This window comes from Bos taurus, chromosome 6 (genome assembly GCF_002263795.3).
Source record: "Bos taurus isolate L1 Dominette 01449 registration number 42190680 breed Hereford chromosome 6, ARS-UCD2.0, whole genome shotgun sequence".
Taxonomy (NCBI): domain Eukaryota; kingdom Metazoa; phylum Chordata; class Mammalia; order Artiodactyla; family Bovidae; genus Bos; species Bos taurus.
This window is the reverse complement of record NC_037333.1, coordinates 83,686,268-83,748,385: the sequence shown is the minus strand read 5'-3', so window position 1 is coordinate 83,748,385 and position 62,118 is coordinate 83,686,268. Positions and strand designations below refer to the sequence as shown.

At 37.6% G+C, this 62,118-nt stretch overlaps 1 protein-coding gene across 1 annotated transcript; it reads left to right on the top strand.

Annotated features, from left to right (window-relative positions):
* The first annotated feature begins 19,252 nt into the window (after positions 1-19,252).
* On the top strand, positions 19,253-61,339 carry LOC518437 (transmembrane protease serine 11G). The gene is made up of 10 exons (XM_002688315.6): positions 19,253-19,338; positions 39,975-40,096; positions 40,729-40,847; positions 42,129-42,196; positions 42,822-42,982; positions 50,353-50,391; positions 51,320-51,491; positions 52,466-52,725; positions 57,466-57,608; positions 59,781-61,339. The coding sequence occupies exons 1-10, from the start codon at positions 19,328-19,330 to the stop codon at positions 59,940-59,942; spliced, it is 1,257 nt and encodes a 418-aa protein (XP_002688361.1). The 5' UTR covers positions 19,253-19,327; the 3' UTR covers positions 59,943-61,339.
* The last annotated feature ends 779 nt before the right edge of the window (positions 61,340-62,118 follow it).

Below are 62,118 nucleotides of genomic sequence, written 5' to 3'. Positions count from 1 at the left end.
GTTCTTTATATTAAACCCTAACACAGCCTTTGGTAGACACAAGAAAACAAATCTGTCTAGATTGGATGGATATGTGCTTTTGTGTACCTATATTTTTATTTCAGAAGACTATGGCTACTCTTTGCATATAAATATCTGTGAAACTACATATACTTATTTAAATTATAATACAGTTAATTTAATTCAGCCCAATGACATTTTGACACATATGAGAGGAATAAATGCAATAGACTATAAAAATCTAAGAAATGGAAAAGCAGATTTAAAAAATAGATTTATATATACTATTTCTAGTTTGATTCTGATCTGTTGTGTGGTGATATGAGGATCATGCAATAGCTTCCTCATGTTTTCCATCTACTATTTGGGACATTGGGTGATCTAGCACATGGCATTGTTGTAAAGCTTTCTTGTAAAATAATAGAGTTGAAAAAATCAAAGAATGTTTAAAGCCTGCTCAAAAAATGCAAAGTATATTACTGCAAACTGATATTAGTACAGATGATGCTGTAAATGCATTAAAATTAAACAGAAGTGGGTTTTTTTACAGTGTTAATTTTATTTATCAATAGTATTGCTTTGTGAATTTTGAAGATGTTTTGTGGTTAAAAAAAAAAAAAAGCCTGGGCTGTGTCTTGTATGCTGTAAATACTATAATAACACACACATCTTTTCATAGGAAAAAAAATAACAACTCTACAATTTGTCTGACTCATTGTTTTTAAAAAGACAGGTCAAAGCCATTTTAGTTGACAGTAAATTATGACAGCACATAATTCCTGTAGAATCTTGGTAGAATTTGGGGTGCCATGTGGATGAAAGGGTTAATTTTTAATGCTAGAACAAGATTGAAACAAAAATTTTGCAATGTCTAACCACCTCTCAGGAAAATCTTCATGATTCAATAACACTAAGAACAAAAATACATTAATAGCAATCATCCAGTGAACTTGATGCTTTGCTCATATATTTATTTGACAGAGATGGGATGTGTGCAAGGCATTCATTCATGTCATCATGGAAGTGAAAAATGAACCTGTTACAAATTATTGAAATTAATGCTGGAGTTATAGCTGTTAGAGCTAGACAGGACCAAAGAGATTATCTATATGAAACTTCTTTTTCAAGAATTCAAAGCCAAGAGAATTTCCCCAGGAAACACAGTAGATGATAATCAGTAGAGGAAAAGAATGCAGGAACTCATTCATCCAGTTCAGTCATGAGTTATGCATGTTCACTAGACAGGGATATTGTGGTTCTAGAAGTCACTGGAATGAAATGATTATTGCTAGACCAGTGTTTCTCCTAGGAAAAAAGTTCAACTCATATCGTGTTTGGCAAAGTATGTCATTTAATCTAACCAGCTTTATGGTTAAGATAAACAATACCACTTAAAACTATATCCAACTATACCTATGGAAATGAAGGATGATTTTAATGTAGGTGAAGTTGTAGAGCTACTTAAATTGGCAGGTCAGAATAATCCATGGAAAGTTTCCCCTACAAATATACACAATATCCCTTCTCTTTCTCATCCCTCTACACTAAACTTTCCAATTAAAGCCTTTATGTGGTGTAAATTAAGAATCTATACCATATTTTAAAATAAGGAGCAGCAAAAGATTTCAGATCTTGCTAAAACAAAGTGTTTGCTTTGAACAAGGAAATGGCAACCCACTCCAGTATTCTTGCCTGGAAAATCCCATGGACGGAGGAGCCTGGTGGGCTACAAGTCCAAGGGGTCGCAAAGAGTCGGACACGACTGAGCGACTTCACTTTCACTTTGCTCTTTTTAAACTCTGAACTTCTCTAGTGGCTCAGAGGGTAAAGCGTCTGCCTGCTGTGCAGGTAGACCTGGGTTCCCCTGGGTCCAGAAGACCCTCTGGAGGAGGAAATGGCAACCCACTCCAGTACCTTTGCCCGGAAAATCCCATGGACGGAGGAGCCTGGTAGGCTATAGTCCATGGGGTCGCAAAGAGTCGGACACGACTGAGCGATTTCATTTTGCTCTTTTTAATGCCTCATTAGAAGATCTGTTTTATAAACTAAACTATAGCAAGTGCACTAAAATGCAGCAAACTAGAAGTTTTGATTAAGATGATTTTGTGAATGCTTAAAATGAACATTCTTGCTTGAAAATTTTAACTATGGCTCATAAGAAATGAGAGAAATGTAATCATGTCAGGCAATTAAGAGAAATATATCTTTGCTCCCAATTGCCCTTAACTTTTTAAATGGAACGTTAACCTACCTACCTCACAATGATGTGAGATTTTCTTCTTGAATGAGAGAGTCCAAATTCAGAGAACGTTTCAAACTGCTTGAAAAGTGCCAGGTATATTATTATAAACATAACAGCACAGCTGATGCTGCACATGCACTAAGATTTCATTAAGTTTTTTTACAGTCTTAGCATTTGTGTTTATCATTAGTATTGCTTTATGTTATTTTTCAAATACCACTGTTTTGTTGAAATTATAGTTATCATTTTCTTGAAGAGAAACAATATATAATATAGCTCATACTGGTTGTTCAGTCACTTAGTTGTGTCCAACTCTTTGTGACCCCATGGACTGCAGCATGCCAAGCTTCCCTGTCCTTCACCATCTCCTGGAGTTTGCTCAAATTCATGTCCATCGAGTCAGTGATGCCATCCAACCATCTCGTCCTCTGTCATCCCCTTCTCCTCCTGCCCTCAATCTTTCCCAGATCAGGGTCTTTTCCAATGAGTGGACCCTTCTCATCAGATGGCCAAAGGATTGGAACTTCAGCTTCAGCATCAGTACTTCTTATGAATATTCAGGTTTGATTTACTTTAGGATTGACTGGTTTGATCTTCTTACTATCCAAGGGACTCTCAAGAGTCTTCTCTAGCACCACTGATTCGAAGGCATCAGTTCTCTGGGGCTCACTCTTTTTTATTGTCCAGCTCTCACATCTGTGCGTGACTACTGGAAAAATCATAGCTTTGACTATATGGTCCTTTGTCAGCAATGTCTCTGCTTTTTAATACACTGTCTAGGTTTGTCATAGCTTTTCTTCCAAGGAGTAAGCATCTTTTAACTTCATGGCTAGAGTCACCGTCCACAGTGATTTTGGAGCCCAAGAAAATCAAGACTGTCACTGTTTCCATTGTTTCCCCATTTATTTGCCATGAAGTGGTGGGACCAGATGCCATGATCTTTATATTTTGAATGTTGAGTTTTAAGCCAGCTTTTTCACTCTTCTCTTTCACCTTTATTAAAAGGCTCTTTAACTCCACAGCTCATATGAGTAATATTAATTTATCTTGAAAAGTACCAGGCAAATCAAATTGTTGTTCACTTGATAGCTTTAAGAATGAATACAGTCCCAATTCATTTTATTTACAGCATATTTTGGGCTTCCCTGGTGGTTCAATAGTAAAGAATCTGCCTGCTAATGCAGGAGACACAGATTTAATGCCTGGGTTGGGAATAACCCTTGGAGAAGGAAATGACAACCCACTCCAGTATTCTTGCCTGGGAAATCCCATGGACAGAGAAGCCTGGTGAGCTATAGTCGACAGGGTCACAAAAGAGTTAGACATGACTTAGCAACTAAACAACATATTTTATCATAACATGTTGGAGAACTTTATAATCAATCAACTGGGAATATTGTTAAAGCTACCTTATAACTGACAGTGGAAAATATCAAAATCACTCCAAAGTCATAATTTAACAAAGTATATTTCAAGTACTCTGCTTAGTACTGCATTCTGAACCATTTAAGATTCTTTAACTTAAGTCACTGCTGCTGCTGCTAAGTCACTTCAGTCGTGTCCAACTGTGTGACCCCATAGACAGCAGCCCACCAGGCTCCCCCATCCCTGGGATTCTCCAGGCAAGAACACCGGAGTGGGTTGTCATTTCCTCCTCCAAAGCATGAAAGTGAAAAGTGAAAGTGAGGTCTCTCAGTCATGTTCGACTCTTGGCGACCCTATGGACTGCAGCCTACCAGGCCCCTCCATCCATGGGATTTTCCAGGCAAAAGTACTGGAGTGGGGTGCCATTGCCTTCTCTGAACTTAAGTCACAGAGCTATGTAATTGTGAATATGCTATCCAGATGTTAAAGTTTTCCTGCAAAGTTCTATTTGTATACATTTTGTTCCATTGTCAGAATCTATGTCCCAACTTTTATTAAAATTTAGTTTTGGAGATGAGGAGGGCATTGTTAGATCTTTCTTCCCTTTCTACTCCCAAACATCAGTACTCTCCATAAAAGTTGTTCAGATATACCCCTATTAAGTATTTTCAGGAGGACAAATTTCAGAAATACATAGGATTACTTTCCTAATGGTTTCAGCTACCCTTCATCTGTATTCAAAACAAGTGCCTTCTTATGAACATCAAACTCATACCTTCCTGCTTAGATCTAGGTGGAGATTAGTGAATGCTTGGGAAATTTTTAACAATCCTCTAGTGTTTGTCCTATAAGTAGTAATCCTTAGGGAAAGAGGATTAGGAAATTAATGCTTGGTTGAAATCCACAATGAAGAAAAGAAGAATTTAAAAGTGGAGAGGAGAAATAAATAGAACCTCAAAGGGAAAAGGAAACCATTGGAAAGACAAATACATTAAACGAAAGCCACTTTATAGAATTGTCATAGAAAAAAAAAAGTAAGCTACAGAATAAAAGCTTTTCTTTTTTTCATTACAGGAAATGAATGATTTATTTATTCCTTTAGAAAAACCTACAGGAATATTATAATTAATACTTTTTGAGAGGATGAGGGCACACAATTGTATCGACTTATAACTATTTTTATCTTCCTATTTTTGTATATATGCATACATGTATTTAATGAAATTGAAAAAGTAGCATTTTTAAAATTATTTATTTCTCCATCTAAGACTATATATTTTTCAATGACCACATGTTAGGATACTCGTCATTTTTAATGGCTACTTTTGAGTTGATACATAGATCCTTACACCACATAGATCTTGCCCAGAACATCAGGCTAGCCTGCTATCAGCTAAATTTTATACCAGGGTCATGAGTCATAAAGCATGGCATCCTCTCCTTCCTCACTCCATGAACTCTCTTATACTGCATGAAGGAAGACCCCTAATACTCACCTATCTTTCCCTCTACATTGCTTCTCTTTCATAAGACCTGTGGTTTCTTCTCCTCATACAGTTCTTTGCCTTACCCATGGGCTTAACACCTCACTACTACCCCTTTTCTCAGCTGATTCTGCTTAATCTTTCTTGTTTTTTTTAAAACCAAAAATATTCCTATACCTTCAATGTTTCACAGAATGTTTCCTCATCCTCTTACTTGAGTCTGGATGTCTCTAACACATGCCTTCACTGTAACCCTCTCAAGTGATTGCTCTTTCTCTCTGGTTCTCATACTAAGTCAAGATTCTTCCAACTCCCCATTAAAAGCTTCCAAATATTTGTGTTCATCCAACAATTACTGTTGCACAATAGCATAAACATATAAACTAGTATTTTTAGTACTTAGGCTCATACCTCTAGCTATACCACATATTGTCCCTCTTAATATTCTAGGCTCTGGACACCCCCCCACATTAGCTGAGGTACTAGGCATCTGCTCAAAATAGACCTCTCTGTCTGACTCTTAATTTCACTCTGGTCAATTTCAACATCCAAATGGATAATCCACACCTAGCCTCAATTCTTTGAACTCATAAATCCAAATGACCTTAATTTCTTCTCCACTTCTGTCACTTCTGAATTATTGGAAGAACTTCAAAATGATCTTTTCCCAAACTTGCAGTCCTCTATTTCATGCTCCTGCACCTCTAATTTCAAACACCTATAGTTTCTCCAACTCCTATAAGAAGTACTGAATCTAGAGCACAACAACTTAGATAGGAAAAATAAAATCGTCTTTTTTTATTTTTTGAATTTATTTTTCATTGAAGGGTAATTGACTTACAGAATTTTGTTGTTTTCTGTCAAACCTCAACATGAATCAGCCATAGGTATACATATATTCTCTCCCATCTCCCTCCCCATCCCACTCTTCTAGGTTCATATAGAGCCCCTGTTTGAGTTTCCTAAGCCATACAGCAAATTTCTGTTGGCTATCTATTTTACATATGGTAATGTAAGTTTCCATGTTACTGTTTCCATACATCTCACCCTCTCCTCCCCTCTTCCTGTGTCCATAAGTCTATTCTCTATACCTGTTTCTCCATTGTTGCACTGTAAAGATTCTTTATTACCAATTTTCTAGATTTTGTATATATGCGTTAGTATGGCACCCCACTCCAGTATTCTTGCCTGGAGAATCCTGTGGATGGAGGAGCCTGGTGGGCTGCTGTCCATGGGGTCACACAGAGTCGGACATGACTGAAGTGACTTAGCAAACAATATATATCTTTCTCTTTCTGACTTACTTCACTCTGTATAATATAGTGTGTAGGTTCATCCACCTCATCAGAACTGACTCAAATGCATTCCTTTTTATGGCTGAGTAATATACCTTCGTGTATATGTAACACAACATTTGTATCCATTCATCTGTCGATGGACATCTAGGTTGCTTCCATATTCTAGCCATTGTAAATAGTGCTGCAATGAACAATTGGATACATGTGTCTTTTTCAATTTTGGTTTCCTCAGGGTATATGCATAGGAGTGGGATTGCTGAGTCATACGGTGGTTTTATTCCTAATTTTTTAAGGAATCACCATACCGTCTTCCATAGTGGCTGTATTAATTTACATTCCCACCAATAGTGCAAAAGTGTTCCCTTTTCTTCACACCCTCTCCAGCATTTTTTTTTCTTGTAGACTTTTTGCTGATGGCCATTCTGACCAGTGTATGGTGATATATCATTGTAGTTTTGATTTGCATTTCTCTAACGCTGAAGAGGAGAAGGCAATGGCACCCCACTCCAGTACTCTTGCCTAGAAAATCCCATGGATGGAGGATCCTGGTAGGCTGCAGTAGATGGGGTCGTTAGAGTTGGACACGACTGAGTGAATTCACTTTCCCTTTTCACTTTCATACATTGGAGAAGGAAATGGCAACCCATTCCAGTGTTCTTGCCTGGAGAATCACAGGGATGGCAGAGCCTGGTGGGCTGCCATCTATGGAGTCGCACAGAGTCAGACACGACTGAAGTGACTTAGCAGCAGTAGCAGGAGCAATGCTGAAGAAGCTGAAGTTGAACGGTTCTATGAAGACCTCAAGACCTTTTAGAACTAACACCCAAAAAAGATGTCCTTTTCATTATAGGGGACTGGGATGCAAAAGTAGGAAGTCAAGAAACACCTGGAGTAACAGGAAAATTTGGCCTTGGAATATGGAATGAAGCAGGGCAAAGACTAATAGAGTTTTGCCAAGAAAATACACTGGTCATAACAAACACCCTCTTCAAACAACACAAGAGAAGACTCTATACATGGACACCACCAGATGGTCAACACTGAAATCAGATTGATTATATTCTTTGCAGCCAAAGATGGAGAAGCTCTATACAGTCAGCAAAAACAAGACCAGGAGCTGACTGTGGCTCAGATCATGAACTCCTTATTGCCAAATTCAGACTGAAATTGAAGAAAGTAGGAAAAACCACTAGACCATTCAGGTATGACCTAAATCAAATCCCTTATGATTATACAGTGGAAGTGAGAAATGGATTTAAGGGCCTAGATCTGGTAGATAGAGTGCCTGATGAACTATGGACTGAGGTTCGTGACATTGTATAGGAGACAGGGATCAAGACCATCCCCGTGGAAAAGAAATGCAAAAAAGCAAAATGGCTGTCTGGGGACGCCTTACAAATAGCTGTGAAAAGAAGAGAAGCGAAAAGCAAAGGAGAAAAGGAAAGATATAAGATTCAAATGCAGAGTTCCAAAGAATAGCAAGAAGAGATAAGAAAGCCTTCTTCAGCAATCAATGCAAAGATAGATGGAAACAACAGAATGGGAAAAACTAGAGATCTCTTCAAGAAAATTAGAGATACCAAGGGAACATTTCATGCAAAGATGGGCACAATAAAGGATAGAAATGGTATGGACCTAACAGAAGCAGAAGATATTAAGAAGAGGTGGCAAGAATACACAGAAGAACTATACAAAAAAGAGCTTCACGACCCAGATAATCACGATGGTGTGATCACTGACCTAGAGCCAGACATCCTGGAATGTGAAGTCAAGTGGGCCTTAGAAAGCATCATTATGAACAAAGCTAGTGGAGGTGATGGAATTGCAGTTGAGCTATTTCAAATCCTGAAAGATGATGCTGTGAAAGCGCTGCACTCAATATGCCAGCAAATCTGGAAAACTCAGCAGTGGCCACAGGACTGGAAAACGTCAGTGCTCTTTCCAATCCCAAAGAAAGGCAATGCCAAAGAATACTCAAACTACCGCACAATTGCATTCATCTCACATGCTAGTAAAGTAATGCTCAAAATTCTCCAAGCCAGGCTTCAGCAATATGTGAACTGTGAACTTCCTGATGTTCAAGCTCGTTTTAGAAAAGGCAGAGGAACCAGAGATCAAATTGCCAACATCCGCTGGATCATGGAAAAAGCAAGAGAGTTCCAGAAAAACATCTATTTCTGCTTTATGACTATGCCAAAGCCTTTGACTGTGTGGATCACAATAAACTGTGGAAAATTCTGAAAGAGATGGGAATACCAGAGCACCTGACCTGCCTCTTGAGAAACCTGTATGCAGGTCAGGAAGCAACAGTTAGAACTGGACATGGAACAACAGACTGGTTCCAAATAGGAAAAGGAGTACGTCAAGGCTGTATATTGTCACTCTGCTTATTTAACTTATATACAGAGTACGTCATGAGAAACGCTGGACTGGAAGAAGCACAAGGTGGAATCAAGATTGCTGGGAGAAATATCAATAACCTCAACTATGCAGATGACACCACCCTTATGGCAGAAAGTGATGAGGAACTCAAAAGCCTCTTGATGAAAGTGAAAGTGGAGAGTGAAAAAGTTGGCTTAAAGCTCAACCTTCAGAAAACGAAGATCATGGCATCTGGTCCCATCACTTCATGGGAAGTCGATGGGGAAACAGTGGAAACAGTATCAGACTTTATTTTTGGGGGCTCCAAAATCACTGCAGATGGTGACTGCAGCCGTGAAATTAAAAGACGCTTACTCCTTGGAAGGAAGGTTATGACCAACCTAGATAGCATATTGAAAAGCAGAGACATTACAACAAAGGTTCATCTAGTCAAGGCTATGGTTTTTCCAGTCTTCATGTATGGATGTGAGAGTTGGACCATGAAAAAGGCTGAGCACCAAAGAATTGATGCTTTGTACTGTGGTGTTGAAGAATACTCTTGAAAGTCCCTTGGACTGCAAGGAGATCCAACCAGTCCATTCTGAAGGAGATCAGCCCTGGGATTTCTTTGGAAGGAATGATGCTAAAGCTGAAACTCCAGTACTTTGGCCACCTCATGCAAAGAGTTGGCTCATTGGAAAAGACTCTGATGCTGGGAGGGATTGGGGGCAGGAGGAGAAGGGGACGACAAAGGATGAGATGGCTGGATGGCATCACTGACTTGATGGACGTGAGTCTGGGTGAACTCCGGGAGTTGGTGATGGATGGGGAGGCCTGCGTGCTGTGATTCATGGGGTCGCAAAGAGTCGGACACGACTGAGTGAGTGAACTGAACTGACTGAACTGAACAATGAGAGATGTTGAGCATCTTTTCATGTGTTTGTTAGCCATCTGTATGTCTTCTTTAGAGAAATGTCTGTTTAGGTCTTTTTGCCACTTTTTTATTGGGTTGTTTGTTTTTTTAGTATTGAGTTGTATGAGATGCTTGTATATTTTGGAAATTAATTCTTTGTCAGTTGTTTCATTTGTTAGTTTCTCCCATTGTGAGGGTTGTCTTTTCACCTTGCTTATAGTTTCCTTTGCTGTGCAGAAGCTTTTAAGTTTAATCAGCTCCCAGTTGTTTACTTTTTATTTCCATTACTCTAGGAGGTGAGTCATAGAGGATCTTGCTTTGCTTTATGTCATCGAGTGCTCTTCCTATGTTTTCCTCTAAGAGTTTTATAGTTTATGGTCTTATATTTACATCTTTAATCCATTTTGAGTTTATCTTTGTGTATGGTGTTAGGAATTGTTCTAATTTCATTCTTTTTCATGTAGCTGTCCAGTTTTCCCAGCACCATTTATTGAAGAGGCTGTCTTTGCCCCATTGTATATTCTTACCCCTTTGTCAAAAATAAGGTACCCATAGGTGCATGGGTTTATTTCTGGGCTTTTTAATCTTGTTCCATTGGTCTATATTTCTGTTTTTGTGTCAGTACCATACTGTCTTGATGACTGTAGCTTTGTAGTATAATCTGAAGTCAAGAAGGTTGATTCCTCCAGCTCCATTCTTCTTTCTCAAGACTGCTTTGGCTATTCAGGGTCTTTTGTGTTTGCATATGAATTGTGAATTTTTTTTGTTCTAATTCTGTTAATAATGTCATTGGTAATTTGATAGGGATTACATTGGATCTGTAGATTGCATTTGGTAGTATAGTCATTTTCACAATATTGATTCTTCCTACCCAGGAACATGGAATATCTCTCCATGTGTTTATGTAGTCTTTAATTTCTTTCATTAGTGTCTTATCATTTCATGTGTACAGTTCTTTTATCTCCTTAGGTAAGTTTGTTCCCAGATATTTAATTCTTTTTTTGCAACGGTGAATGGGATTGATTCTTTAATTTCTCTTTCTGATTTTTCAGTTAGTATATAGAAATGCAAGTGATTTCTGTGTATTGATTTTGTATCCTGCAACTTTGCTAAATTCACTGATTAGTTCTAGTTATTTTCTAATACTATCTTTAGGGTTTTCTATGTAGAGTATCATGACATCTGCAAACAGTGAGAGCTTTATTTCTTTTCTGATCCAGATCAGAAAGCTTTTTTGCTTCTCCGAAAAGCTTTTATTTCTCCATTAATTTTGAATGAGATCCTTGCTGGATACAGTAATCTTGGTTGTAGGTTTTCCCTTTCAATACTTTAAATATATCCTATCATTCCCTGCTGGCCTGCAAAATTTCTGCTGAAAGATCAGCTGTGAAGAACATGGGGTTTCCCTTGTATGTTAATTGTTGTTTCTCCCTTGCTGCTTTTAATATTCTTTCTTTGTGTTTAGTCTTTGTTAGTTTGATTAGTATGTGTCTTGGCATGTTTCTCCTTAGGTTTATCCTGTATGGGACTCTTTGTGCCTCTTGGACTTGATTGACTATTTCCTTTTCATGTTGGGGAAATTTTCAATTATAACCTCTTGAAAATTTTTCTCATACCCTTTCTTTTTCTCTTCTTCTGCTGCTGCTGCTGCTAAGTCACTTCAGTCATGTCCGACCTTGTGTGACCCCATAAACAGCAGCCCACCAGGCTCCCCCATCCCTGGGATTCTCCAGGCAAGAACACTGGAGTGGGTTGCCATTCCTTTTCTTTTTCTTCTCTGATTGCTATACCTAGGATTCCAGAATTATATTGAATAATAGTGGTAAAAGTGGATACCCTTGTCTTGTTCCTGATCTTAGGAGGAATGCTTTCAGTTTTTCACCATTGAGAATAATGTTTGCTATAGGCTTATCATCTATGGCCTTTACTATGTTGAGGTAGGTTCCTTCTATGCCCATTTTTTTGAAGAGTTTTAATCATAAATAGGTGCAGTCATAAATAGGTGCTGAATTTTGTCAAAGGCTTTTTCTGCATCTATCGAGATGATCATGTGGTTTTTATCTTTCAATTAGTAAATATGGTGTATCACATTGATTGATTTGCATATATTGAAGAATCCTTGCATTCCTGGAATAAACCCAACTTGATCATGATGTATGAACTTTTTGATGTGTTGCTGAGTTGTCTGCTAAAAATTTTTTTGAGGATTTTTGCATTTATGTTCATCACTGATATTGGCCTTGTGGTTTTCTTTTTTTGTGTTGTCTTTGTCTGGTTCTGGTATCAGGGTGATGGTGGCCTCGTAGAATGAGTTTGGAAGTGTTCCGTCCTCTGCAACTTTTTAAAGAGTTAAAAGGATGGGCATTAGCTCTTCTCTAAATGTTTGATATAATGCTCCTGTGAAGCCATCTGGTCCTGGGATTTTGTTTTTTGAGAGATTGTTGATCACAGCTTCAATTTCAGGGCTTGTACTTGGGTTGTTCATAATTTCTATTTCTTCCTGGTTCAGTCTTGGAAGATTGAACTTTTCTAAGAATCTGTCCATTTCTTCCAGGTTATCTATTTTATTGCCATACGGTTGTTCATAATAGTCTCTTATACTCCTTTGTATTTCTGCATTGTCTGTTGTAATCTCTCCTTTTTCATTTCTAATTTTGTAGATTTAATTCTCTTTTTTTTCTTGATGAGTCTGGCTAAAGGTTTGTCAATTTTGTTTATCTTCTCAAAGAACTAGCTTTTAGTTTTATTAATCTTTACTATTGTGTCTTTCATTTCTTTTTCATTTATTTCTGCTTGGATCTTTATAATTTCCTTCCTTCTACTAATTTTGGAGGTTTTTTGTTCTTTTTTTTCCAGTTGTTTTAGGTGTGAAGTTAGGTTGTCTATTTGATGCTTTTCTTTTTCTTGAGGTAGGATTGTATTGCCATAAACTTCCCTCTAAGAACTTCTTTTGCTGCATCCTGTAGGTTTTGAGTTGTGTTTTCATTGTCATTTGTTTCTAGAAATTTTTTAATTTTCCTTTTGATTTCTTCAGTAACCTGTTGGATATTTAGAAATGTGTTGTTTAATCTCCATGTGTTTGTGCTTCTTACAGTTTTTTTTTTTTTTCCCTTGTAATTGATATCTAGTCTCATAGCATTGTGGTTGGAGAAGATTCTTGATATGATTTCAATTTTCTTAAATTTACTGAGGTTTGATCTGTAACTCAAGATGTGGTCTATCCTGGAGAATGTTCCATGTGCTCTTGAGAAGAAGGTGTATTCTGAATCTGGATGGAATTTCCTGAAGATATCAATGAGATTCATCTCATCTAATGTATCATTTAAGTCTTGTGTTTCCTTACTAATTTTCTGTTTTGAAGATCTGTCCATTGGTGTGAGGGGGGTGTTAAAGTCCCCTACTAATTGTGTTTCTGTCAATTTCTCCATTTTTATCCATTTATTAGGGTTTATCTTATGTACTGAGGTGCTCCTATGTTGGGTGCATAGATATTTACAATTGTTATGTCTTCCTCTTGGACTGATCCCTTGATCATTATGTAGTGTCTTTCCTTATTTCTTGTAATATTCTTTATTTTAAGGTCTATTTTGTCTGATGTAAGGATTGCTACTCCAGCTTTCTTTTGCTTCCCATTTGCATGGAATATAGTTTTCCATCCTCTCACTCTCAGTCTGTATGTGTCTTTAGTTCTGAAGTGGGTTTCCTATAGAAAGCATATATATGGGTTTTGCTTTTGTATCCCTTTAGCCAGTCTGTATCTTTTGGTTGGAGCATTTAATCCATTGACATTTAAAGTAATTATTGATGTAAATGTTCCTATTGCCATTTTCTTAATTGTTTGGGGTTGATTTTGTCGATCTTTTCTCTTCTTTTATATTTCTTGACTATATAAATCCCTTTAATATTTGTTGTAAAACTGGTTTGTTAGTACTGAATTCTCTTAACTTTTGCTTCTCTGAAAAGCTTTAATTTCTCCATTAATTTTGAATGAGATCCTTGCTGGATACAGTAATCTTGGTTGTAGGTTTTCCCTTTCAATACTTTAAATATATCCTATCATTCCCTGCTGGCCTGCAAAGTTTCTGCTGAAAGATCAGCTGTGAAGAACATGGGGTTTCCCTTGTATGTTAATTGTTGTTTCTCCCTTGCTGCTTTTAATATTCTTTCTTTGTGTTTAGTCTTTGTTAGTTTGATTAGTATGTGTCTTGGCATGTTTCTCCTTAGGTTTATCCTGTATGGGACTCTTTGTGCCTCTTGGACTTGATTGACTATTTCCTTTTCATGTTGGGGAAATTTTCAATTATAACCTCTTGAAAATTTTTCTCATACCCTTTCTTTTTCTCTTCTTCTTCTGCTGCTGCTGCTAAGTCACTTCAGTTGTGTCTGACCCTGTGCGATCCCATAAACAGCAGCCCACCAGGCTCCCCGTCCCTGGGATTCTCCAGGCAAGAACACTGGAGTGGGTTGCCATTTCCTTCTCCAATGCATGAAAGTGAAAAGTGAAAGTGAAGTCGCTCAGTCGTGTCGGACCCTCAGCGACCCCATGGACTGCAGCCTACCAGGCTCCTCCATCCATGGGATTTTCCAGGCAAAAGTACTGGAGTGGGGTGCCATTGCCTTCTCCGATTGGACTTCATAGTGCCGATAAAATCAACAACTACAATAGAGGTGGAAAAAAGGGGGGGCGGTGATTAAAAAAGAATCTACAGAACAAGTTAAAACATAAGAATAAGAAACGTTTTCTTGAGTCATTGCTGTCAGAGTCCGCTGGGAGTCACAGTCCACCTTAATTCCCTAGGATGCCCTCCATCACTGTGTTGATCTCTGGACCTGCAGTAGGGGCAGCTGATTCTAATCTGGTCCTGCTCCTGTATGTCCTTGCCTCCAATGTCCACAGCTATCAGAACTAGTGTGTTTTATTTTGTGGGCACTCTCCCATGACCTTTTATATATTCCATAGACACAGAGTCTGCCTAGTTGATCATGTGGATTTAACCTGTAGCTTGTACAGCTGGTAGGAAGATTTTGGGTCTTCTTCCTGAGCCACACTGCCCCTGGGTTTCAACTGTGGTTTTATTTCCACCTCTACATGTGGGTTGTCCACTGGGGTTTGCTCCTGAGGCTGCCATGGAGGACTTGGGTTTGCCCCTGTGAGGGCCAGGTGTGGAGGTGGTGTAGCTGCTTGGGTCACAGGGGCTCTGGCAGCACCAGGTACTCAAGGGAGTTGACGGCTAGGGCCACAGGAAATATAGTGGTCTAGAAGGGTATGGTAACCAGTATGGGCCAATAGGCTCCAGTATTCTTGCCTGGAGAACCCCCCTCCCTGACAGTGAAGCTTGGCAGGCCACAGTCTACGGGGTCGCAAAGAGTCGACACGACCAAAGTGACCCTTCATCCATAGACAAAAGATTTTTTTTTGCCTGTGGCAGCTCTGCCCCAGTAAGAGTTGAGCGTGAAGGTGGCATAGCTGATTGGCTTTCAGGGACCCTAAAGGGACCAAGTGTGCTGGGACACAGATTGCCTATGCCACAGGAATTATGACTCTATCAGAGTCTTTTTTTGAACTTCTTGTAGCTGGTGCTCAGAAGGCCTTTTTGGCTAGTCTTTCTCCATAGCTCCACCCATTCAGGCACTTAGAGGGCTCCCTTGCCTGGGGTCCTTCTCTGTTGTTTGGCACATCAGGCTTATAGAGAGGTGCCCTTGGCTGGGGTCCTATTCTGTAGTTCCGTGTGTCAGGTGTCTGATGGGCCAGACTCTTTATTGTTCAGCTGCCTATGCTTGCGGGTGGGGAAAGAGGCTATGGTGATGGCTCCACCGGCTATGTGTGACTCAGCAGTATCACCTTGCTTTCATGGCTGCCAGGCTTTCTTCCACCAGCATGTGCCACCACGATCTCCTCCCTCACATCCCCTCACTCCATCTCCCCACAGTCAACAGCAGCCCTCGCCCTGGGATTGCTTCACAATCCCTAAACTCCAGGCCCCAGCCACTGGGCCTTCCAGGGGACCAGCGTTCCTGTCCAGGATATATATGACTATGGCAAGGACTGTCTGATTCTCACTCCATTTAGGCTGCCTCAGATTAGCTGTTTCACTCTCAGCCTTAAATGTTTCTCCTCTGACTCAGACAATTGCCCCAATGTGGGGATCAGACCGCTGCTTCAGTTTCCCCACCCACCGAGGGCAGGTCCTGTCCTACTAACACTCCTGCTTTTTCCCCTAATGCCTTCGTCCTACTGAGTTTTTCATGGTTCTATATATTCTTTTCCACTGGTCAGGTATTCTTGTCCGCTGTCAGCTGGTGTTCTGCATGCACTTCTGTGTCTGAAGGTGTATTCCTTATGTATCCATGGAGAGAGATGTACTCCACATCCACCTACACCTCCTCCATCTTTTTACTTCTAAAATCATCTTTATATTTATTAACTTTTAACAGAAGCTTACTATTTCTTCCCATTACAAAATAGGCCAAAACAAACAAACAAACAAAAAGAAACCCTCAACAACCCTGTAACATAAGCTGTATCAGTGACTTTTTCACCAAGAGAAATCATAGATATTTTCATTTCATTTCATAGTTGTTAGATATGCATCAAAATATATTTATACTCATTACAGCTTTGAAATTATTTTATTAGACTCATTGCTATATCCCATTATCTAACATTTTAAAACAGAAGCATATTTACTTATATTAAAAATTGTAATGGACACATATATAGGTATGGCTGAGGCCCTTCTCTGTTCACCTGAAACTATCACAACATTGTTAATTGGCTATACCCCAATACAAAATGGTTTTGGTATTAAAAAAAATTAAAATAAAATTTAAAAAATAAATAAATAAAAAAATATTTTGATAACTACATTGCTCTATACTGTTTTTTATATAACCCTATGTATTTTATCTTATGCATCTAAAAACATTATTATGAGAAGGGGTCCATAGTCTTGACCAGAGAGCCAAAGATGACAATGGATATGGCACAAAAAAGAAGTAAAGAGCCTTTAACCTATAGGGTAAAGACAAAATATAGTTTCGAGACATACAAAAATTTAATGATTATCCTCTTCCTATTTTCCACTTTAATCTCTCATCTTGGCTCTTTCCTTTTGCTCCTATCCTTAATTTTCATTTTTTTAAAGGTATTTTAGTGCTGTGAACACACTATAATGTCACATGCACACATGATTCCCTTTGCATAGAATTTCTTTCTTCCTCATCACTTCAGCAAGTTTGCATTCTTGAAAGGGATATACCAACTGACCATACCCTTAGAGTATGTGAATGTTAAATTTTTACTAAATATCTACTATTGTTAAACATATAGTTTAAAAGATAGAAAACAATGCTTTTTTTATATTATTGTGCTAGGCAGGATTCTAAAATAGTCCTCCAAGATATTCTGCCCTAATCTTACTGCAAATACAGTGAGATATCATAGCCATGCTTATGCTACTGCTGCTGCTGCTGCTAAGTCGCTTCAGTTGTGTCCGACTCTGTGGAACCCCATAGATGGCAGCCCACCAGGCTTCCCCATCCCTGGGATTCTCCAGGCAAGAATACTGGAGTGGGTTGCCATTTCCTTCTCCAATACATAAAAGTGAAAAGTGAAAGTGAAGTCACTCAGTCATGTCCAACTCTTAACGACCTCATGGACTACAGCCTACCAAGCTCCTCCATCCATGGGATTTTCCAGACAAGAGTACTGGAGTGGGGTGCTTATGGTACATCACTTGGCAAAAGGCATTCTGTAGATAGGATTCATATTACTAATCTCTTGACTTTGAGTTAATAAAAGGAGATTTTTCCAGGTGGGTTGAAGTCCAAGCCTTTAGAAGCAGATTTCCTTAGAAATAGAGAATGTTCTCTTCTGAACAGCAGAAAAATCAAACAGATTCCAAGTGTGAGAAGATGCACCACTGCTGGCTTGCAGACAGAGGGGACCATTTATCAAGGGATGCAGATAGCCTCTAGAAACTGAAGGCAGCCCAAGCTGACAGGCAGCAAAGAAACCAGGACCTTAGTCCTTCTGCAATGAACTTAATTCTACCATCAGACTAAATGAGCCGGCAAGTGATTCTTTACCACAGCCTCCAGATAGGAGCCCAGCAGAGCCCTCACCATGCTTTTAGTCTTTAAACACTAAGCAGGGAACAACAATGAACTCACCTGGACCTCTGTCCAACAGAGTGAAAAACAGATAATAAATGGCTATTGTTTTAAGTGGTTACGTTTGTAGCAATTTGTTATACATGAACAAAAAGTGGACAAAGGCATAGAATTTTTAATTTATTAGCCAATATGTTCATTTATTCATTGCAATTATATGTGCCTGCTTTGCCAAAAACTTCTTTTCAAAGCAAAAAGGAACTTGAAATATGAATTCAAATGTTGATTTTCAAATCGACTAAAAGAAAGATTAAGTAAATATTGAATATCAAAGTGTTTGCAGAAGTGTGAAAATTCCATTCATTCATAGACATCACAATTTCTGGCCTCAAATATTTCATTATCTAGCAGAAGGAATATTTTGAAAATAATCAAAACTAAAACTAGATGCCTGCTTGAGGGGAAAACATGGGTCAAGGGCTATTTAGAGGAAATTAGAGGAAAACATCCTGGGGGGAACACAGGCTCTCAAAGTCTAGGGACCCTGTGTAGTCAGATTCTAATTAAATGACTTGAATCTTACAGTGAGGTGGGTTTTTAGCTGAGAACTATACTACAAAGAGGGGAAACAATATTTTAGGTATATGGGCAAAGACACAGTGGGGAAAAAAAGGATCTGATCTACAGAAAACAAAGCTCTAAGTCAGAATGTAGGTGCTGATGTTGTTGTTTAGCCGTGACTGACCCTTTTGTGACACCATGGACTGTAGTCCACCAGGCTTCTCTGTCCAGGAGATTTTCCAGGCAAGAATACTGGAGTGGGTAGAATAGAAGGTCTTCTTGACCAAAGGATCAAACCCACATCTCTTGCATTTCAGGCAGTTTCTTTACCACTGAGCTATCTAGGAAGCCCAGGTGCTATTTTAGCTACAAAGAAAATCACAAGATGAGTTGGGATAGCCCTTGAAAATGGCAATTGGCACAAACATCAATATATTTTCACTTTCCCATCTTAAAGTTAGATCTCTCTTTAAGCAGACACCAAAGAATTACTGGGCCAGATCCAGACATGTCTCAGACTATTGCACTAACAAAATCAAGTGAACAACTATCCAACCTTTTATGAAAAAGGTTGATCTTGCTCAAAGGTTGATCTGATCGTGTTTCACACCTGTCTCTAAAAGGGAAAAGGGCAGGGCCTGAAGACCAGACTGTCCTGACTCAGAACAAAGAGTACCATTTCTTGAAAGACAAACACAAAACTGCTCCAAGTATTAAGGGTGTTGCTTAGGTTTTGAACACAATATTTTCTCACTTAATTAGCCAGAACCAGGAAATTCTTACTTGCTATGACAAAGGTTATCAAGTGATTCTTCACCTCAAGTCACACTATTGGTTAAAGTTTACCCATCCCAACTTGTTCAACTAGTTTATTTTAAATCCTTTAAGTATCCTTTCTTTAGTCAGCTGAAAGAATGCCCAGAGTGCTACTCATTTGACGAGAAATCACAAAGCAGCACAGAGGTGGAAGAGTTTGCATTCTTGACAGTGGATGATGTATCAGTAAGTTTAATTTTATTTCATGTTTAAAAGATATATTTCATATTTGTGGCTTCCAATTCAGGAATTATTCTGATTTGTGAATTTAATAGTTTTTTTTCCCTCTACTATTGGAGAAAATAGTAACATAGTAATATTAAAACTCTTTATTTCAGGAAACCATGCTAACAATTTTTTTTTAATCTGAAAATTCCACATGTTGGATTTTAATTGGGAAATTTAAATTTAATGTGAAAATGACATAATAACAGAGAAAGGGAGGAAAAACACAGAGCCTGAGGTAAAATTGTGTACGTTTTCAGCATGGAAAGATAGAGTAAGTAATAAAGTGTTTTCTCATCCCAGCTTAGAATGCTGTTTGTGATCTTTCTAAATTATGCATTTAATAGATACACTGAAAATAGAAGAAGTATATAAGTCGTATGTGTGTGTGTGTTAGTTGCTTAGTCGTGTCTGACTCTTTGCAACCCCATAGACTGTAGCCCACTAGGCCCCTCTGTCCATGGGATTTTCCAGGCAGGAGTACTGGAGTGGGTTGCTATTTCCTTCTCCAAAAGGAACTATAGAAAGAAATAAAGTGAAGTCACTCAGTATGTCCAGCTCTTTGCAACACCATGGACTGTAGCCTACCAGGCTTCTCCATCCATGGAATTTTCCAGGAAGGAGTACTGGAATGGGTTGCCATTTCCTTCTTCATATAAGTCATATAGGAAGTATCATGTTATAGCCCTTCTTCTGAAAATGATAATTATTATTAAAACTTCAAAAAGCAAATAAGAACTTTAATGTCCTTTGATAAATTCTTTCTTTTAAAATAAAAAATTAAATAACAATATAAGAATAATTTATACATATGACTATAAAAAGTGAAAAGCAAAAAATAGTGAGAAGTGAATAAATAATTCTAAGATTTTGTTCTTTAATAGATTTGGAAGGAAATCTACAGAAAATAAAGCTTAAATGTTTTAACCTCCATTTCCCTGTCCTATCTATTCTTCATTTTTCTACATTTTCCAAATGTTTCATTTGGAACATTAATTCTTCTTACATAAATATGATGTCAATAAGTACAAACTGCTCAAGGTAATAAAAGAATTACAGATGTCTTTTCTAATGACTTTTAACTGGAGTTGCACTCTTGTCTTCATTGGTAATAATAGAATATTATCTATAAAATTCAAAATACATGGATTTCTGGACCACAATCCCCCCCCAACAAACTCTTTACAATCACTCAAAATGTTCCCCTTTCTCCTTGCTCACCTTAGAGACACAAATTAAGGTTTAAGTGGTTAAAAAAAAAAAAAAAAACTTTTCACACTTGACCTTATTTCTAGAACAGGCACAGGCTAGCAATTTTCTTTTCAAATGGACAGTAATAGAAACATAATGATGATACTATTACCAGTATTTTTATTTTTACTTCAAAGTATTTCTAATCTGTAGGGGAAATATGATGATTTTATACTAATAATGATAATTCAATTAATCAAATTATTTTTTGCCCTTCAGTATATTTAACTGTCATGTATTTATGCAAGACCTATTTGCTATGTACCAGTCACCATTTTTTGATATTGAAATGCTATGCTAAGTCACTTCAGTCGTGTCTGACTCTGTGCGACCCCATAGATGGCAGCCCACCAGGCTCCCCCGTCCCTGGGATTCTCCAGGCAAGAATACTGGAGTGGGTTGCCATTTCCTTCTCCGATGCATGAAAGGGAAAAGTGAAAGTGAAGTCGCTCAGTCGTGTCTGACTCTTAGCGACCCCATGGATTGCAGCCTAACAGGCTCCTCCATCCATGGGATTTTCCAGGCAACAGTACTGGAGTGGGGTGCCATTGCCTTCTCTGTGATATTGAAAAGATGGGAATAAATAAACATAAAGTTTTAAAATTTTTATTTACTTTTTAATTGAAGGATAATCGCTTTACAGTATTTTGTTGTTTTCTGTCACACCTCAACATGAATCAGCCATAGATATACATATATCCCCTCCCTTTTGAACCTCCCTCCCATCTCCCTCCCCATCCCACCCCTCTAGGTTGATACAGAGCCCCTGTTTGACTTTCCTGAGACATACAGTAAATGCCCATTGACTATTTTATATATGGCAATGTAATTTTCCATGTTACTCTTTCCATACATCTCACCCTCTCCTCCCCTCTCCCCATGTCCATAAGTCTGTTCTCTACTTCTGTTTCTCCATTGCTGCCCTGAAAATAAATTCTTCAGTACCATTTTTCTAGGTTTTGTATATATGTGTTAGTATACAATATATATCTTTCTCTTTCTGACTTACTTCACTTTGTATAACAGGCTCTAGGTTCATCCACCTCATTAGAACTGACTCAGATGTTTTCTTTTTTATGGCTGAGTAATTCTTCATGGTGTATATGTACCACAAGTTCTGTATCCATTCATCTGTTGATGGACATCTAGGTTGCTTCCATATTCTCGCCATTGTAAATAGTGCTGCAATGAAAAATTGGATACATGTGTGTTTTTCAATTTTGGTTTCCTCAGGGTATATGCCTAGGAGTGGGATTGCTGGGTCATATGGTGGTTTTATTCCTAGTTTTTTAAGGAATTGCCATACCATCTTCCATAGTGGCTGTATCAGTTTACATTCCCACCAACAGTGCAAAAGTGTTGCCTTTTCTTCACACCCTCTCCAGCATTTATTTTTTGTAGACTTTTTGATGATGGCCATTCTAACTAATGTAAAGTGATATATCATTGTAGTTTTCATTTGCATTTCTCTAATAATGAGTGATGTTGAGCATCTTTTCATGTGTTTGTTAGCCATCTGTATGTCTTCTTTAGAGAAATGTCTGTTTAGGTCTTTTTCCCACTTTTTAATTGGGTTGTTTGTTTTTCTGGTATTGAGTTGTATGAGCTGCTTGTATATTTTGGAAATTAATCCTTTGTCAGTTGTTTCATTTGTTATTATTTTCTCCCATTCTGAGGGTTGTCTTTTCACCTTACTTATAGTTTCCTTTGCTGTGCAAAAGCTTTTAATCAGCTCCCACTTGTTTACTTTTTATTTTATTTCCATTACTCTAAGAGGTGGGTCATAGAGGATCTTGCTTGCTTTGTGTCATTGAGTGTGTCACTGAGTGTTCTGGCTATGTTTTCCTCTAAGAGTTAAACCTACAGTTTTAATTCAGCTTCTTTTAGGATTTATGTAAATTTCAATTCTGGTTAAATGTTACATCTGGTTAATGGAAAATGAAATATACCAGAAAGGTAAGGAGAGAAATGAAAGTGACATAAAGAGACAAAAAAAAAAAAATAGACTGAAGTAAAAATCAGAGAAAAGCAAGAGACCTACATCTGGTTAACAGACTAACAAACCATTTCGATCTCTCCATTCTTATTACTTTCCATTCTCAAGGTTTTCAAATTTTTCACCTCCAGGACCAAAATTCTTAAAACCTTGACAGTCCCATCCACTATTCAGATAAGTCGTATGCCTACTTTACGTATTTTTGCCATATTAGCCTTGGCTTTCTTTGGCTTTGTGCCTCACAGGAGTAGTAAAGGATGAGGGTGCTGGAAAGAGTTGGAAGAGGTGTTGTTGAAAAGCTGTCTCTACTCTTTCCATTGATGATCCACGCCCCAGAGTAATTAAGTCTCAGAGGATTTTTTCCATTTGGAATACCCAAACATTTAGTTATTCGTTTTTGCCACCCATGGCCAAGATGGAGAAAACATATCTTATTCCTCATTGTGCATGCCAATACCAAGTAGAATGCTTAGGACATGTTAGTTGAACCATTATTCATTATTCAAATTTATTTGGGACCAATTTCCAACTAACAAACTCATCAACTACTGGTTGTTTGAATATTCTCTGTTATCTTAATATCCACGTAGTTAGATTTCATACTATTTTTAAAGACTCCTTTCTATAGAGAAATATTTTGTTTACTTGTCTAGTGAGCCATTCTGTATTTAGATATAGTAACATACGTGCTGTGCTTAGTTGCTCAGTTGTGTCTGACTCCACGACCCCATGAACTGAAGCCCGCCAGGCTCCTCTCTCTGGGGATTCTCCAGGCAAGAATACTGGGGTGGGTTACCATGCCCTCCTCCAGGGAATCTTCCCAACCCAGGGATTGAACCAAGGTCTCCGGCATTGCAGGCAGATCCTTTACTACTGAGCTACCAGGGAAGCCCATGAATACTGGAGTGGGTAGCCTATCCATTCTCCAAGGGATCTTCGCAATCCAGGAATTGAAACAGTGTCTCTACCAGGGAAGCCCTATGTATGTATGTATGTATATATATATACATATATATATATATAGAGAGAGAGAGAGGCATAAATATATTTCTAATATTTAGTCCTTTTTTCTTTCCTGAAAATGAATATCTATGAACTAGATTCCCTGGATTATTGCATTCTTACAGTGAAGTTCTGAGTAATGTTACATTATTCTTTACCCCACACAGAAATATTGCAGTCTCTTTCCATTTAAAAAAAAAATTAAGATACAGTTGACATATAACCTTACAGTTTCAGGTGTATGATGTAATGATGTAATATTAGTATTAATATATCTTGTGACCACCACAGTGACCACCACAATGATCACCACAATGATCACCACAATGTTTAGTTAACATCTGTCATCATACATAGTTACATTTTTTCTTGTGATGAAAACTTTTAAGGTGTACTTCAGTAATTTTCAGATACAAAATATGTTATTATTAATTATTCTGTACATTACGTCCTCATAACATTTATTTTATAAAAGTTTGTACCTTTTGATCCCCTTCACCCATTTCACCCATCCCCACCCCTACTTCTGGCAGCCACCTAGAATCTCTTTTCATGTAGCAACACCCATCAGTGAATTTTATGTCCCACAATGATTGTTTAAATGAGGTTTATGTTTTATACCAATAGGCATAAAAGAACTCTGTCAAGTGAAAACATATCAATGTAGAAATCAGGGACTAATGATTTTAATTTAAAAACCAAACTTGCTTTTAAATGAGAGTCTTTCCTCAGCTTCGGTAATAGTACCTTATGTCCTAGGAGTTCAGCATTATCAGTGGAGTACTAGGAATAGATATCAAAAAGGTGAGATGACTGATGGCCCCCAAAATGAATAATTAATATCTCTGATGCTTCTAGTTCAAAAATGCACTTAAAACTTTACCAGAACATAGACACATATAATACATATATATATATATATATTGTCTTTTTTATAATATATATTTTTAAAAATAAGAGTTAAGATACAAACATATCTATTTTATCTATCATGTATTTTTTACAGGAAAATATCATGATAGATTATCCATAATTTAAAACTTTTCTGTTTAAAATGTTTTTAATCTTGGAATAATTGGTACCCATTTTATAAGAAACACCACAATAATGAACAACTCTCTGGCTAATTTCTGCATGCATTCAAAATTATTTCCTTAGAATAAGTTATTTTCTGCACTTGCACAATTTCTGGAGTACCATCCCATAATTACCAAATTGCTCCATGTCCCAAATAATTTTTTTCTCTGAATATTGCCTATGTCCCTGTAAAACTGAAATATAATTGTTCCTCAGGACACAGCATTGTTTACAGCCCTCTCAAGTAAGAGCTTATTATTGAAGATTTTGCCTTGTCCTCACTTTTTAATGCCACCTCAGATCATTCCTTTCCACATCCCTGTAAACCTCCTTATTCCTTTGAGGCTCACACAGTTCTGCTCGTACCCTTTTCCTTCCTCATCTTTGTCCTCATGGATCCATGATAATGCCTTTTATGTATTAAAGGCTGACACTTGCTTCCCTATATCATTCTTTACTCCAAGTCCTACATTTACCCTAAGTAGCCTCAGTGCTCATGCTGATTGACCTTGAAATCCTACTCATTCATTTCCTTGTCTCATCACTACAACCTTCTCTTCAAATATTACTCTCATCCCACACCCTAGACTTTGTCATGACTCTCTGAATCATACTTTTGGACAGCTATCACTATCTTAACCTTCCTTCTTACAGTCTCAGTTACTTCTAATGTATAAGTCATCCACTTTTTAAAAATTATTATTCATTGGTTTTTCCAGTCTATGAATTCTTCCTATCCTTCAGCTTTCCACCTCCAGCAAACATATACCACACACACATACATACACTCCTCTTGGTTTCTCTTGTGATCCTTAAATTCATCAATGGAACAAATTTTTCAATGTCTCAAACTCCACTAAATTCTCTTGCTGCATATTTTCCTTCATCATTTATACCTGGATAAATTCTAGAGAGAACGTACCTCTGAACAATGGTTCACCTCTGCCAAGACAGAACTCTGGGAATGCAACAAGCGTGTATGACGTGCCTGTTCATCTGAGCCCTCAGCCCTAATCATTACATCCCCTTATTCTATGCTCTCATTTTCTATAATTACTGTTTTCAATTTCTCTAGCCTCCTCAAACTGCCAGTTCTCATCACCTGTCCTCTCATGTTTCTAAGATATATTTTGATGATCAGTTAGATGAGAATTCCTTCAGCTTCCTTACCTCAAACCAACAAATCTACCTATATCCATTCATACTCTCAAGAGGATGCTGCAGTTTATTCAAGTTCTCCAATCTATTAGATTGAACCATATGAAGCTGTCAACATATCACCAGTTTTGTCCTACACAAATGGCAATTTTATATGTGTGAACTTAATAGTTTAGAATTCATGATCCTTCAGCTGTGCTCTCAACTCAGTCCTCCTCCAAACTTCAGCTTCTCTACAAATTCCCTGGTGGCTCAGATGATAAAGAATATGCCTGTAATTCAGGAGACCTGAGTCTGATCCCTGTGTCCTGAAGATCCCCTGGGGAAGAGAATGGCTACCCACTCCAGTTGCCTGGAAAATTGCATGGACAGAAGAGCCTGATGGGCTACAATCTATGTGATCCCAAAGAGTTGGACGTGACTAAGCAATTAATATTTTGACTTTCACTTTTCAAGTATACTCAAAACTTACATATTCTTAAGAAAAAAAAAATCTTCCATCAACCCCATAACTTCTCTCTCTTCTAATCTATAATTCAACTCATAAAAAAATTGTTGATATCCACTGTTTCATCTCGTTTCTTCCAGTTATTCCTCAAACCCTTGACATTTGGGTTGTAACTTTGGTTTGCTACTCTGTTCCTTCACCTGTTGTGGTCACCGTGATCCACTATTATTTAATCCACTAGTTATTCTAAACTTTTATCAAGTTTGATTTCCTAACCACACTGGACAATTTGGATCAATCTCTCCTTGAATATCTTTTATCCTTTATTATCATATCACACATGTTTTCATTAGAGAGTGAAGAGGAACTAAAGAGTCTCTAGATGAGGGTGAAAGAGGAGAGTGAAAAACCTGACTTAAAACTCAACGTTCAAAAATCTAAGACTATGGCATCTTGTCCCATCACTTCACAGAAAAGAGAAGGGGAAAAAGTGGAAACAATGACAGATTTTCTTTTCTTGAGCTCCAAAATCACTGCGGGTGGTGACTGCAGCCATGAAATTAAAAGACGCTTGCTCCTTGGAAGGAAAGTTCTGACGAATCTAGATAGTATATTAAAAAGCAGGAATATCACCTTACCAACAAAAATCTGTATAGTCAAGAAACTATGGTTTTTCCAGTGGTCATGTATGGATGTGAGTTCAGTAAGTTCAGTTCAGTCACTCAGTCCTGTCCAACTCTTTGCGACCCCAGGAACCACAGCACGCCAGGCCTTCCTGTCCATCACCAACTCCCAGAGTCCACCCAAACTCACGTCCATTGAGTTGGTGATGCAATTCAGCCATCTAATCCTCTGTCGTCCCCTTCTCCTCCTGCCTTCAATCTTTACCAGCATCAAGGTCTTTTCAGATGAGTCAGTTCTTCGCATCAGGTGGCCAAAGTATTGGAGTTTCAGCTTCAACATCAGTCCTTCCAATGAACACCCGGGACTGATCTCCTTTAGGATGGACTGGTTGGATCTCCTTGCAGTCCAAGGGACTCTCAAGAGTCTTCTCCAACACCACAGTTCAAAAGCATCAATTCTTCAGTGCTCAGCTTTCTTTAAAGTCCAACTCTCACATCCATACATGACCACTAGAAAAACTGTAGCCTTGACAAGATGGACCTTCGTTGACAAGGTAATGTCTCTGCTTTTTAATATGCTGTCTAGGTTGGTTATAACTTCCTTTCAAGGAGTAAGCGTCTTTAAATTTCATGGCTGCAGTCACCATCTGCAGTGATTTTGGAGCCCAGAAAAATAGTCAGCCACTGTTTCCACTATTTCCCCATCTATTTGCCATGAAGTGATGGGACGAGATGCCATGATCTTAGTTTTCTGAATGTTGAGCTTTAAGCCAACTTTTTCACTCTCCTCTTGCACTTTCATCAAGAGACTTTAGTTCTTCTTCATTTTCTGCCTTAAGGGTTGTGCCATCTGCGTATCTGGGGTTATTGATATTTCTCCCAGCAATCATGATTCCAGCTTGTGCTTCCTCCAGCCCAGCATTTCTCATGATGTACTCTGCACATAAGTTAAATAAGCAGGGTGACAATATACAGCCTTGACGTACTCCTTTTCCTATTTGGAATCAGTCTGTTGTTCCATGTCCAGTTCTAACTGTTGCTTCCTGACCTGCATACAGATTTCTCGAGAGGCAGGTCAGGTGGTCCGGTATTCCCATCTCTTTCAGAATTTTCCACAGTTTATTGTGATCCACACAGTCAAAGGCTTTGGTTTAGATAGATATAAGAGTTTGACCATAAAGAAGGCTGCTAACTGCTGCTAAGTCACTTCAGTCGTGTCCGACTCTGTGCGACCCCATAGACAGCAGTCCATCAGGCTCCACCGTCCCTGGGATTCTCCAGGCAAGAACACTGGAGTGGGTTGCCATTTCCTTCTCCAATGCATGAAAGTGAAAAGTGAAAGTGAAGTCGTTCAGTCTTGTCTGACTCTTAGCGACCCCACAGACTGCAGCCTGCCAGGCTCCTCCGTCCATGGGATTTTCCAGGCAGGAGTAGGGTGCCAAAGAATTGATGCCTTCAAATTGTGGTGCTGGAGAAGACTCTTGAGAGTCCCTTGGACAACAAGGAGATCAACCCTCAATATTCACTGGAAGGACTGATGTCTGAGGCTGCAATACTTTGGCCCCCTGATGTTAAGAGCTGACTCATTGGAAAAGACCCTGATGCTGGGAAAGACCAAAAGCAAAAGGAGAATAGGGTGGCAGAGGATGAGATGGTTTAGATAGCATCACCAACTCAATGGAAATGATCTGAGCAAACTCCAGGAGACAGTGAAGGACAGGGAAGCCTGGTGTGCTGCAGTCCATGTGGTCACAAAGAGTTGGACACAACTTAGTGACTGAACAGCAATAATAAGATTTATGGTAGGTTAGAGACCAATGTCAACAGGAGAGTGACAGTGAAAAGATGGTAGGTTCTGTGGCTTATAAATCTCAGTAGGATTGAAGTCAGGGTACTAAGGCAGTAAACTAGAAGGATATGTCATGACAATTGAAGAGTTTGATGACTAAATTAACATTTACTTTATGGAGAAATAGAAGCTTTTGGTAATGACAAGATATAGAGTTTGAGTATGAAGGTGGGCAGCTAAGGTAAAGAGAAGGACAACGTCACTGGCACAAACAGCCAGAATATAAAATAGGACATGATCACTATAACAAAATAGACAGCAACAAAGCAGGATAGGCAGCGTCAAGGTAGCTGTTAACTGGAGTGGGATAGCTGTGAATAGATCAATGGTTTTGGCCCTTAGAGAAGGCTTTAGAGCAGCACACTGAAAGGTTTTCAGAAATGGAAACACCAGGGATTTCCCAGGAGGCTCAGTGATTAAGACTTCAGCTTCCAATGCAGGGGCTGTGGGGTCAATCCCTGGTCAGGGAGCTAAGATTGCACATACCTCGGGGCCAAAAAAAAAAAAACAACACAGAAGTAATATTGTAACAAATTAAATAAAAACTTTAAAATTGGTCATCAAAATATTTTTTTTTAATTGAAAAAGAAATAAACAAATGGAAATGTCAGCCACTGGAGAAAAGGAGGTTAGAAACACAGAGGGAGAGAGGATATTTTAGGTAGAGCGGTGCTGTGAGTGGAACAGGGGTGGGTGGCTGTAAGAAAGAGAATAGCACATGTGAAGGGAAGTGCCATACATTAAGAACCCAAAAGTGAATTAGACACAGCAAATGAAAGACATTTTTTTAAACAAAATGTAAAGTATATCAACATCCCTCCCATATTACTGCCCACTGGGTTCCTATAGACCCTCAGAATTAATAACACCTTGCCATGGGCTTCAGGGACCCCATGATTTGGTCCTCGCTTGTCTCTCTAGCTGAACGTTTTCTACATTTCCCTGGGCCCACTGTGATCCAACACATTATGTTCATTTCTTCCTGGGACTCAACAAACTCACTCCTGTTCCAGCTCTAGGAACTTGTTACCACTGGGTTGCTCTTTGCCCAGTTCTTCTAGATGTTTCCTCACTATTTACCACTTAGCTCAAAGGGCATCTCTTTGGGGATGATTCATTAAATACCCTCTCCCCCTGGCTTCCAGTCACTCTTTATTCATCAATGTGTTTAACTTTCATGAGCTGAATCTTACTCTTTGGCTTGTTTAAGTATTTCTTGAATGAATGAATGAATATTAATCTAAAGAGTACAGTCTATGTAATGATAAACATCTGAGAGTTTTTATACAAGGGTATCACATTAATAGAGCTATATATTTAGAATATAGTTCTCACTGGTACACTGTAGAATGTAAATATTTGATAGGAAATCATCTGGAGATAAAGAGATCTATTAATGGCCACTCTACTTGTTCAGATAAGACATAATGAATGCCTAAGGTTGGATGGTATTAAGCAAATGGGAAAAAAGACAAATAAGAAAGACAATTCAGCAGTGACTGATGAGGTAAAGGAGTTGTTGAGAGGAAGATGTCTGTGATTTCAGGTTTCAGAGAATGGGTAATCTAGAAAACTGCAAATAATATTGTTAATACATATATTTGCTTTCTTTATTTAATTAAAAGGTAAAAGGAAGTAAAAGGTGATGGGAATAAGAAATGAACAGACTCAAGTGGAAAAAGAGTGATATAATAAGAATGAGTCAGAAGAAACTAGAAGATAGAAAAGATAAAAACTACTGTGCTGTGCTGTGCTTAGTCACTCAGTTGTGTCTGACCGTCTGTGACCTCATGAACTGTGGCCCTCCAGGCTCCTCTGCCTATGGCTCTGTCTATGTCTTCTCCAAACCAGAATACAGGAGTGGGTTGCCATGCTCTTCTCCAGGGGCTCTTCCCAACCTAGGGATCGAACCCAGGCCTCCGGCATTGAAGGTGGATTCTTTACCATCTGAGCCACCAGGGAAGCTCAAAAACCACTACAGCACAGCAAAGAAAAAAAGATTAGTTGAAGATGTGGAGAAATTATAATATTTTTAGATTGTCAGTGGGAATGTAAAATGCATAGACACTTTGGAAAAGTTTAGCAGTTCCTCTAAATGTTAAACATAGATTTAGCACATGACCATATTCAACTCTTTGATATGTATGCATAGAAATGAAAACACGTACATACAAACTTTGAACATTAATGTTCACAGAACCACTATTTATAATAGCCAAAAGTAGAAACAATTCAAATGCCCATCAGCTGATGAATACATAAATAAATCATAGTATATCCATAAAATGGAATATTATTTTACAATAAAAAGAAATGAAGCTTTACCTTTCATTATGGAAAACCATATGGAGGTGATACATGCTACCACACTGATGAATTTTGAAAATACTACATTAAGTGAAAGAAGACAGATAGCAATCACTTCATATGATTTTATTTATATGAAATATCCTTAATAAACAAATCCACAGAGACAGAAAGTAGATTAGTGGTTGTCTACAGTGAAGGGCTAGGGGAAAACAGAGAATGACTATTAATGGGTATGGAGTTTCTATTTGGGGTGATGAAATGTTTGAAAATTGATTGTGATGATGGTTGCACAACTTTTGTGAACACACTGAGAACAACTGAATTGCATACTTTAAGTGAGTGAACTGTATGGTATGTGAATTACATCTCAAGAAAGCTGTTAAAGAAATAAAGGAAGGAAAGAGACAAAAAGAAAGAAGAAGGAGGGAAGACACCAAAAAGTTCAAAAGCTCAGAAGGGTGTTTTCATTAAATATAAAAGCTCCTGAAGGCTATTGTTCACTGAAGCTGCCAGTTGCCTGCCTCTCACCATCCCTCCAATTTGGCATTCATGAGACCTCTACATCAGTATCAAACAGTTCCTTCAGTAATTCTTTCTGACTCAAGAAAATCCTCAGTTAATTGTCTTTTCATGTTTTAAATTTTATTTTTTCAAATAACTATCTCCCAATGCTCAGATATAGCGACCGAACTCTTTCGTTAGGAAGGATTTGTAGCTAACACATTAGGACATGTTTCAATGTTCAGAGAAGGCCTGAGTCCTTGTGGAAGTCAAAATTTGTTGGTAAATATCAGTAGGAAGAGACATGATTAAAGATAAATGATGCTTAATTGAAAACATTAGTAGGAAATCAGGAAAAATTGAAGCCAAAGTGGGTGGGAAGTACTGCTCCAGCTATCTTCTTCAACAGCCCAGGTCAATGGCATATGCCCTCTTTTTGGTTTTCATCAGGCTTTAATGACCTCAGTGTTCTAAAATTCCCTTCAAAGAACAGCTTCTCATAGAGATTCACCATGTAAATTTGCATTAATGAGCAGAGCTCTGAAGAGTAACACTCTCTGACCTTGTTTATTTCCTTTTGAACTCTTATCGACTAAAACACTAATTATTTTAATCACATTTTAATTATGACATCCATCAACTTTTTATCTATGAAACATTATATCTTTCTTATTTGCATTATGTGGGGTTATGTAAATAATACACACAGCTTGTCAGAACACGAAGCATAAAAGAAAGCACAAATCACTTAATCTTTTACACAACTTTGAATAAGTCTATCCACATTATAGATTTAATGAAAGTCTCATAATGTCTGGTGGTACAATTGAAATGATGATGATTATCATTGTTCAGCCACTGTTATTATGAGTAATAACACCAGCGCCTAAGGATATTTGCATAACAACTTTCTTCCAGAGTTATTCCGTCTTCCTCAGGTGATGAATTAAAACCCCAGCTAGATGATTCATCTGTATTATTTTGCCTTGAATTTTCCCATACCCATTATTTTTGCCCAGTAATTCTTTCCTCATGGATGCTCACCATGTGAGCATCAAAATGTGTTCACCACATAATGTCTACTTCTGAATCCTATGATTTCTCTTGAAGGCTCTAAAGTCCTTACTAAACCCAGATAGAATGATTCTATCTGCTGGAACTCTCCGCGGGGAAAATCGGGGCTTTGCTAGTCTCCCAAGCTGCTTCCCTATCTCTGTGTATTTTGTGCCTAGTGTCGTCACTCAGATTCTGAAGTACTGGACACCAGTTCTCGCTTTTTTCTTTCATGAACAGAACATCCAATATCTAGTATAAACTTTCCACCAGCTCACTCTACTCCATTTATGTACAAACTCCTTGCTGACATTTTCAGTTGCTTTCAATAATAAAAATAAGACAATAATCCAAACTCCTAAGTCCTCACCTTGTTTTAGATACAGTTCTAAATGCCTTTTCATACATTAACTCATTTAATGTTTTCAATAAATCCCACAAGGTGGGTATTATTACTTTCATCTTACCATAAGGCAGCTGAGGCACAAAGAAGTTGAATGGCACAAAGACTGTCCAGGGTCCTGCAGTGGGAAGTCAGGATAAAAACTCAGGTAGGCTGGCTGCAGAAACTACACTCTTAACTGCTCTGCTGGGTACCCTCTTTCAGAGACCAGAAGCCCTTCAAATCATGTGGTGGCTGCTGTGCAGAAAAATCACTTTATTCCTCATATTTGAATTATTGGGCTTCCCACATGGTACAAGTGGTAAAGAACCCACCTACCAATGCAGGAGACATAAGAGAAATGGGTTCAAACCCTGCATCAGGAAGATCGCCTGGAGGAGGGCATGGCAACCACTCCAGTACTTTTGCCTAGAGAATCCCATGGACAGAGGAGCCTGGACACTTACAGTCTATGGGGTCACAAAGAGTAGGACACAACTGAAGTGACTTAGCATGCATGCACATTGATTCACTGACTGACAACATTTTGATTAAATAAAGCATTTGAAAAAGCTCCAGAAAAAAATAATAGATGCTCAGAGAGCCATGTAAGGTGAAATAACCTGAAGATGTACCTTGGTAAACGTTGTAACATTGAAAGAGAATGGTTGGTAATGAAAAGAGAAGGATAAGTTCTTTCTATACTGAGGTTTGGTTGAATACCTCTGCATGAGTTGGTCTGGAAAATGTGTCTGTGAGTGCTCAGTCACAGCTGACTCTTTGCGACCCTGTGGACTATAGCCCACCAGGCTCCCCTGTCCATGGGATTTCCCAGGCAATAATTTTGGAGTGAGTTGCCATTTCCTCCTCCAGAGGATCTTCGTGACCCAGGGATCAAACCTGTCTCTCCTGAATTAGTAGGCAGATTCTTTACCACTAGAGTCACCTGGGAAGCCAGTCTGGATGATAAGCCCCCTCAGAATTTAAACAAAAGTAGAGAACGTCAAAAGATGAGATGGCTGGACAGCATCACCGATGTAATGAACATGAACTTCAGCAAACTCTGGGAGGTGATGAAGGACAGGAAGGCCTGGCATGCTACAGTTCATGTGTTGCAAAGAGTCGGACATGACTGGACGACTGAACAACAACAACAACAAGAGGAGGGATTAAAAGGCTGACATAATCAATGACTATAGTAAAGTTGCAGGATATAAAATCAACACACAGAAATCCCTTGCATTCCTATACACTAATAATGAGAAAACAGAAAGAGAAATTAAGGAAACAATTCCATTCACCATTGCAACGGAAAGAATAAAATACTTAGGAATATATCTACCTAAAGAAACTAAAGACCTATATATAGAAAACTATAAAACACTGGTGAAAGAAATCAAAGAGGACACTAATAGATGGAGAAATATACCATGTTCATGGATTGGAAGAATCAATATAGTGAAAATGAGTATACTACCCAAAGCAATATATAGATTCAACGCAATCCCTATCAAGCTACCAACAGTATTCTTCACAGAGCTAGAACTAATAATTTCACAATTTGTATTGAAATACAAAAAACCTCGAATAGCCAAAGCGATCTTGAGAAAGAAGAATGGAACTGGAGGAATCAACCTACCTGACTTCAGGCTCTACTACAAAGCCACAGTTATCAAGACAGTATGGTACTGGCACAAAGACAGAAATATAGATCAATGGAACAAAATAGAAAGCCCAGAGATAAATCCACGCACATATGGACACCTTATCTTTGACAAAGGAGGCAAGAATATACAATGGATTAAAGACAATCTCTTTAACAAGTGGTGCTGGGAAATCTGGTCAACCACTTGTAAAAGAATGAAACTTGAACATTTTCTAACACCATACACAAAAATAAACTCAAAATGGATTAAAGATCTAAACGTAAGACCAGAAACTATAAAACTCCTAGAGGAGAACATAGGCAAAACACTCTCCGACATACATCACAGCAGGATTCTCTATGACCCACCTCCCAGAATATTGGAAATAAAAGCAAAAATAAACAAATGGGACCTAATTAACCTTAAAAGCTTCTGCACATCAAAGGAAACTATTAGCAAGGTGAAAAGACAGCCTTCAGAATGGGAGAAAATAATAGCAAATGAAGCAACCGACAAACAACTAATCTCAAAAATATAGAAGCAACTCCTACAGCTCAACTCCAGAAAAATAAACAACCCAATCAAAAAATGGGCCAAAGAACTAAATAGACATTTCTCCAAAGAAGACATACAGATGGCTAACAAACACATGAAAAGATGCTCAACATCACTCATTATCAGAGAAATGCAAATCAAAACCACTATGAGGTACCATTTCACACCAGTCAGAATGGCTGCAATCCAAAAGTCTACAAATAATAAATGCTGGAGAGGGTGTGGAGAAAAGAGAACCCTCTTACACTGTTGGTGGGAATGCAAACTAATACAGCCACTATGGAGAACAGTGTGGAGATTCCTTAAAAAACTGGAAATAGAACTGCCTTATGATCCAGCAATCCCACTGCTGGGCATACACACTGAGGAAACCAGAAGGGAAAGAGACACATGTACCCCAATGTTCATCGCAGCACTGTTTATAATAGCCAGGACATGGAAGCAACCTAGATGTCTATCAGCAGATGAATGGATAAGAAAGCAGTGGTACATATACACAATGGAGTATTACTCAGCCATTAAAAAGAATACATTTGAATCAGTTCTAATGAGGTGGATGAAACTGGAGCCTATTATACAGAGTGAAATAAGCCAGAAGGAAAAACATAAATACGGTATACTAACGCATATATATGGAATTTAGAAAGATGGTAACAATAACCCTGTGTACGAGACAGCAAAAGAGACACTGATGTATAGAACAGTCTTATGGACTCTGTGGGAGAGGGAGAGGGTGGGAAGATTTGGGAGAATGGCATTGAAACATGTAAAATATCATGTAAGAAACGAGTTGCCAGTCCAGGTTCAATGCACGATACTGGATGCTTGGGGCTAGTGCACTGGGACGACCCAGAGGGATGGTATGGGGAGGGAGGAGGGAGGAGGGTTCAGGATGGGGAACACATGTATACCTGTGGCGGATTCATTTTGATATTTGGCAAAACTAATACAATTATGTAAAGTTTAAAAATAAAATAAAATTAGAAAAAAAAAATAAAAGGCTGACACTTTTTAAAAATACTTTGACTCTTTGTGAAAGGCTTTCTAAAGCCTGCTGAAAGGACAACTTTTGTCACTGCTCATCTTCACTTTGATGTGAATGCCTCAAAGGTGAGGTCACTTAAATTTTTATTTTGTTTGGATGGCAAAGGCTTTTCTAAGGCTGGATTTTCCTAATTACAGTGAACTTGTTTAGTCATCTTACTGGAACAGTCTGACCAAAATTAAATTCTTTGTATCTGAAGGGTTGGGGGAAGGAGAAACCAAGAAGGGAAAAGGAGAAAGCTGCCCATTAGCAATTTTTAAGTACAAAATGTACAATTGTATCTTGATTCCAAGTAAGTGCTTAATCTGATTTTTTCCCCTGCCATGTTTGAAGTGATTCATCTCTAGCAAAACTCTCTACTAAAAACAGTTTTTCTGTTGCAAGTAGTTTAGGGTCGCTTCTAACTTATAACACAATATTTTCTTTAGTAAACAAATATCTACCAAGAACCTATGAGGTATAATCTCTACCAATATCAAACAACCACTGAAATTAGTCATTGAAATTAGTCAATGTTTAAGATAAAATTGGGTTAGAACTAAAATAAATCAGGAATAAAGCATTGTTTTATTTAAAACAAAAACATATATTGGTAAATATTTGAGGGCATGTCAGCATGGTTTCCTGGTAGCTCAGACAGTAAAGAATCTGCTTGCAATGAGGGAAACCCGGGTTTGATCCCTAGGTTGGGAAGATTCCCTGGAGAAGAGAATGGCAACCCACTCAAGTGTTCTTGCCTGGAGCATTCCATGAACAGAGGAGCCTGGTGGGCTACAGTCCACAGGGTCACAAAGAATCGGATGCAACTGATTCTTTCACTTTCTGCATGGTTAAGGAAACAAACAATTTTTAACTACGATCCTTACATAAAATGGTAAGTAAGTCACAGTGATTTTCTGGAGTTCAAAGAGTTCAACAAGAAACCCCATCATTTTGATGATGAGAATTTTGTTGCAAAACAATCTCCCTCTTCATGAATGGTTTTCTATATCTGATACAGAGGGGGAAAGAATGAGAAGTGGATCTAGCATTTTCACGTTTTAAAAAAGTATTATTATTTTTCAGCCATTATTTCCTCCAAGGAGAAATTGTGAGTTCTCTGAAACTCCATTAGAAATGCTCTGCAAATCTGGTACAATGTGTTACACTATGCTCCTCCTTTAAAATACTATAAGTTCCTGGAGGGGAACATTGAAGATTCTTTTCTATGTTCCCCTGCATTTCATACATATGTAAATAAGTGCTAGTCACTCAGTCATGTCTGACTCTTTGCAACCCCATGGACTATAGACCTCCAGGCTCCTCTGTCCATGGGATTTCCCAGGCTAGAATACAGGAATGGGTAGCCATTTCCATACATAGTACTGCTCAATAAATATCCACCAAGCTAACTAATTGCTCCCTCTTAATTAACTTCACCTCCATTCTCATTTATGACCTCTTTTATGACTTTCTCAAGTATGTTCTTGAGACATTCTTGTCCTTATCTCATATCACCTTAATTTATACTATTCCCTCTGCCTGTGATACATCCATTCTTGCCAGCCTTCCTTCTCAGCTTTCAAGAAGCAGTTCACAAGACAACTTCTCTAAGGCAAAACCATGTGCCCACTCAGCTTCCATAGCATACCAGGCATAATTCCATCATGACATTTATCACTTCTATTACAGTAGTTACTTAATATGTTTCTAGATCACACATTCTTTTAAGATGGGAACCTATATATTATTCAGTTTTGAGTCTTAAGCAGAAAGTGGCACACAGAAGGAACTCAGCAAATCTCAACTGAGTTCATGATTGCCCATGATCTTCTATTAATAAATGTGATGAATACATTCACCAGCACTTGCCTGGGCCCAAGCAGGATCCCAGCCCTTTTATAGACTTCAAATGTTTGCAGATGTAATACTCTTCCCAAAGAGTATTACTCTGGCCTTCAACCAAAGAGTAGAAGGCCAGAGTAACTTTAACTTTAGATCTTTCCAGAAACACAGAAGAACTCAGATTTGGTGCTACCTGAGATACATATAAGAGGTCAGGTTAATGGTTCTGAGTGGGGAAACTGCTTCTATCTTCTTGCCCAGATACAAAGATGCATTGTTGCTATTGTTTTTCAGTCACTAAGTCTTGTCCAACTCTTTACAAACTCATAGACTGCAGCCCACCAGCCTCCTCTGTCCTAAACTATCTCCTGGAGTTTGCACAAATTCATGACCTTGAGTCGGTGATGCTATCTAACCATCTTATCCTCTGCCACCCACTTTTCCTGCCCCCAGTCTTTCCTAGCATCAGGGTCTTTTCTGGTAAGTCAGCTCTTCACATCAGGTGGTCAAAATTTTGGAGCTTCAGCTTCAGCACCAGTCCTTCCAGTGAATATTCAGGGTTGATTTCCTTTAGGATTGACTGGTTTGATCTCCTTGTAGTCCAAGGGACTCTCAAGAGACTTCCAGCACCACAGTTCAAAAGCATCAAGGATCCCTAATCCTTCTAGATCGCTGATGCCAAAAGGCACATCTCAGTTAATATCTTTAATTTTTTAGCTGGAGCCTATTTTCCACCATCTACCAACTCCAGGGAAGAAAATTCCTTATTCTTTTTTTCCATGTGTAATTTTTAACAGAACAAGAACTGGTACCTTTAACTTTGTAAAGGATATTACTGTTCAGTTCTCCCATAGATTAGATCCTCCCAGACCATGCATGTTCATCACAACCCTGTCGTTGTTCAGTTAGTCCTTAGACTCTGGGCCCTGACATTAGGATGGAGACAGGCTTTGCCACATTTTCCCCCTTCCACAAAATTTTCCCAAATATCAGTCATTTGCATTCCACTTTCATTCTTTCCATTATATTTTCAATATATTTCAATATATTACTGTCTTAGTATTTTTCTTTAAATCTATTATTTATTCAAAAAAATCTCTCCTTATCCTGTGCAACATCACCTATAAAAGTCACAAGTTTAAAATCTCATCATCTTATGAAATAGATGTTTATTATATAACACCAGTGGTTCTCACACCACATAATTCCTTGGTCCAAAATGCCAAGCTATCACTATTTATTGGTTTATCATATTAATGATATCATTTTGGTTCACATATTATTTTTTTCCTTATAGTTCCATTCTGTTTTCTTTTCTTCAACCTGTCCTATTTCAGATGCTCTTCGTATGCATTATAGATTACTTGTCTTATAAATAGGGATTATGAGTTTAAGAAGTGTGAAAGAGTCCCAGAATCCATGTCCTAGTGCCAATTCCTCCAATATCCAATTTGAGGATTTAGTGATCTCTCTGAGTCTGACTATTTATGCTAGAACGAGAGGAGTGTCCCAGAAGCCCTCACTCTTTGAGGCTCATATGATTTGAGGCACATAAACCAAATATAAAGTATTAGTTCATTTATAAAAACAAAAATATTTCAGAACATCTAGTATCATGAACCAGAAACAAAAGAAATAGTAGTCAACTATAGTACAATTCTGAATTTTTTAAATAGAAATGTAAAGTCAAATGCCAGTGAGACCTTTAATGGTACTTTTTCTAATTTTTTATAGAAAAAATATATTCAAATGTTAGTAAGTGCAGTAAGGGCTAACTATGAATTCCAGAAAAAAAAATTCTATACCAAAGCTATGTGAAATTGAGATTCTAGTGTTTAAGTTCTATTTGTTTGTAACATACCACTCTTTCTCAAAAGGCCATCAATTCTTGGTAGAAGAACACATTCATTGAAACCATGGATGATTGCCCTTATTATTACAGCTGTTGTGTTGGTTCTAGCAGTAATCATCGGTCTCCCTGTTTATTTTTTGGTATTTGGTAAGAATCTGATTGCATTATTTTGAAAATTTAAAGATCTAGACAATTGGTTTTAAAATCTTAATATTTTAGAAACCCTTTTCTAATATTTTCAAATGTAATTTTCATTGCAATAATAGTTTATATAGATGTATATATACTTTGTATAATTAGATATTTATTTGCATAAATTTATCTACATTTGGGAAATATAAACATTTATGTGTAAAAATTACTTCTAGCATTTAAAATTTTGCTTGGTTCATATAATATTTTCTCTCAAACAGTGCAGTAGAGTCATAACATATGTTATTGTATGGTTTAATAATATTTAATGTACTGAGAGCAAAATATTATTTTAGTAGCAATTCTAACTTTGAGGTCAGCTTTTTTAATATAATACAGTCTACTATTATTATTTAATTAACAACTTAAATTTATAAGTTACCACTAACAGGTGGTAATTGTGTCAGGATACAACTGACAACCATGTGACTATGAGAAGGTATGATCTTAATAAAGAGTTAAAGGAAGTGTTAGCTACAGCTGTTGTGTTTAATTCCCAACAACTTGTCAGTTACAGGAGTTTTCTGCATATCATTCCTTCTGATAGTTACAGAACTCAAACGATCCATTTCTGTTTTCCTTTCCAGATCAGAAGGTTCATTATTACCAAACTTCCTTCCAGATCCCTAGTATTGAATATAATCTTGATTTTTCAGTGGAACATTCAAAAAATAGGACAGACCTGAAACAAAAAATCAGTAGTGAGGTAAGTCTGAGTTTTTCTGCTATCATTCCTACCTTGATAATATTATTATGAGGGAGTTTAAATTATAATAAGAGGCAATTTGAGAACATACCAAATTGCAGTTATGTTAGGGTTGCCAGAAAAACAAAGAATGCCCAGTTAGATTTTAATTTCAGATTCTCCTGAGTATATATTTCATGCTTATACTAAAAAAATAATTGTTTATCTGAAATTAAAGCTTAACTACATTTTTATTTGCTAATCCTGGCAATTCTAACTGTCTCAGGAAGATTGGAACAATACATTGGAGAAAGGATAATTGTACCATATGCTGAACAACATAAGCCCAAGAGATAAATGGGTAGCTCAAATACACACACAAAAAAATATATCAGATTTATCTGGAGACATAACTTAGGTACAAACATTACCACATACTATATAGTAAGCTCTTACTGTGTGCATGACCTGATACATTTCCCATTAGGCAACTTATACTGAACATTTTAGTCCTGAAAATATACCACAGAAACACACACACTAGCTCTTTCACTGAAGACTTCAGTTTATACACAGATTCTACAGAATATAGCACTGACCAAAAACGGCAGATCTTTGCCAGGTTTAGAAATACTTCTTTCGATCTTTCCCAACCAAAAGCAGAAGCTGATGAGATGAGTCGAAGGATGCAACTGAGCGGGATTGGTGTGCCTTTCCAAAAATACATCCTAAGCAAATACTTAGGCGGAAAGAAAAATTGGTGCAGAATATATACTATTTTGTTATATGATTCTAGGTAAAGATTTGATGCTTTTTTCTTGATAAGTAAATTAATTTTTAAAAAGTATTCCCCAAAATATACATTTTCCTCCTCTTCCCCATTTACCACAGTTTCAAAACACAGCCTATAAATTTTTACCAAAGCCTAAAAAGTTTATTTTTAATCACACTCATGGGGATGATAATTATGTTTGAATGATAGTGGTTGTTAAGTCCATTCATAGCAAGTTTTCAATGAAATTCAGTCTCTGTACTGGCTGTTGAAATATGTGACTTCATACGACACTTTATCATTCATCTTTGACCAGGTGATAATTTATTCAAATACCAACATTCAGTTACAGAGATGACCTTTATGATGAGATTATGCCCAAATGAGCTTTCTGGGCATAGCTGTAAACAAACTTAGAAGTAAATGCTATTTGAATCACTGTACATTTTATACAAGCATTTTTGTAATATACTGAAATGTGCAAAATTCATATTTAACAAAGTTCTACACTTTTTTTTTTCTTTTCTCAGATAGATGAGATATTTCAAAGATCCAGTTTAAATCGTCATTACATCAAGTCTCATGTTTTCAATGTTAGGTAATTATAGCTAATTACTTTGATGAAAAGGCAACTTTGTATTATTTAGTTTTTCTTAATTATTTGCTTTCTGGATATGATGTAAAAAATTAAAATATACTGAGAGTAAAAATAATTTAATATTATTACATTTAATTGTTATTTCTCATTTACAGAGTACATTTAGGGAGAGAGTGCTGTAACTTGGGTAGTGATGAAATATATTCTACTGGTTGTCCTTTTAAAGTTTTTTGTATTTCAGTTAAAGATTCTTACAATCATTAAAACCTCCTCTCAATTTTACTTACATTTTAAAAAATAAACAAATATAATGGATTTTTTAAATCAAGAATAAAATACAAGTTTGATTAATTTAACAAGTGCTTTTATTTGTCCAGAAAAAAAAAAAAAGATTTTACCATTTTCAGATACTCTCCCCTCCCTAAATATGATCAAGTTTTACAAACCAGGAGTAATTCAGGTATTAACACCTATATGATACATAAAGGGAAAACATCCATGACAACGAAGAGTATAAAATATTTATGTTGTATTTTCTTGAATATATAACTATATTTACGTAATAAGTTATAGTAATTACTATGCTACATCCTCACTCATTTATTCTGATATTTTTGTTTTTCAGGCCAAGTAATAATGGTTTGAAAATAAACGTATTGCTCAAATTTCAGTTTACCTCTAACAATGCAGACACAATAAAAAGAGAAGCTGACAGCATTTTGCATCAGAAGTTGAAATTAAATGAAAGCTTCTTGAAGATAGATACTTCATTGCCCTATCTTAAAGGCAAGAAATACCATTTTTCTTTCTTTGTTACAGTTTATCATTTTAACAGTCTTCTCAGCTACAGAGAAATCTTTATTTAACCATAAAATTAAATCACTTTTATTTGTAAGTCTCTTATTTACTTGATAATAAACAAATCTCCACACAATCAACACTTCCTTTGGTTAGTATGGACACAATTGTAAAACAAGGATAACATGATAATCCAAATAGAGTAGTATGTCTTACTCTTTAAAAAATATTTTAGTGGAATTTTTTTGACTAATTAACCATTGTTGTTTTTGTTCAGTTGCTAAGTCTTGTCCAACTCTCTGTGACCCCAGGAACTGCAGCATGCCAGTCTTCCTTGTCCTTCACTATCTTCCAGAGTTTATTCAAATCCGTATCCATTGAGTCTGTGATGCCATCCAACCATCTAATACTCTGCTGCCCACTTGTCCTCCTGCCCTTAATCCTTCCCAGCATCAAGGTCTTTTCCAATGAGGTGGCTCTTCACATCAGGTGGCCAAAACATTGGAGTTTCAGCTTTAGAACCAGTCCTTCCAGTGAATATTTACAATTGATTTCCTTTAGGATTGACTGGTTTGATCTCCTTACTGTCCAAGGGATCTCAAGAGTCTTCTTCAACACAATTCAAAAGGATCAATTCTTTGGCACTCAGCCTTCTTTATGTTCCAACTCTCACATCTGTATGTGACTACTGGAAAAACAGCTTTGACTATATGGACCTTTGTTGGCAAAGTGATGTCTCTGCTTTTTAATATGCTGTCTAGGTTTGCCATAGCTTTCCATCCAAGGAGCAAGTATCTTTTAATTTAGTGGCTGCAGTCACTATCCACAGTGATTTTGGAGCCCAAGAAAATACAATCAGTCACTGTTTCTACTTTCCCCCATCTATCTGCCATGAAGTGAAGGGACCTGATGCCATGATCTTAGTGTTTTGAATATTGAGTTTTAAACCAGCTTTTTCATGCTCCTCTTTCACCCTCATCAAGAGGCTCTTTAGTTCCTTTTCACTTTCTGCCACTAGAGTTGTATCATCTGCATATCTGAGGTTGTTAATATTTCTCTCAGCAATCTTGATTTCAGCTTGTGAGTCATCCAGCCTGGCATTTCACATACTCTGCATAGAAGTTAAACAATCAGGGTGACAATATATAGCCTTGACATATTCCTTTCCCAATTTTGAACCAGTCTGTTGTTCCATATCTGGTTCTAACTGTTGCTTCTTGTCCTGCATACAGGTTTCTCAGGAGACAGGTAAAATGGTCTGGTATTCTCATCTCTTGAAGAATTTACCAGTTTGTTTTATCCACATAGCCATAGGCTTTAATGTAATCAATGAAGCAGAAATAGTTATGCATGTGATAAAAATCTACTCTCTCCTACTAATATAGTAATACTTAGTGCTTGGGTCTTTTTGATGCAATACTCTCTCCAATCTGAATTCAAAATGTAAGAATGGTCTGCACACAGATATCACAGTATGTGAGGTATAGCATGATTTGGCTCCAGTGAAAAGAAGTCTGATATTTTTTCTTGTACTCCCATAACCTTTTCTAGGCATGTAGGATAGGACTGGCCTAGGGAATAAAAGGAAAAGAAAAATGACACACCCTGAGAGTACCTGTCTCAGGCATAAAGACACCATCTCATTTACAACAGACATATTTCTAGGTGATGAATGTTTGGGGCCGGAGATTAAACAAACCTTATTATAATTTGAAGACTACTCTTCAGTTCAGTTCAGTTCAGTCGCTCAGTCGTGTCTGACTCTTTTCGACCCCATGAATCGCAGCACGCCAGGCCTCCCTGTCCATTACCAACTCCCGGAGTTCACCCAGACTCACGTCCATCGAGTCAGTGATGCCATCCAGCCATCTCATCCTCTGTCGTCCCCTTCTCCTCCTGCCCCCAATCCCTCCCAGCATCAGAGTCTTTTCCAATGAGTCAACTCTTCGCATGAGGTGGCCAAAGTACTGGAGTTTCAGCTTTAGCATCATTCCTTCCAAAGAAATCCCAGGGCTGATCTCCTTCAGAATGGACTGTTTGGATCTCCTTGCAGTCCAAGGGACTCTCAAGAGTCTTCTCCAACACCACAGTTCAAAGGCATCAATTCTTCCGTGCTCAGCCTTCTTCACAGTCCAACTCACATCCATACATGACCACTGGAAAAACCATAGCCTTGACTAGAACGAACCTTTGTTGGCAAAGTAATGTCTCTGCTTTTGAATATGCTATTTAGGTTGGTCATAACCTTCCTTCCAAGTAGTAAGCGTCTTTTAATTTCATGGCTGCAGTCACCATCTGCAGTGATTTTGGAGCCCCAAAAAATAAAGTCTGACACTGTTTCCACCATTTCCCCATCTATTTCCCATGAAGTGATGGGACCAGATGCCACGATCTTCATTTTCTGAATGCTGAGCTTTAAGCCAACTTTTTCACTCTCCTCTTTCACTTTCATCAAGAGGCTTTTGAGTTCCTCTTCACTTTCTGCCATATGGATGGTGTCATCTGCATATCTGAGGTTATTGATATTTCTCCCAGCAATCTTGATTCCAGCTTGTGGTTCTTCCAGTCCAGCGTTTCTCATGATGTACTCTGCATATAAGTTAAATAAGCAGAGTGACAATATACAGCCTTGACGTACTCCTTTTCCTATTCGGAACCAGTCTGTTGTTCCATGTCCAGTTCTAACTGTTGCTCCCTGACCTGCATACAAATTTCTCAAGAGGCAGGTCAGGTGGTCTGATATTCCAATCTCTTCAAGAATTTTCCACAGTTTATTGTGATCCACACAGTCAAAGGCTTTGGCATAGTCAATAAAGCAGAAATAGATGTTTTTCTGGAACTCTCTTGCTTTTTCAATGATCCAGTGGATGTTGGCAATTTGATCTCTGGTTCCTCTGCCTTTTCTAAAACGAGCTTGAACATCAGGAAGTTCACGGTTCACATATTGCTGAAGCCTGGCTTGGAGAATTTTGAGCATTACTTTACTAGCGTGTGAGATGAGTGCAATTGTGTGGTAGTTTGAGCATTCTTTGGCATTGCCTTTCTTTGGGATTGGAATGAACACTGACCTTTTCCAGTCCTGTGGCCACTGCTGAGTTTTCCAGATTTGCTGGCTGGCATATTGAGTGCAGCACTTTCACAGCATCATCTTTCAGGATTTGAAATAGCTCAACTGGAATTCCATCACCTCCACCAGCTTTGTTCGTAGTGATGCTTTCGAAGGCCCATTTGACTTCACATTCCAGGATGTCTGGCTCTAGGTCAGTGATCACACCATCATGATTATCTGGGTCATGAAGATCTTTTTTGCACAGTTCTTCTGTGTATTCTTGTCACCTCTTCTTAATATCTTCTGCTTCTGTTAGGTCCATACCATTTCTGTCCTTTATTGTGCCCATCTTTGCATGAAATGTTTCCTTGGTATCTCTAACTTTCTTGAAGAGATCTCTAGTCTTCCCATTCTGTTGTTTTCCTTTATTTCTTTGCATTGATCGCTGAAGAAGGCTTTCTTGTCTGTTAGCCTTCTAAAAATTAACTTTGAAATGTTCATATTTTACCAGACTAAAGTGTGAAATGAGATTAATAAGCTGACAAGTTACCAATAAGTCTTCTCTTGGTACTTTTTTCCCCCAAATTGTTTAGAGGGCTAGAACAGATATATTATAATATGTTGAAGAGGAGAAAAGCATTGTGGATTTGACTAAAGAAGAAAAACAGCTTGAAGATAAAGACATGAAGTCTCTGTAAGTGATGTTCAGCATTCAGTTCTGCTAGTCGTGCAAATAGAACAGGGTAGATTCTGAATTCAGTGCATTGGGTTTAGACAGCAAAACAAGATTTTCTGAAAGAAACATTTTGTTAAAGAGGTGGAGGTACGTACAAAATTTTAATTTCAAAAAATTTAGATTTTGGCCTCCCATTAAGACAACTGTTAGAAACTGAAACTGCCTCATTTCTGTGTCTGTCCCCCCCAGTCTTACCCCCACTCTGTGATGTTAGTGGATTTAAGTTGTATACAGAGTTGCTGGATCAGGGTTGGGGGACTGGTCCATGCAGGCATCTGCTGGTGATCCATCCATCCAAAGATTTTCAGTTGCCTGTCTAAGCAAGTTACTGTTAAGACATTCCTCATTCCCATGGGAAGGTCTCCTAAGATTCATAATTTATCCTGAGACACTTCTGTCCTTATCAGGGTGCTTGAAAATTAATTCATATATTATTTTTAAAAATTTACTTCTCTGCAAAAGAGTGGTAAGTCCTTGAATACAGGAAATGTGTCTTCTGTAGACGTAATCACCTTCAGAAGATTAGCACAGAACTCAGTACAGGACAGGAACAGGGTATTTGCAAAACACTGTGTCTTTAACTCTGTAAACTAACTCAGGGTCTCAAAAAGTAAGCATGAAACAAAAGTAGTGTTTTAACATTAACAGATACCACAGAACACGGAGGAACCTGGAATCCTTCCTTTTCTCACCTAAGAGTTTTACAACTATGCTTTAGAAAGTAAGAGGTTATATATATATAATTTAAAAACCAAAAGTCGCATTTTATAGGGTAAGAGAACTCATTTAAATACATATAATATAAAGACAAATGCATGGAATGCACACTAGGAAGGACTGTAGGTGGTAGTGAAAAGAAACCAAGACTTGAAACCAGAAGACCTATGCCCTAGCAGCAAAAGTTGTAGGCTTCGATAAATTGTCGGACCTCTGTGTCTCGATTCCTGTTTCGCAAAATGAAAATAATAAGTGAAACTTATTCTTTAGGAAAACGTAAACATTTTGAAATGTACAAGAACAAGCAAATTAATGTAAAGTATCATTAAATGGATTTTCTTTGATATCTTTAACAATGTTGATCCTGAGAAGTTGGAGAATTGATTAACTTGTCTTTTAAAAAAAAGAGAGCTTGGAAACTAAACACACAAATGGCTCCAAAACATAAATATTGAAAGAGTTATCTGAGAATATCTTGAGTCCAGCAGAAATCTGTTAAGCTTAGTCTTTTAAAGGTATTTTTTCCAGGATTATGATAAAGCTCAAGGAGAAGCTTTGAGTTTAGCCTTCAACTAAATTTTGTTTTGGGTAACGAATATTTAGTTATAATAGGAAAGGAATGACAACAAATCAAAAAATTATCTAAATATCATGTAATTCAGAAAAAAGAATGCTTTTTAAAAATCAATTTTAATTGGAGGATAATTGCTTTACAATGCTCTGTTTATTTCTGCCATGTAACAACATGAATCAGCCATAAGTATACATATGTTCCCTCTCTCCTGAACTTCCCTCCCACCCCTCACCCTATCCCATCCCTCTAGGTTGTCACAGAGCACCAGGTTAAGCTCCTTGTGTTACACAACAACTTCCCACAGCTATCTATTTTAATATGATAATGCATATGTTTCCATGCTACTCATTCAATTTGTCCCACCCTCTCCCCTTACTGTGTCTACAAGTCTGTTCTCTATGTCTGAGTATTCTTGCCCTGCAAATAGGTTCATCAGAATCATTTTTCTAGATTCCATATATATGCGTTAATATATGATATTTGCCTTTCTCTTTCTGACTTACTTCACTCTGTATAACAGGCTCTGTGTTCATCCACATCAGTTCAGCTGATTCAAATTCATTCCTTCATTCCTGGCTGAGTAATCATTGTATATGTGCATTGCAACTTCTTTATCCATCCATCTGTTGTTTGTTTGTTTGTTTTTAAGGAATGTCCATACTGTTCTCCATAGTGGCTATATTCATTTATATTACCACCAACAGTGCAAGAGTTTCCTTTTTCCCACATACTCTACAGCATTAACTGTTTATAGATTTTTTGATGATGGTCATTCTGACTGGTGGGATATGATACCTCATTGTAGTTTTTATTTCCATTTCTCTAATAATAAGCAATGTTGAGTATCTTTTCATGTGTTTATTGGCCATCTGTATGTCTTCTTTGGAAAAATGTCTTTTTAGGGCTTCAGTCCATTATTTGCTGGGCTGTTTAAAAACATCCTTTTTTTATTTGTTAGTTACTTCATGTTTCTCTGTAATATCTTACTATTTTTCCCTTATCTCTTTTTTTTTTTTTTGCTGTACACTCTTCAAACATCAAACTTTTTACATTATTTTCTATAGAAAAAAAAGAAAGATAATTCAGACTTTCTACCAGCATGTTTGATAGGCTTTTAAATTATTATTTTGAAATAATTATAGATTTACATGAGGTTGCAAAGAAATTAATAGAGAAATCTCATGCACTTGCACCCTTCCCCCAGCCTTCCTTAATGCAGTACATTAAAACCAAGAAATTCAAATGGATACAATGCACAGAATTTATTCAGATTCCACAATAATATATGAACTAATGTGTGTGTGGATTTGTATGTACAGCTCTAGGCAATTTTATCACATATTGTATAACTACCACCAGCATCAATATATTCAACTGTACAATGTTAAGGATCTCTAGTGTTACTTCTTTAATGCCACACCTATTTCCTCTATCTATACCTAGCCCAACTACCACTAATCCATTTTTCATCTCTGTAATTACATTATTTTATAGATTTCACATAAATAGAATTATATACTTGGTATCCTTTTGAGATTGACAATTTTTGTTCAACATATTTTGCTTGAGGTTCATCCATCTTATTGTATCAATAGTTTGTTCCTTGTTATTGCTAGGCAGTTTTCATAGCATTCCAGTTTGTTTAACCACTCCTCTGCTGAAGAGCTTTTGGGTAGTTTCAAGTTTTTGGCTTCTACAATGAAGCTGCTATAAACATTCATGTCCAAGTTTTTTCATGAAAATGTCTTAATTCTTTGGGATAAATGTCTAAGAGTACAACTGCAGTTGATAAAAACATTTTTAGTTTTGAAAAGAACTACTAAACTATTTCTAAGAGTGGCTGTACCATTTTGCATTTCCTATTATATGAGTTACCCAATTTCTCTTCATCTTTGCCAAAATTTGGTGTTATCACTATTTTTCATTTTCTTCCTGATAGGTGTGTAGTGATATCTACCTACACCCTCTTCTGTTTAACTTATATTTTAATAAAATGATGTGGGATTAATTAATTAGATGCAGTCATACGTTATGGCAAACAATATCCTTCCCCACACCGATGATTTTATAATTATAAACAGGATTTTCCCAGAGGCTACATATAGTCAGAAGAAGAGTTTAATCTGTGTCTAGGCCTCTACTTTTTGTAGAATTTTATTTAAATTAAGAATTTATTGACTCTTCAATTCCTCCAAAATAGAAACATTCATGTCGTGTAGACAGAGTATTTAAATTATAATTGTTCCACTGCTGACCAATTATCTTGGTTTTTTTTTCCACAGCTATGAATAATGTACAAGCAGAGCACATCCTGAACAGCTGTAAGTTCAACATTATTATTGAGATGTACATAAATCAAATGCTTGCACATGTGCTCAGTCGTGTCCGACTCTTTATGACCCCATGGACTGTAGCACCAGTCTCCTCTGTCCATGGGATTTTCCAGGCAACAATATTGAAGTGGGCTGCCATTTCCTCCTCCAGAGTATCTTCCCGACCCAGGGATCTAACCCACATCTGCTGCATTGGCAGGCAGATTCCTTACCACTGAGCCACCTGGGAAGCCCACATAAATCAAATAATATAACCCAAAACATTTTTGGAATATCACTATTCCCATATAAACTTTTTCCTGAAAGTATATAACATCTTTTAATGGATACATAATTTAACTCTCCCCAAGGGGAAAAATTACTAATAATTGGAAATGTCTATATGGACATACTTGCTCTACTGCAAAGAAAATTTTGCTGATGACTTTTTTTTAACAATCCCTTTTAATTTTATCTTATTTGTTTTTATTTGACACATTTTGTTAAAGCAGAAGATTTTGCTTAGAATTTAATGACATCCACTAACTTTAAATATGTGAACTTTGACATTTATGCTATTGTAGTGTAATGATTTTTTGTAACACTAGAGAAGTATTTTAGAAGAGTAAAAATGGTATTTTTCTGCTATAAGTACTGTACATTTCACACTCAAAATTGTAAAAAGTCACTCGGGTAAATTTCTGCCTATAAAAATGTGATTCAGAAAATATGAAAAAATATTTAAAATGAAATTGCTGTAAGATGTATCAAATACTTTTTTAAGTTAATCCTTTTTTCAGTGTGAATAATTATTATTCTGTCATGCAGTTTTGATTAATTTTTAAGGTAAGGCAAGGTTACATTTCTATCTTAATGTGCCAAGCATACTCACACACATTTATAACTCTGGAAATAACCGTCTAATTCCCTCTGACAGGTTGCGGTTTAGGGAGGGAGTTCCCATCCATGGAAAGAATTGCTTATGGTAATGTTGCAAAGAAAGCTGATTGGCCTTGGCAAGCCAGCCTGCAAGTTGATGGCATCCATTTCTGTGGAGCCACTTTGATTAGTGAAGTGTGGCTTCTGACTGCTGCTCATTGCTTTGATTCGTAAGTCCTCACCTGTACCAAACTCTCCATATATAACAGATCACCAATTTCATCTCACCTTCACATCCTGTAATTATTATCCCCTTTTCATTGGTCATCTTAGACCTTAAAATGGTATACATAATTGTCCAGCAGACTTAGAAGAAGTAATAATTACTGCAGAATAGGAAAAAATTAGAATATTTTCAATTCCATCTGAATATAGATTCTCCAACAACCTCAACTTTAAAAACAAGTTAACATCACCAAAAGTTAAACACATACACACACACCAGTTTTCCTGAAATATACTGTACATTTCTTAAAATAAAACTCAGATAATAGTATCCCAACCCTCAAACTTACATCTAATTTTCCCACATGAATATCTGGTGCTGTGCTTTTATTATTGTATGCTTTTTGGTGACTTAACATACTGAACACTTGGGGATACTAAAGAGGTACAATAAACCTATTGAAATTCATATAAAATGGGAAAATATTCTGGATAAAATGTTTACTGAAAAGGAAGGATGTGAAAACAATATGAAAGTGGCTCCATCTCTCTCTCCTTCCCTCTCTCTTTTCTCTCTCCATAGATATACATACATTTATGTGCACAGATATGAGTACTTATGTGTGTGTACATGTGGGTACATAGGTCTAATTTTTATTTACTCGTATACTCATCAACTAATCTGAATTACTTTTACAACCAAAACGGTGATAATAAAGTTTCTTTTAAAAAAAATACAAACTTTCCCTCAAGGAGAGTGATTTTAAGCTATTTTAGAATGGGGAAGGGTTATTAGCAAAATGAAACAAAGCAGTCCCAGGGAGAAGCCACAGATAAAGAAAGTGGGAGGATCCCAAGCAACTACCACTTTAAACAATTTGCCCTTCCCCACCGTTATGTCCATGCTCGTTCAGAGTCCTGGGCAACTTCTGATCAGAAATGATCTAAACCAACCATAATCCTTTTAATCTGTGATCAGGTACAAAAACCCCAAACGCTGGACAGCTAGCTTTGGAACAACTCTAAGCCCCGCACTAATGAGACAAGAGGTGCAGTCGGTTGTCATTCATGAAGACTATGCTTCCCATAAGCATGATGATGACATCGCTCTGGTGAAGCTCTCCGCCCCTGTCATATTTTCGGATGAGGTGCACAGAGTCTGTCTCCCGGATGCTACTTTTGAAGCCTTGCCTGAGAGCAAAGTGTTTGTCACTGGATGGGGAGCTCTAAAAGCAAATGGTGAGTATCTCAGTAAAAACGTACAAATTAAAAAAGAAAACTCATCCTCCATTGGAATGCATGCGTGCATGCTAAATCGCTTCAGTCATGTCCAACTCTTTGTGACCCTCTGAACCATAGCCTGCCAGGCTCCTCTGTCCATGGGATTCTCCAGGCAAGAATACTGGAGTGGGTTCCCATTCCCTCCTCCAGAGGATCTTCTCCCCCATTGGAAGAGATATAAGATACAAAATCAAAATATAGAAAATAGATGAAATCAAGATGTCACATGAAAAATATGGCTGAAACAAGATATAAACCCTTGGTGATGGACAGGGAAGCCTGGCATGCTGCAGTCCATGGGGTCACAAAGAGTCGAACATGACTGAGTGACTAAACTAATGGTAAATTATTAAAACTACTATTAAACAGTGCCTGCATGTATTATCTTCTTTATGGGGTATTTTGGAATCTATGTAGCTATAGCTTTCCTTTAAAAAAAAAATGGTAACCTACTCCAATATTCTTGCCTGAGAAACCCCATGGACAGAGGAGCCTAGTAGGCTACTCTAGTAGCCTGGGGTGTCAGAAGAGTCAGACACAACTTAGTGACTAAACACAACTTTCCATATAATGTTATTCTTTCTTTTGTTGCCTTTTGTACACAGAGATTGTTATGGTTGATGATTCTTAAAGTATGTAATTTGTGAGCAGTAATAATGACAAGGTTTCTGTACTGTACACAAATACAGGTAAACAGAAATACCTTAGGCAAGCAATTTGAATGGTGTTCTTGATGCTAAACATTAAAGGAGCCCTTTGTATCCATGTCGGACACAACTGAGTGACTGAACTGAACTTGTATCCATGTGTCTATGAAAGAGTTTTTGAGCCTGAGACTTTATAAATTTGACAGACATAACATTTTTCTACACTTAATAATATACAATAAACTACAAAGAGAGAACTTTAGAGCCTGATTTTAGTTTCCAGGTCCCATGTCTCTTGGTTGGCTTTATTACATATAATTTAATCTGCTTTTGAATTTCTGACTCTTATAGGCTTCCCTGGGGGCTCAGTGTTAAAGAATTTGCCTGCCAATGCAGGAGACACAAGTTCCAACCCTGGGCTGGGAATATCCAATGGAGAAGGAAATGACAACCTAATCCTGTATTCTTGCTAGAAAATCTAATGGACAGAAAAACCTGGTGGGCTCTAGTACATAGGGTCGCAAAAGAATCAGACAAGAGTAAAATACGAGCAGCAATATAGACTCTTATAATGGCATTACAGTCTTGTTTGTGTCCTTGCTCAAGGTATAGCTTTTATCTGAGACTTTATCAAGTAGCAGTTAGTATTTTCCAGCAATAAGATTTTTAAATTAACATGTATATATATATACATACACACATATATATATTTAGACATAATGCTATTGCACACTTACTATCAGTGCAGTTCAGTTCAGGTGCTCAGTCGTGTTTGACTCTTTGCGACTTCATGAATCGCAGCATGCCAGGCCTCCCTCTACATCACCAACTCCCGGAGTTCACCCAAATTCATGTGCATCGAATCGGTGATGCCATCCAGTCATCTCATCCTCTGTCATCCCCTTCTCCTCCTGTGCCCAATCCCTCCAAGCATCAGGGTCTTTTTCAATGAGTCAACTCTTCATATGAGGTGGCCAAAGTATTGGAGATTCAGCCTCAGCATCATTCCTTCCAATGACACCCAGGACTGGTCTCCTTTAGGATGGACTGGCTGGATCTCCTTGCACCACAAGGGACTCGCAAGAGTCTTCTCCAACACCACAGTTCAAAAGCATCAGTTCTTCGGCACTCAGCTTTCTTCACAGTCCAACTCTCACATCCACACATGACCACTGGAAAAACCATAGCCTTGACTAGACAGACCTTTGTTGGCAAAGTAATATCTCTGCTTTTCAATATGCTATCTAGGTTGGTCATAACTTTCCTTCCCAGGAGTAAGTGTCTTTTACTTTCATGGCTGCAGTCACCATCTGCAGTGATTTTGGAGCCCAAATAAATAAAGTCAGACACTGTTTCCACTGTTTGCCCATCTATTTGCCATGAAGTAATGGGACCAGATGCCACGATCTTCATTTTCTGAATGCTGAGCTTTAAGCCAACTTTTTCACTCTCCTCTTTCACTTTCATCAAGAGACTTTTTAGTTCCTCTTCACTTTCTGCCATAAGGGTGGTGTCATCTGCATATCTGAGGTTATTGATATTTCTCCCGGCAATCTTGATTCCAGCTTGTGCTTCTTCCAGCCCAGCATTTCTCATGATGTACTCTGCATATAAGTTAAATAAGCAGGGTGACAATATACAGCCTTGACGTACTCCTTTTCCTATTTGGAACCAGTCTGTTGTTGCATGTCCAGTTCTAACTGTTGCTTCTGACCTGCATATAGGTTTCTCAAGAGGCAGGTCAGGTGGTCTGGTATTCCCATCTCTTTCAGAATTTCCCACAGTTTATTGTGATCCACACAGTCAAAGGCTTTGGCATAGTCAATAAAGCAGAAATAGATGTTTTTCTGGAACTCTCTTGCTTTTTCCATGATCCAGCAGATGTTGGCATTTGATCACTGGTTCCTCTGCCTTTTCTGAAATCAGCTTGAACATCTGGAAGTTCACCGTTCATGTATTGCTAAAGCCTGGCTTGGAGAATTTTGAGCATTACTTTACTAGCATGTGAGATGAGTGCAATTGTGCGGTAGTTTGAGCATTCTTTGGCATTGCCTTTCTTTGGGATTGGAATGAACACTGACCTTTTCCAGTCCTGTGGCCACTGCTGAGTTTTCCAGATTTGCTGGCTGGCATATTGAGTGCAGCACTTTCACAGCATCATCTTTCAGGATTTGAAATAGCTCAACTGGAATTCCATCACCTCCACTAGCTTTGTTCATAGTGATGCTTTCTAAGGCCCACTTCACTTGACATTCCAGGATGTCTGGCTCTAGGTGAGTGATCACACCATCGTGATTATCTGGGTTGTGAAGATCTTTTTTGTACAGTTCTTCTGTGTATTCTTGTCACCTCTTCTTAATATCTTCTGCTTCTGTTAGGTCCATACCATTTCTGTCCTTTATCGAGCCCATCTTTGCATGAAATGTTCCCTTGGTATCTCTAATTTTCTTGAAGAGATCTCTAGTCTTTCCCATTCTGTTGTTTTCCTCTATTTCTTTGCATTGATTGCTGAGGAAGGCTTTCTTATCTCTCCTTGCTATTCCTTGGAACTCTGCATTCAAATGGGAATATCTTTCCTTTTCTCCTTTGCTTTTCGCTTCTCTTCTTTTCACAGCTATTTGTAAGGCCTCCCCAGACAGCCACTTTGCCTTTTTTGCATTTCTTTTCCATAGGGATGGTCTTGATCCCTGTCTCCTGTACAATGTCATGAACCTCAGTCCATAGTTCATCAGGCACTTTATCAGATCTAATCCCTTAAATCTATTTCTCACTTCCACTGTATAATCATAAGGGATTTGATTTAGGTAATACCTGAATGGTCTAGTGGTTTTCCCTACTTTCTTCAATTTAAGTCTGAATTTGGCAATAAGGAGTTCACGATCTGAGCCACAGTCAGCTCCCGGTCTTGTTTTTGCTGACTGTATAGAGCTTCTCCATCTTTGGCTGCAAAGAATATAATCAATCTGATTTCAGTGTTGACCATCTGGTGATGTCCATGTGCAGAGTCTTCTCTTGTCTTGTTGGAAGAGGGTGTTTGCTATGACCAGTGCATTCTCCTGGCAAAACTCTATTAGCCTTTGCCCCGCTTCATTCCGTATTCCAAGACCAAATTTGCCTGTTACTCCAAGTGTGTCTTAACTTCCTACTTTTGCATTCCAGTCCCCTATAATGAAAAGGACATCTTTTTGAGGTGTTAGTTCTCAAAGGTCTTGTAGGTCTTCATAGAACTGTTCAACTTCAGCTTCTTCAGCATTACTGGTTGGGGCATAGGCTTGGATCACCATGATATTGAATGGTTTGCCTTGGAAAGTAACAGAGATCATTCTGTTCTTTTTGAGATTTCATCCAAGTACTGCATTTCAGACTCTTTTGTTGGCCATGATGGCTACTCCATTTCTTCCTAGGGATTCCTGCCCACAGTAGTAGATATAATGGTCATCTGAGTTAAATTCACCCATTCCAGTGTTTACACTATACACTTACTATAGTATAGTGTAAACATTACTTTTCATATGTACTGTAAAGTAAAAAATATTTGTATGACTGGCTGTATTGAGATATTAGCTTCAGTGTGGTGGTCTGGAACCAAACTTGCAATGTCTCTGAGATATGCTTGTATAGCTGTGTGGTTTGTCAAATGATGAGGCAGATTTTCAGATAAGGTAAGGTAAACTGTCACAGATTATCCCAGGTGATGAGGAATCCCCTGAGTTTAAATAACATTATCCTTCATGTAACTATGTGATCACAGCTAAGACTCAAAACCAGGTGAGCTTTGGTTTCCTCATCTGAAAAAAAGAACATTCACATCTATCTTTGATGACGGTAGCTAAGATTAAATAAAATAGTAGGAGTCAGTGTGCCAAGCATGGTACCTAACACATAGGAGATACCCTAGAAATAAAACTTGAATCTGAACACTGTCATCGAGTCCAGAGTTATATTACCTCTAGAAATATGTTTTATCACTGGTTCATCATTGGCAAGAAACAATTAACTATCATAAGCAATAATATGGAAATTCTTCATCTGTTTATTTTTTTCTCTTTAGGTCCCTTTCCCAATACTCTGAGAGAAGTTGAAGTAGAGATCATAAGTAATGATATATGTAATCAAATTCATGTATATGGTGGAGCTGTATCATCAGGAATGATATGTGCTGGATTCTTGAAAGGAAAACTAGATGCCTGTGAAGTAAGAATATATTCACATCTACAAAATGAATCTGTTACTAGAGATGACTTGACTGAACATAGACTAATGTCACTTTATGTGACTCTATGAAATTAAATTTGTGGAGGAGAGAGAATAGCAGAGTATACAGAGTTACATTAAAACAGATAACCAACAAGGACATACCATATAGCACAGGGGATTCTGCTCAATATTCTGTAATAATCTAAATGGGAAAAGAATTTGAAAAACCATAGATACATGTATATGCATAACTGAATCACTTTCTTGTACATCTGAAGTTAACACAACATTGTTAATCAACTATACTCCTATATAAAATTGAAATTTAAAAAACTTGAATAAAATTTTAAAAAACAGGCATGATTAGAAATTTTTTAAAAAAGTTACAGGGACCAAAAGAGCAATAAGAAATCGTCCTCGTTTCCTATTGTCTAGTGCTGTGCTTAGTCGCTCAGTCGTGTCCAACTCTTTGCAACCCTGAGGACTGTAACCCGCCAGGCTCTTCTGTCTGTGGGGATTCTCAAGGCTAGAACACTGGAGTGGGTTGCTGTGCCCTCCTCCAGGGGATCTTCCCAATGCAGGCATTGAACCCAGGTCTCGCGCATTGCAGGTGGATTCTTTACCATTTGAGCCACCAGGGAAGCCCAGAGCCATGTGTAAAGAATAATCACCAGCTGCAAACTGGTGGGCTCTGATTAAAGAAAAGCACTTCTTGTAGAAGAGAGATATATAATCATTGCTTCAAGCCATAGTCAGACTCTGTAGTTAGGTATCTTATCCCTCTAATTGCAAGGCGCTGTGGCCTGGGACCTGCAGATGTCTCCACAGCCAGTAGAGCATCATCCCACCAGTGCTTGAACCTTTGAACTTAAACAGTGTACATCACATAGAATTATACTACTTAAGTGAGAAATATCTATATATTCATTTTAAAGTGTTATCTCACAAATCATGTACTAATTAAATAAATTACATTTCCCTCAATCTTACAGAGCATTAATTTTAATCATTAAGCATTTAAAGAAAACACATTGTAAAGTATGGCTATTTCAAGGACTGAAAATAAATAATTAAACCTTCTGCCTATAGCATTTGAAACTGAATCCAACGGTTTAGCGATTCTATGTTTGAAATAGATTCAGCTCCACAAAAAAAGGAATCTGTTGAATAGAGACTTGTATCTGAGTTTATTTCGTAAGAGAGCAGATGTTCTCATTCTGTTGGTTCATGCTCCCTTGCTTCCTTCACCTCTTGTATACTAAGAACCTAAATTAGGATTTAGGACTTTGGGAAAGAAGATCAGGATGATTGCTTTTGGTACACCAGCAGGATTGCTTTTGGTAGACCAGAGTTCTTACTCTCTGTCCACTGGGCATGAGAGCGTACTAAGAAGTATGTGATGGGAAGAGAGTTTAAAGGCACAAGACTCTAAGAACCCTGCCTACTTCAAACAGAATCAGCTCTCTTTTTTAAAAGAAACATCTGGAAGGAGTTTCCACATAATATTTCTTTTACATGAATAAACTCATTGCTAAAAGATAAAATTAAAAATCATTTGTGAAAGGGTTAAATACATCAGGGAAGCCTTCTTGATTCCTACACTCAAACCAGTTCACTTGGGAGCAAAACTCTGTGTGTAATCAATGATGCACATTTATTTGGAATGTCCTTTGCCTATCTTTCTCCTCTCAAACCTATTGCTACACAGTGATACAGTGCCTCAGACACTTTCCTATCAACTGGTGGAGCAAGGTGGGGATTCAGATTCAAAGCATGAGATTATTCCTACCTAACAGATTTAGGAGAGGCTTCATGGCAGAAGTGACACTTGAGGTCACGTTTATGTAAGAAACTGATGGTTAGACCTAGGTTCAACTTGTGCTGTCTGCTGAGACCAAGCAAAACTAAAAACTATACAAGGATAAAACTGAAACCTCAACTTTAGTCACACTACCTTCCAGAAAGAGACATTAATAGAGATAAACAGAGATAATCAGGTAACAGATAATAAGAACCTCAACTATTAAATTAATGGTGAGTAAAACAGAACTTGTCTTTCATATTTCAACTTAAAATGTTATTTATTAGACATTCAGATTCTGATTAACTTGTATTTCTGACACCCCTTTATTTATCACATTGATCTTTTTTTTTCTTCCGACTTGCCAGGGTGATTCTGGAGGACCTCTGGTTATACCACGTGATGGAAACATCTGGTATCTTATCGGAATAGTAAGCTGGGGAATGGACTGTGGGAAAGAAAACAAGCCTGGAGTCTATACCAAAGTGACTCGTTATCGGGACTGGATTAAGTCTAAAACTGACATCTAATGTAATAATCACCTCTACATCCAAAATGTAAATGCCATGTGTGGCCTCTGGCAATATCATGTGCTGCTATGTATATTGTCAAGATGCAAATAAGCCTGTTCTGACAACTCTCCTCTAACATGTGAGGAAAGAAGGCTTTCTTTCACATCACCTGAAGTGTCTCACTGACCATAGTGTTAACTCCAGTAAGATCTGCCATTGCTGCTAAGTGTCTCTGATTGCCTCCTGGCTCATCTTTTGGTTTCTACTACACACTTTCCATTTTAGAAAAATCCAGCAGTTTAATCAGATGAGTACCAGCTGGCTAAGTATTCCTTATTTTTTTCCTGCACAGCATACTGCCCTTCCCTGACTTCATAGTTTTTAGCTTCCTCCTCAAATAATCCTCATTCAGGATCTGTAGATTCACTGCACCAGACAAATCCAGGTGATTCATTTTGGCTGACATTAATGCAAACGATGAAGAGGCATTAGACATGAAACCAGGACTCAAGAGATGGCACTGCAAGAGTCCTTTCCCCTTTGCCCTCAGATGTTCATTTAACCTCTTTCTGAAACTTGAAAAATCTTGACATTTAAATTTACACCCAACAATGCACATTTTAAACTCTTTAAACAACTACAATAATGTTCACTTTAGAACAATGAATAAATCTTTGGATCAGATAGTAGGAGAACTGGAAATATTGCCAAGGACAGGATTTGTTTCAAACTATGTAAAAATGACTTTTGATATTCAGGAAATAAAAGCAGTTCCTTGGCCTTTTCGTCAGGTGGGGAATGAGAAGAGGCAAGGACTTAGTGAGAGAAGTTACTTTCCAGCTCTAAAAAATGGAAAATGTTCTGGTTCTGGTGTAACTGTACTTTTTACTTCTGTTTAATTACTTACTAATGTAGTTTATTTCTTAAACCATTTTATTTTCAACTTCAGAACACTTAAGGGACCCACAGAATGAGATGCCAGTGTAAATTATACATTCATAAATATATGAGAAATCAACAGAAAATTAGAAATTCATTTAGTTTGATATGAGTTTGGGAATGACTTTATTGTATAATATTTAAATTTACTTTTACAAATGGTAGTCATTCTTTGCAGAATTGTATTTATAAAGAATATTCAAATAAGAAAGCATCTTTGGAATGGTTTAGTAATGATATAGTCATTTTATATATATTTAAATGCATATTTTGTGGCACTGTACATGACTAGTGTTCAGCAAAACTCAAACTTTTCTTGTGCATCTGAACTTTATTTGGCTCCCCCTCCTGTTACAATTAATTTAGTTGATGAAATAACTGCCACGTGAAGACATTTTGAGTTTTATATCAAGTAAGAGTCTTTCTTCTCCCACATAATATTATATTGTAAATTAAAATGTATTTATAATGATAAATTCAGACTCATTATCTTTGAATCATTACTACAGGGCAGGGTTTCTCAACCTTGGTACCATTGACATTGTGTCAGGTAATTCTTTCTTGGGGCCGAGGCGGAGGCGGGGGAGGTTTGAGGGGCGGTAGAATCTTCTACAGTGTAGAATGATTAGCAGCTTTCTTTCCCTCTGTACCCTAGGTGCCAGTGGTAACTCTACCAAGTTGTAACAAATAAAAATGTACCCAGACATTGTCAAATGTCCCCCAAGAGGCAAAATCACCGCCCAGGGGAGAACCACTGCCATGGAATCAATAGAGAAAAAGAGTCATTGTTAAAAATCTTGCACCCACAATTGCCTTACATGAGTTTGAAAATATCTTTCTTCTCATCCTTTATATAATGTTGATACACTGAGAATGCCAAAATGCCATTTATCATGATGGTATTTAGACACTCATATCTAAACAATCCAAGCCAAATTAAGATCATTTGGGAATTGAAACTAGTTGGATAAAGGAGGCAGTTTGAAGACTGAGTTGCTACAAGCAAATAATTCATCTCTAGTTGGGCAGATGGGTGGATGGATGGATGGATGGTTGGATGGATAGATATAGACCTAAATAGATAAATCTATTTATCTAGAAATATAGAGAGATTATATAGATATTGATATAAATATTTATCTAGAGGCATAAATGTCAAATAACTAAATCCTGAGTAATTTTTATCTATTAAGTATCCTTGCAATATATAAACAGATACCATTTGAAAGAGTATTACATAATGAGTTGAGGCAGA

Bases quoted from the DNA above. Each gene is read 5' to 3' on its own strand.
- LOC518437 (XM_002688315.6), top strand. The intron at 42,983-50,352 runs GCAAGAAATACC...TTTTTTCCACAG, and splicing joins TTCATTGCCCTATCTTAAAG to CTATGAATAATGTACAAGCA. The intron at 51,492-52,465 runs GTAAGTCCTCAC...ATCTGTGATCAG, and splicing joins GCTGCTCATTGCTTTGATTC to GTACAAAAACCCCAAACGCT.